The sequence below is a fragment of the Nelumbo lutea genome, chromosome 2, assembly GCF_056320005.1.
Source record: "Nelumbo lutea isolate HS-2025 chromosome 2, American lotus-T2T, whole genome shotgun sequence".
Lineage (NCBI taxonomy): Eukaryota > Viridiplantae > Streptophyta > Magnoliopsida > Proteales > Nelumbonaceae > Nelumbo > Nelumbo lutea.
The window spans coordinates 113,902,280-113,972,554 of NC_142685.1; the positions used below are offsets into that span (position 1 = coordinate 113,902,280).

Below are 70,275 nucleotides of genomic sequence, written 5' to 3' on the forward strand. Positions count from 1 at the left end.
GAGGGCAATGAGGTAAATTCACTCCCAAGTTCTGAAGGCATGCTGAAGGCTTTGAGGACTTTGAAGAGGGTAAGCCAAGGCCGAAGACTGTAGGCTGAAGCGAGGAGCTCCCTTCTGAGTACAGTAGAAGCCAAGGACTGTAGATGGTCATCTCGGCAAAGAGGTTCCTGGAGATCTGAGGTACTACAAAACAAGAGATGTTAGAGGCCCCGGGTGGAGACCCAAGGCAGAAGCTCCTATGCTCAAGTTACTACGAGGTATAAGGTAGGCAAAGGTGTAGACGAGGTCTCGATGGAGGTCCTTGGGTGCACTAGGTCCCCAAGAGTAAATGCCAAGGAAGCGAGGTAGGTGTTGGAAGTAAATGAGAGAGTTGTATCAGAATTCTGGGATATGGATCCCTTGTCAAGGGAGAGTTACCTCATATTTATACTTGAGCGAAATGGAGGTAGGTGGAGATGAATGCACCAGATGAGGGCCGTACGAATTCAGGCAGTAGGTCCTTGCGGGTACGCCTAACTACTCCGTGGTTTGCTCCGTACGAAGGCAGCAAGACTTCCCCCTGCTATGATTGGCACTATCAGGCGTTAGTGGGATGGGCCTCCTAGCCCGTAATGCATTGGGCCTGGCTAGCCCACATAAGGCTTGATTCTTGGAGTTGCTAGAATGGAAGGAGGATTCTTCGACTATTTCACAATCATGTTGTCATCCAAGGCCTGGGTGTACACTTGGGTGGTAGGGTTGAAGTGGCTCATTTGATTGGGGAATCCTATGGCTAAGCCATAGCCTATGTCCTTTCTTGGCTAGGGATGCAAACGGATCGGATCAGATTCAAATTATTGATCTGGCACTGTTCATGTCAGATCCGATCTGATCCAAAGATTCGATCGGATCTTATAGGACTTGATATGAATTCGAATCCTATCAGATCTTTGGATCTTTGAATCTGATTTGGTCCAACTTGTTTTCTTTAAAAATTAATAAATTATTAATAGAAAAAATAAAATATACCAATTTAAATAAAGAAAAAAATATACAAGAATTTTTTAATTATTTTCATCATATATATATATACATGTTTTTTATAAAAATAAATAATATAAAAATTTATAAAAATAAAATATAAATAAGATATTTATAAATAAATAAATAACATATATATGTATTATATATATAAATATATTTATTTATTTATAAATAAATAACACATTGGATCGGATCTTCTCAGATCAGATAGGGGGTGATCTGAATCTGATATGATTTCTTATTAGATAATAGGATCCAATCCAAAGATCTGACTAGGGGTCATCCGAATTAGACCAAATAGAATCGGATATCAAATCAGATCATGATCCAATCCATTTGCATCTCTATCCATGGCTGCTTCGAGGTAAGAGATTAGTTATTTGGCTTAGTTGTAGGCAAAGTTCGGGCCAGGTCATAGTCAAAATGATGTTTTGGATTGGTGGCGGATTTGTTCCCATGCATTTTTGCCCAAGGATAGTTGCTCACAGGGCTACTACGTGGTTTGGCTTGAGGAAAGACGTGGAAGTGGTCCCTATATGGATTGGGTGGCACTTGCTCTCCCAAATGGTTGTAGTAGTAAGTGTGGTTGTAGTTAGAGATGGTTTTGGATCTTCTACTTTGTTTGATAGTTGATGGTGGATAGAACAACTGTTGCTGCTAGAATGCTAAGGATGGCTTGATGGACTGCCGCTTCATGTTGGCGTCAAGGTTGGGCTTTGAAATGACTATTTCGGCAGAGAGTGTAGAGGTCTTTTCTACTACATTCTTATTGTTGGCTTCAGACAGGTCTTCAACAAGGAAAAGTTGTAGCATTAATACTTGCTTTTTGTGGACTCTAGTGGAAGTCAAGACAGGTACCATGCAAGGGGAGCACTCGTCCAATATGCATAATGAGTGGTGCTTCCACTTGCATCTAGAAAGCCATTCCCAAACAAACTTGAAAGGCGTCCAGGGGTACCATTCATAAGTCAATTTTTCCTGTCCAAGGCCCAACTTGGAGATCAACCCCATGAGTCGCGCCTTCAATAGCCTTGGCACAATAGTTCACAACCTTGAGCCACCCTGTCTCCATGGCAATGTTCAGGTTAAGTCGTCTGGCCTTGGTGACCGAAATGAAGTTGTGGGATGCCCCTATATCAACTAGGGCCTGAGTCGGCTTCCCACTGAGGAGAATGTCTACATACTTCAGCCCCTTTTGGGCTTTCTTGGGCCATTTGGGATTGGCCCCTTTCTTCACCATAGCATTAAAAAGTTGTAGGGCACCCACTCTTGATGCCTACACGGACTTCTCCTCATCACTTTGCTCATCATCACTGAGCTAGGAAACAAGGGCATTACTCTTCTTCTTTGTAGGGCAACCATTAATATAATGCTTCTCCCCATAGATAAAGCAAGAGCGTGGGAGTCCAGTAGGTCCTGCCTTGTAGTTATGTTGATGACCTTGTTCTTCCTATGGCTTCTTCCCATAGTCCTATCTTGCTAGTTTGTTGAAGTTATAATTGTCATGAGAAGGGCATGAGTATGATTGGCTTGCTCCCCCACTCAAGTTGAAGGCAAGTGGGCTGATTGGCTTGGGGGCTTCTTGAATCACTTGTGACAAAAGGGCATACCAGTGCACATGCTCCATCCAATCATGGTACAATTAAATATTTCATGAGTTCAAATTTAACTCAAAAGCTCAAAAAACTAATGTACTTTATATTTTATAAATATAATATGTTTTAATAATTTATATAATGGAGTTAATGTTGTTGGAGAGGTTAAAATAACTAAGGTGGGAAATGCGTCATTTTACTTTTCACAAACAAATAAGACAACCTCAAATCTAAATCAAAAGCAAACCAAAATTTACGTCCAATTGCACTCCCATCCATATGCATTTACACCAGTGTGTATAAATTTCCCACGCAAACAAACCATTTGGCTTTAGAGGTGATTCACATTGCAAGGCACTTCAAAGTTCATAACAGATTATGTTTTTTGCTTCAATTCTTCACCCCTCAAATTGCTTCCTCCTTTATATTGGTTAATATTGGAATTACCACATGTCATCTTCAACCTTTGGACTCTTCATTCACTGGATCCTACCTATATATATAATAATCTCCTTTTACTGTATTTACTTGACAGATGGAGAGAAATTTTCTCTTCAAAGTTGAAAAAATATTTGAAGATAAATCCTAAAATCAGGTTAAAAACACCTGTATTTTTGGTCCATGGGATGGGTGCCTTTTATATTGATCTGGACCCTCCAGGATCATCCATAAAATTGAAAAAGGAAAAAGCTAAGCTAATAGACTAACCCAATCACCTAAACAAACCCTTTTTAGTTCTGAAAAGTAAATAAATTAAAACGACCTGTAATTAAATAATTTATCAGTTGGGAGGCCCAGGTTATCAAATCGGATAGAGTTTAGGCTCACTTTGGAAGGAATATAAATACAAATTTGCACTTTCTATTATTTTGTATGTATTTGTATTGTATATGTTTGTATTTGTATTCTTTTCAATTTGGGGATTAGGCTAATTTTGGAAAGAATATAAAAACAAATATGTATAATGCAAATACATAAAATAATACAAAATACAGGGTTTTGCACTCAATATATTTGTATTTGTACTCTTTCTAAGTTGACTCGTTGCCTTTTAATGTTGAATGCTGAAAAGCATTTATGCATTTTTAGAGGCAATAAGTGTGTTCGGTATTATTTTCTCACTTCAACCTTAAATGTCACATCATCCCCGGTTTTTCATTAACTCCACTTTTTGTTTTCCAAAAATTATTCCTAAAAGCTTCTTCCTTTCACATATACTATAATTTGAAAATCCTGTATAATAATAATAATAATAATAATAATAATAATAATAATAATAATAATAATAATAATAGCTTAGTCCCTATTATGTTGTTTGATACATGTTTGAAAAACTGATATGGAGGCTAAACTGATTTTGCATTTGGGTGGCGGGTCAAAGGATCAATCGTCCAAGTCAGATGGGTCAAATCGTGACACACACGTGTTTATATAACTATATTTTACATATAATATATGTATCATATGGTTAATATTGGGTCTAATTTATATTTATATTTTAATTTTAATTTTTAATTTTTATAAATAAATAAATAAAGAAAAAAGTTGAAATTTGAAATTTTAGATAAAAAAGGGTTTTTTGGCAAAAATTAGAGAGCCAATGAGCCCTTGAAAACATATAGATCATAAAAAGTTATCCAAAATAAAAAGTAAAAAAAAAAAAAAATCACCCCAATCCAATAACTAAGTACAAAGATCCAATGATAAGGTCAAATGAGTCAGGGCCCAACTGCCCAAGCCGACATATTTCTAATCAAGTCAAAAGTTTTTGAAGGATTTGTGGACCCAAAAAATAGGCCATGTGATGGTTTTGATGGTTCGACCATCTAGGTCATCCCTCCCCACCTCCCCAAACCTCCCAATTCGTACATTCACCAAAACCTACAAGAAGTTGGATTTTCAGAACCCAAACCCTCATCACACATGAAAATGTAAAACCCTTTCCACTCATAACTTCCCTGCATTTTGAAGGTGGGGCAGGTCAAGTATAGAACCTACATCCAATTCTAAGAAATAAATAAACAAAATAATATGAACAAACATCAACATTACAATTATTTGATTAAAACATGTAGAAAATACATAATCTATCGATTATCCTTCACATAAGATTCAAAACATTATTAAATTCAGCACATAATACATAAGCACTAAAGGTTATGTATATCATAATTTAGTTTTAAGCACTAAAGGTATTTTAGTAAATTCAATGCGCATGTCGATATAGGATTGAGTTTAGCCTAATACCGTATCCTATCCATACAATGTAGCCTTACATCATTTCAAATCCCAAAACCCATCTCCACCCCAAACAATTTGATAGGGACGTTTGACCAAATATCTTGAAATCCAACACAATGGTAACTAAAAAAGGCAAAGCAAAGGAGACCGAATCTGCTCCTCACACTTAAGCGCCTCACATGCACATTCATCATGCATTGGGAACATCTCCCATACTTATAAGTTATTTTTCATGGGAGATGTTCCCAATGCACGATGAATGTGCATGTGAGGCGCTTAAGTGTGAGGAGCAGATTCCGTTCCAAAGCAAAGATGACAAAAGCCTCATGCCATTGACCCCACAACCATGCTAATTTGAGCATCAACGAACTCAATAAAGAAAACAAAAAACAACATAACCTTTCCTTAAAGACATAGGAAAACAAAACAATCATAGTTTTCAAAACTGACCAAGGAGGTTAATCGTTCGCACATTTTGACCATTTTTTATTTTTTATTTTATTTTTATTTTTTTGTCAGAATGGGCCGACCATTTGATTTGAACGGTCGGACCATTCAACCCAGTAACCAGACCCTGACCGGTTCGATCTCTGGGTCATTTTTAAAAACCATGAAAACAACTTTACAAGCATAAAAACCACTCCTAAAGAAAACAATAAGCCAACCACATGAACAGAATAAATCGATCACTTACCTTTGATTGAGGATTCTTAATCTGAAATAAAAAAATATGAAATGTAAGAAATATTTTTATTAATGATGAAAATGGAATGCTAAATTTAAAACCAATCTATAAATGAAATGATGCCATAGTTAAATAATAATTTTTTAAAAAAATAGAAAATACAAAGAATCACAAAAATAAAAAAATAGAGAAATTTTTGGGCACATATACATCTTTAATATTATACATTCATTATATTGAACAAAAATAAGTGGTATACATAAGAAATAATTTTACCAATGATAAAAATGTAATACAAAATTTAATGTCAACTTAGAAATCAAACCATTTTTCTTTTTGGGTGGTGGGTTAGTGATTTGATGTCAAATAGATTAAATAGATGATATGGTAGTTAAATATGAAATCTTTAAAAACTAAAAAAAGTACAAGTAATGAAAATAATATATAAAAATTATGTATTAATTAAGTCAAACAAAAATTAAGTGTGATAAACATAAATGAAATATATAATTTAAAACTGACTGGAAAGCAAAGATATTTTCTTATCTAGATGGTGAGTCAATGATCCAACTTTTCAAAGAAACTTATGATGTCAAAATTGAATAATAAATATTTAAACAAGATAGAAGACAGAATTTTGTGAAAAAACATTTGGAAACATTTCTAATGTTTTATATTCATCATATTAAATAAAAATAATTTTTACTTATGACAGAAATGGAATATAAATTTTAATAATAATAATAATATTATTATTATTATTATTTAAAATTTCTATATGCAACACACATGCACTTTTACTATAAGAATTTAAGCTTATTTTTAATTATATTATTACTTTTTCTAATTTTCAATTTCTATCTTAACTATGACATATCTAAAACTTGAGTAATTAATATGAAAAAAAATCCCTCATGTGCTTAATTACTAGTATAATAAAAAAAGACCAAAAACCATTGTCTAATAAGAAGGTCATTGACCAAATCAATATATTTTGGCCAAAAAGCAGCTTTAGAGTCTGATTACCTGACCGGTTCCTGGGTTTTCCAGTCCAGCCATCCATTATGATCCGATTTTGAAAACCATGGAACCAGTTACTGTGGTTGTATTGGCATTTCATTGGGAGTATGAGTAGTGAGTAGATTCGACTTATTTTGTTTGGGGAAATATTCCCACTGTAATGTAAGCTGTAGTGCCCTGTGGGTAGGTGGAGATGACTTTGGCATTGGCTGTTTGAAAATGAGAGCCTTTAAACATGACACTTGTAGTTAATTCAAGTCCTCATTTGTCTTCTCAATTAAAAGAATGTTTATTGTAAATACTATTTTACCCAAATTCATGATTAGATGTTATTCTAAACAGCCTTTGCACATGACACATTACCTAATTCAGGTCCTTATTTGTCTTCTCAATTAAAAGAATGTTTATTGCAAATAGTATTTTACCCAGACTCATGATTAGATGTCATTCTAAGCAGGCTACCAAAATAGCCCAGGCTGTTTTGCAACTTTTTTTTCCGGACAGCTCCAACCCACATGTTAATTAGTAAGTAGACACCCACTTGGGTCATGGGTGTTAAGTTAATTGGTTTTGGTCCTACCCATTTGACCTTCTTTTTTTAAGCAAGGTTTTCAAATCCGAATCAGACAACGAACCAATCAGGGGTCTGGTTCCCAGGTCGAATAGTTTGGTCGTTCGAATCAAATGGATGGCCTGTTTTGACAAAAAATTAAAAAATTAAAAATAAATAAATAAACAGTCAAAACCGTTGAATGGTTTGAACACCCAAATCAGTGGTTTGCTGACCAAATCAACGGTTTTTGACAAAATAATGGTTTTAGGATAAAACGGAATCGATCACCTGACCAATTCCTGATTTTTCCTATCCAACTGTACGGTCCGGTCCGGTTTTGAAAACCATGTTTTTAAGTATAAATAAAAGATGAGAAACCTGAATGTGTGTGTGTAAATTGCATTGCTTGAAGCTTAACATTGAGAGATAGGGATAGAGAATTCCTCTAGCATTGCAAGCCCATGCAGCCCACGATCCCTCAACTATATGGCTAATTTATTAGCTCAACTTCCAAAGGTAAAGTTTTGGGGATGTTTTGACCTCCATCAATGGGAAGGCCACCGGTACCTCCCTTCCTATCTTGAGGCTGTCATGGCCTTCAGATCACACTTCCGAGTACAAGACGGTGATATAATCCTAGCTTCTCCAATAAAAACAGGAACGACCTGGCTCAAGGCCCTAGTTTGGTGTATCCTGAACTGCAGTACCCACAAGAAAGATGGCAAGGGCTATGTCATCAATGATGATGGTGATGGTGATGAGGATGAACCTTTGATAACAAACTCTCCTCATGCCCTTGTTCAGAGCTTTGAGACCCAGATCTACAATGACAATCCCACCCAGATCTCTCAGGTATCCCCTCCCCCTCTCCCAGACTTTTCCATACTCACATGCCTTATAAATCACTACCACCATGCATCAAAAACTCTGCCTCCTGTAGGATTGTTTATGTGACTGGGAACCCCAGAGACACATTCATCTCGCTTTGGTATTTTCTTAATGAGATTCATAAGACGAGTGAAGAACAAGGTTCACATCCAATGGAGGAATTATTCGGTGACTTCTGCGATGGGGTTTATCCTATGGGCCCCTTCTTTGACAACGTTGTTGGCTACGGGAAGAGAGCCTAAGACAGCCTGAAAAGATATTGTTCCCCAGGTACGATCGAGGACATGAGAGGTGATCCAAGGCAACAGGTGATGAAGATAGCTTCCTTTCTTGGGAGGCCTCTTCTCAACGAGCAAGAGGCCGACAAGGTGGTGCAGAAATGCAGCTTGGAGAGGCTTAAAAATCTGGAGGTGAACAAAAATGACAGGGATGCTTGGAGTGGAATCGGCAACAGTGTGTTTTTCAGGTCTGGGAATGTTGGAGACTGGAAGACACACTTGACACCAGAGATGACTGAGCGACTCGACCAGATTTCTCGCTTCAAGCTACAGGGTTCTGGTTTGCATCTCTAGCTAGCTTCTTCTAAATGCAATTCCGACCGACCTACCGACCAACAGATGCGTCTACAGATCAAACCTCTTGCTCTGATTACCCATCAAATAAGCTCACACCAGTTGCTTAGTTGTTGTTTACTGTTAAACTTTTCATCTTTAACTTATGAGAGATGAAGTAGCTATTTGATGAAATCATTGGTACCTACAGCTATATATTGTTGGGGAACCTAGTTAGTAGTCATAAAAGGAAAGATTGATGCTCTCATGCATTTTATTTCAAAACGTTGAGGTAGCTAGGTTTCTGTCCGGTGAAAAGACAGAGGAGGTTTATAGGACATGGAAGGATTTTGGAGTGCAGATTTCCTTTCCTTCTCACAGCATGTTGCATGGAATATCTTTCTTGCTGTGGGGAGAAATGTTACCAATGCAAGGCTGCAAGTGCTGTGAGGTGGGGGTGAGGAGGATTGAGGAGAAAAAAATCTGGATTCAGATTTTTATACCCAATTCTTTAAGGTTTTGTTTGTTTTGCAGGTAAGTTGGTCAGCTCAAGAATTGACCAGTTCACCTCCATTAAATTACTGAAGTTTGTAAAAAAGAATGTCTCCCACTAAATTACTGAAGTTTGCTTTAACCATAACTTTTCCTTTTGACCAAATGATAAAACTAGAGATATAAGATTACAATTACCCCTTAAATTAAATGCAGTTTCACAAATAACTCACCTCAAAGCTTGGGTTTTAAAAGTAGATGGTAATAACTAATTCTCAAGTATCAAAGTTCTTCAATCCAACAGTTTTCTAGTTACTTTAGTCCTCTAGCTAACTTGATCATTTAACTACCCTTACCCTAATTCCCTGTTGCACCTTTCACTTTCCAATTTATGTTAATCAACTGAGCTTTTCCTGTAAGGTGTTGAGTCCGTGGACCTGGTGGCAACTCTCCAAAAAGAATAAAAAAAATTTAATATATAACATTAATACATTATTCTCAAAAGTAATTGGTTTAGATATTAATTAGAGAATGTTATTAGTCATCAAGTTGGGTGCCATTAATTACCCTAATCTGTGTTAGATATGAAGAAACTCATTTTACAATGCCAAAACAAAACAACATTTCCAAAGAAAATTAAATGAAAATAAAAATGGAAAACCAACAAAATAAAGGCTAGTCCCTATTAAAGAATATATTGAACCATGGTTCAAAGTATCTGCAAAGGTGTATCGGTACTTAAAAACACACAGAAGTGCACTTTTATTTAGTTTTTTCTTTTCAAATTTTGGTTTTTGGGAAGCTAAAAGTGGGTTTTTTTTTATTAAAGGGTGGGGACAGTTGTTTCGGGACCCAAAAGATATGATACAATACGCCCAATACGAGGAGTATCATATCGATTTTTAGAACCTAGCATTGAACCCACAATCATATTAACCTCTGCACCAACTAAGCATCTAATTCATTGAAAAAAAAAACAACAAAACCTGCTGTCCAAGTGTCAACATAAATTTCGTATATTGAATCACATAAAGATGGAGATAAATTACAAAATAAATTTGTATCAAAAAAAAAAACTACGATGGGATAAAACTCTCTTGATTCTACTTAATTACATGAACAACCTCTAATTAAGGATCGTAAAAAATCACTAGTAATGTTGATGAACCTCCAACGAAACCTTCTATATGATAAGAGAATTTTTTTATTATTATTAGAACATCTTAACTTACACTCTTTTATATTGATGGATTCTAGAATCACCTTGAAATATTTCAAGTTATCCGTCACAAATTTGAATTGACTGTTATGATTGTTAGAAATTTGAATTGTTTCTTCATCATACCTAATCACATTTTGACCATAAGATGGGAAAAACGAAAATTAACAATCAAAATTAAGCCTCCTATCATAATACCCGATGCTCATAGTTGAATAAAACTGTTCGGCCCAGAAATCGTCCAGACAACCGGTTCCATTTCATCATTAACCCGTTCCTTAGCCAAAAACTACATCGACCTATTCGACCCAAACAACAGTTTTTTGCTATTTTTTATTTTAATTATTTTTTATATTTTAAATTGAAACAGATTATCCATTCGAAACAGACAGTCGAACCACTGACCCAGAAACCATTGGCCAAAGCATTTCCAGTTCCAGGTCGGTTTTTAAAATATTGAATAACATTATTATACAGATTATCTTTCATGGAACTACTTAAACCAAGACATGTAGACCAAAGTCGTTTCGGTTTTGGTAGATACTCGAAGATATGAATGGTGGTTTTGGTTTTCTTTCTATTGCCGTGCTGATTCAACTGTAACATGTAAGATTTTAAGGTAGCCACTTGATTCCACAGAAAGTCAGAATACAAAGCAATTAATGAGATGAAAATACATCTTGAGATATATTGGCCGCTATACATGAGATGCATCAGAGAAATTTTGCCACCAAAAGTTAGATGCTTGTATTAGGATTTTTTAGCAGAGTGAATTTTTCAACGCAATTTTGATGAACACGACATTAATATGTACAAATGACTGATACATACGTAGATCACAAGCATGGCTAATATCTGTCATGGAGCAGAAGACGGCTTTGCTAAATATTGGCGCCACACATCTGGGGTCCCTTTCTTCATCCTCAACATTTTTATAGCTGTTGTTGTCAGGGGTATAGCAAGAATATCAAACTCCTTTGGGGCCTGCAAAATCAACAATCAGCGTTGCTCCCATCAGTGGAAATCTAAAAGAAGTTTTGTCTGTCATAATCGAAACAATGGCATAAATAAAGATAGTTAGTACATACCTTTGGAGCCTTGATCAGCTTCATATTTGCTTCCTCTAAAGTTTTCTGACCTTTTCTCGAATTGCATCTTGCACAAGCTGTAACCTGGAATAAGTAATACTCAATTACCACCATCCTATTCTGTGAAGGAAGTGTTTGGGAGGAAAATCAATGACATGCAAAATTGAAAGGACTATGGTGTACCGTGTTCATGCTTTAAGTACACTTGAAATTATTAAGTGTTATATTTTAAGTAATTTTTTCGAGGAAATATTCAAAATGGATGAATCAGCCTCTCTTATTTTGTCTTCTTTTCCTTTTACGAGTATTTAGTTTTCCTAGTGACTTAACCCTTGAGTATGGTAGTAGGCTTCTCACACTCCAGGGGTCCAGGGTAAAACCATGGGCTGGCAAAAGTGAGAACGCAAGTTCGAGTCTGAGAGCAGCCACTTTGTGCAAAACATGCCAAAGGTTAAGACCATATCTGTAAAGACTACTGGAACAGGCCAACAGAAAGCAGTTAATCAGTTTTACAAGAGGAGGCCATGTCAGCACAACTAATCGTCCACTTGCAACAGTTCTAACAGAAAGAAATCAAAGATTGTAAACAGTACAAGTAGTGAAACACAAAGAGAAATAAGACAGTAATTCTTTCGGCATTAATCTCTCTCTCTCTCTCTCTCTCTCTCTCTCTCTCTCTCTCCTTCCAACGAATTCAGGAGGTTGGCTCCCTCGAAGAGCCCTGAGTTAGGCAGGTTCCTAACAAATTGGTATCAGAGCCAGCATGACCAACACAAGAAACACGTCAGTAGACACCCAAGTGGATCAGATGGAGGTAGAGATCCATCGAATGTCTTCAAATCTCAAAGAAATGAAGGAAGGTTTCACTGCTCTCCTCAATCGGCTGGAGTAGGGGGCAACGAACAACAACAGAAGAAGCCAAGAAGAGCGCAGCAATGAAAACAACCGCAGAACAGGGCTAGCGGCAACGAGAGCAGCCAAAATCGATTTCCCCATCTTCTCAGGCAGTGACCCAACTCCCTGGATTCTCAGAGCCGAACGGTATTTCGATTACCATGAGACACCTGGGCAAGACACGGTAGCTCTGGCTTCTGCACATCTTGAAGGGGAAGCTATCCTCTGGTTTCAATGGTACCGATGGGGGCACCCTCATCAAACTTGGGCAGACTTCACTGATGCCATGACTATTCGTTTTGGATCGTCTGGGTTCGAAGATCATGATGAGAGTTTGGCAAACTTACAGCAGGTGGGATCAGTTAAAGATTACCAGATGGAGTTCGAAAAGCTGGCCGTGAGAGTCCAATGGTGGACGGAGAAGGCATTGGTGGGAAGCTTCGTCGGTGGCCTAAAAGAACTACAACCGGAAGTGAAGGCGATGCAGCCCACTTCAGTCATAAATGTGGCAGCGCTAGCAAGATTGTATGAGGATAAGTTCGCTTGAGCAAGAAAGGTGCAACGGCCATGGGGTCCAGGAACCAGGACGACAACACCAAACAAGGAGGAAGGAATATTGAGCCCAGGCCCATTGGTTCCTTTCAAACAGCTGACCTGGGCAGAGATGCAGGCCTGCAGAGACAAAGGACTCTGTTACAACTACGAAGAGAAATTCGGGCCGGGCCATCCGTGCAAGAAACAACAAGCATTTCTCCTCCAAACAGATGCCGAAGAGGAATATGACCTCACCAGTTGCGGGGAATCTAACCCAGGGTGGGAAGTACAACCCAATGGCACACCTGAAATATCTCTACAAGCCCTTACGGGACTTGCGTCCCCTCAAATAATGAGTTACAGGGCTAATCCAGGGACGCCAAGTGTCAATCCTCATAGACAGTGGCAGTTCCCTTAACTTCATAACTCAAGTCTTGGTGGATAAAATAGGACACCCGGTTCAACCAACAACGGCTTTTACGGTTCATGTGGCCAACGGTAATAGCCTATCCTACAATAGCATTTGCATGGGCTTACCACTAAAGGTTCAGGGTCACCAGTTTGCAGTGGGCCCATATCCTCTTCATCTCAGTGGAGCGGACATGGTGCTAGGCATTCAATGGTTAAGACAGCTAGGGCCTGTAATCTGTGACTGGGCCCGTCTCACCATGAACTTCACATCAGGGAACTCTACAGTCCATCTACAAGGGAAAACATGCAAGGGTCCAAGGCCCATCAGTTGTGCAACATTAACAAAGCAAATAGGAGATCCAAATCAGCCCATATTCATGCACATGGACTCAAATTAGACCAGCCCATCTTTAGCTAACAGTAGCCCAAATGGGCCTAGAGACTTCCAAAGCCGCCTACAACAACTCTTTCAACAATATGGCAGCGTGTTCGAAGAACCCTAAGAACTTCCACCACGTCGGGAGCATGACCACCGCATCCCCCTCATGTCGGGAGCTGCGCCAACCAATGTAAGACCCTACCGATACCCTTACTTTCAAAAATTTGAAATCAAGAAGCAAGTTCAAGATATGCTTAAGCAAGGGATAATACAGCCCAGTCACAGCCCATTCTCTTCACTGGTATTATTAGTCAAAAAAAAAGGATGGGACGTGGCGATTTTGTATTGATTACAAAGCCCTTAACAATATCACCATTAAAGACCGATTTCCAATACCGGTCATGGATGAGCTGCTTGATGAACTCAGTCAAGCCACCATATTCTCAAAATTAGATTTACGAGCTGGGTATCATCAAATAAGGGTACATAGGGAGGATGTTCACAAAACGGCTTTCAGGACACATGATAGCCACTATGAGTTCCTAGTCATGCCATTTGGGCTGACCAATGCTCCAGCCACGTTTCAAGCATTAATGAACGACATATTCTGGCCATATTTACATAAGTTCATCCTTGTTTTCTTTGATGACATATTGGTCTATAGCCCCAATTGGGAGGAACATCTAAATCATCTACAGGTCACCCTTGCAACACTTGAGGCCCACCAGTTGTTCACTAAAGAGTCCAAGTGCTCCTTTGGACAAAACCAAGTTCACTACTTGGGACATGTTGTAGAGAATGGAACTGTAGCGGCCGACCCAGATAAAATCTCCAATATAATGGGCTGGCCGCAACTCAAAAGTGTGAAAGAGTTGAGGGCCTTCTTGGGCTTGACTGGGTATTACTATCGCTTCATCAAAAACTACGGCCTAATAGCTACCCCGTTGACCCAATTGCTGAAACAAGACGCTTTTCACTAGTCAACCCAGGCCCAACAGGCTTTTGAGCAGTTGAGACAGGCAGTTGTGAGCCCTCCAACATTAGCATTGCCCGATTTCACAAAAGACTTCATCATTGAGTGTGATGCCTCCGGACAAGGTGTTGGGGCTATTCTCATGCAAGAGGGGCGACCACTAGCCTTTCTCAGCAAGGCCTTAACATCACAAAAGTGGGCCAAATCAGTTTATGAACGAGAATTAATAGCAGTGGTCTTAGCAGTCCAACATTGGCGATCCTACTTGCTCGGTAGATTCATAATTCGGACCGACCATCAAAGTTTGAAGTTCTTATTGGATCAATTAGTCCTATCCCTAGAACAACAACGGTGGATATCCAAGCTACTAGGGTACGACTACATAATTGAGTACAAAGCAAGGGCTGCTAACCGGGTGTCTGATGCCCTCTCACGGCACCCACAATCATTTCAGTTACTAGTATCTTCCCCAACTTCTCTACTCCTGGATCTACTTCGAAAAGAAGCCCAATCCCATAAGGAGTTACAGCAGTTGAAGGCCCAAGTATTGGCAAATCAATCACTGTACCCAGGGTACACCATTAAGAATGATCTACTCTTCCTCAAAGAACGCCTAGAAATTCTGGCAAATTCTGCTCATCTCAGGAAGCTCCTGGAATTATTCCATGCCTCACCCACAGGTGGCCACTCCGGCATCCTACAAACACAAAAACGCATCGCCACACAATTCCATTGGAAAGGCATGCGTACATCTATCCAGAACTTCATAGCCGGGTGTACAGTATGCCAACAAAACAAGTCGGCCACTACAACACCAACAGGCCTCTTGCAACCACTCCCAATACCAACCCAAGTCAGGGATTATATATCAATGGATTTCATCACAAGATTGCCCGTTTCTGCCAGCAAAACAGTTATCCTTGTGGTAGTGGATAGATTGACGAAATATTGTCATTTCCTACCTCTATCACACCCATTTACAGCGGTCACAGTTGCTGAATTGTTCCTCCGGGAAATTGTGTGCCTACACGGGCTCCCCAGCTCAATTGTATCAGATAGGGACCCTATTTTTATGAGTCGTTTCTGGGCTGAGCTTTTTCGCCTGCACGGGGTTAAACTCTTCAAGTCAACTAGCTACCACCCCTAGTCTGATGGACAGACAGAGGCGGTTAACAAGAGTCTCGAAACATATCTGAGATACTTCGCGGGAAATCGACCAAGACAATGGGTAAGTGGATCCATTGGTCTGAAAGGTGGTACAACACCAATTTCCATAGCGCCGCTGGGATGACACCCTTCAGAGCTCTATATGGTCGGGACCCTCCCCTTCTACTTCCTTATGAAAAAGGGACCACCACAGTAGCGGCCTTAGAAGAACAGCTGACGCAACGAGATGAGGTGTTAAAGGAACTGAGACAGCATCTCTTACAGGCACAGCAATGGATGAAGCACACCTATGATAAACATCACAAGAATATCCAATATGAAATCGGTGATTGGGTGTTTCTCAAATTACAACCTTTCAAACAGATTTCAGTTGCAAGCCAACAGTGGAACAAACTCAGTCCACGCTATTTTGGACCATTTAAAATCCTTGAGAGAATAGGGTCAATGACCTGCAAGCTGGACCTTCCGGCAACATCAAAACTGCACCCTGTATTGCATATCTCCTTACTGAAAAAAGGGCCAAAGTCAGGAGTCATTACAAGTGCGACCCTTCCCACATTTTCAGAGGAAGGACAAGTGCAGACTGAGCCAGCCCGCATCATTGATTTTAGATAGGTGCGCCGGGGTGGAAGAGTCATACCAGAAGCATTAGTTGTTTGGTCTAAACTCCCAGAAGAGGATGCAACCTGGGAATCCTACTTAGATCTACAATCAAATTTTCCCACATTAGACCTTGAGGGCAAGGTCACTCTAAAGGAGGGGGCGATTGTAAAGACTACTGGAACAGACCAACAGAAAGCAGTTAATTAGTTTTACAAGAGGAGGCCACGTCAGCACAACTAATCGCCCACTTGCAACAACTATAACAGAAAGAAATCAAAGATTGTAAACAATATAAGTAGTGAAGCACAAAGAGAAATAAGACAGTAATTCCTTCGGCATTAATCTCTCTCTCTCTCTCCTTCCAACGAATTCAGGAGGTTGGCTCCCTCGAAGAGCCCTGAGTTAGGCAGGTTCCTAACAATATCCAGTCTACCCCTCCCAAGACCCCAAATAGCTAGGACCAACATTGGGTAATGGCCTCATGCACTAGGAGTCCAGGGTACTTTTCAGTTTTTACACGCAATAAACATGGCAAAATGAGGCCGAAGTGCAAAGTGACCATGTCATTTGTACAGAGCAGTCAAGATCCTAACCTTATATTTTATTTTTATTTCTTTTAAACCTTTAAAAATGATTTAGTAATTTCTAAGTTTTAGAAGGTTAATCTAACATTTTAGCTTCTTTCTCTAAATCTTCTCTAAGCAAGTGTATACAAACCTGTAATATAGAAATACTAAGAGGCTCTTGGGTCTCCATAAACAGAGAGACAGTAAGAGCATAAAAAGCCTTTTTACTCATAATTGTATTTACGATGAAAGTTCAGATACCTAAATTGAAGAATTTCAACTGCATCAAGCCTGGACCTGAGGCAAGGTCCCTTCAAAATTGACCAGATTCTCTACCCAGGTTCACCCAATTGCACCCCTACACTGTGTTCTTCCAATCAAAGTATATACCACCCTCACTGACATGCACTACTAGGACACTACAACCCACGGTTAGGTAAATACTAGGACAAAAATGCTCCTCAATACAAAACATGAAACTAATGACACTTCTCCATAAGGTGAGCATATATGTTCAACATGCCTAGCTTGCCAATACTACTAATTTGATATTGACTTGAAAAATTCTACAATTCTTAGACATAGATATCCAACATGTTGTTAAACTGAACCTAACAACACTTCAATTATTAGACACGCCTCAAACACATTTAACAATGGAACAGCTCTTCATACATTGACTAATGACAAAAATAGATCAAAAATGTTAAAACTAGGAATGGTGTTAAAACTGGTAGAGTTTGCGACATTGAATTCTCAAACTCCATAGTATCCCATCAAGCAATGGATTCCAAAAAGTCCTACAGATTGGAACCTATAAGCCTGAACCAGAAAAAAAAAAAAAAGAAACAAAAAACTTTCAAGCAGCATTAGTAATTTAGTACCTTGAAAACTCCTGCCAGGAATTTTTGTTATTTTCCCAGAAAACTTCCATAAAAACAACAAACCTTTACCAATTTATAATTAGACAAGCATGAAAAACTCTAGATCCACTCCTACTGAATTGGAATATAACAGCCCCAGACAGGAGAAAAAAAAAATCTAAACAGCATCAACACCCAAAAATCCATAGTAGGAATTTTTTGTTTTCACGACCATACACTTGCTGACATCACATGTATGGCTGCTAATGCCAATAGGTCATTAGTGTGACACTTGCTCGGAAGGTAAGAATCCAACAAACAGATTAGGCTGCTCTAACACCTACTTGAAGTGCTCAGTTGAAGATTTAATCAACAAACAAAGAATAGAACAGAAAGAGAATAAAGAATGATAGAGAAGAAAATGTGTGAATGTGAGAGAAAGGTCACTCGACCACTCTCACTAATATTCATACCATTCTCAGATATATACTAGGACAAAAATACCCCTGAATACAAAAATGTAAGACTAATAAAAGAATGATTCAATCTACTTTTGAGAGACTTCACCTACCTAATCATCTAACATAATATCCATAGATCCTATATCTGTCCATCCTTCCTATTACTAATGGAGGATTCCTAGAATCCTAGGAATATCAACCATTCACTTAGACAACCTAAGAAACTCTAAAGACAATCAGCAAAGATTTAGTGTGTGTTTGGATTGGAGGGGTAGAAACTGAAACAAAATCCATTTCACGAACCTTGACTGATTTAAAATAACCAGCCCTTCCAAAAAAAGAAACTGCTAAAACAACAGTAAACTTGGCAAATCAACTAGTCAGATTCCATGCAGTTCTGTTTTAAAAAGAGTCATCCACCCTATATGATATCTTCCACGGATAGACAACTTGAGAAAGTCCATCAGTAATTTGAATTTGGTATTAGCATTGCCTAATCGCCTCGGATTTCACATTGTCAATATGTAAGTATGTGATGCTTTTCTTTTATTTGATAAGTAACCATACTTTTAAAGTCCATCAGTAATTTGAATTTGGTATTAACATTGCCTTATCGCCTCGGATTTCACATTGTCAATATGTAAGTATGTGATGCTTTTCTTTTATTTGATAAGTAACCATACTTTTAAATGCAACCTACAACTAGAAAATGTTAAACCAAAAGTAAAGAAAACAATGGTAGAAATCACATTTCTTCCAAGTGCAACACTCTCATAGAATGTTAAATCAATGCCTCTTTATGGTTCTCTTACCAGATTTTCCCATTTCCACTCCCCACCTCGAGAAACCGGTAAAACATGGTCTATCGTCAAGCTCTCACGTGAAGAGCAATACCTGTTAACAATGAAGACAACAATGTTATAACCTGATCTCTAAAAGCATACTTCCAATTACGCCTTCCTACATGTAACTGCTAAAATTTGCAACCCTGTTTCAAAGACATTGAATCTGGAAGGAAGAATCATGTAGGAGCTCTATCAATGGTCCAAAGAAAAGACCTGAGACTAGATAGCTTTCTCAAGTCCAGATATTTGTTTCCTGAAAGTCATTGACAAAGAATCTTTAGGCATGCTAATTTGAGGAGAAAAAGATTCAAACTTCCTTCAAGTTCTGCTTACAGGTCAGAAACACATGATGAAGAATGCATTCATAACTGAGCCAAATTTTGCAGTACACCACTGACTAGTTCAGGTCATGGTTTTAAAAGGCTTAAACTTGAATTCCATTAATAAATTAAAGCAAGTGACTCCAAGTGTATCCGTCACACTTAAAGGCTTAGACCTAGGGTGTTGCACTTTTGTTGTGTCACTTCAAGTGTATGCCTCCATTACGCTTTATACTTTTTGTATTTAAGCCACTTTTTATAATAAAATGCTATAGATAAAAGTGGGGTAACCATTTTATCATGTTCTCCATTATATATTAACATAATCCAGAGTATGAAAAACCTCCAAACACATAAGACCATAACAAAAACGTAGAACATCTACACAACACTTACACCTTCTTGTGCTCGAGAGGCTTACACCTCTTGCACTCTAAACTACATGTCACGCCTCCAAGTAGTGGAAACTTGCGTCACGCCTCCATGTTTTAAAACATTGGAAGTGACACAACAAAAAGTGTAAGACCCTATAACAAAAATCAACACCAAGGAATTAAGACCCCCAACTCTTCTTCTACTTAATCCTAACCCAATAAGGAAGCCTAGGTTATATACCACGAACAACACTCAAACCCTAAACTAGGCCTTTTCCAGTAATGTTTTATACATAAAATATGATATACATCATCAGGCTTAAGTTGTGTCAGGTCACCCAAATCCCTCACTACTTTTGGGCCTGATTGTGCTTTTCAAACCCCAGTCCAATTTTAAGTCAATAGGCCAAACCAGTCAGGTTGAACATGGCCATGGCTGCAACCAACTTTGTGGTATGCATAAAAAGGCTATCATACTCATATAAATCAATGCTGGATTTGGGCTTTTGTCAGGAACTGAAAACTTAAATTGACGAGTACAATGGTTATACTCACACATACAAAAACTTTAAGAGAAAAAATAAATAAATAATAAAAATACATGATTGATTGACTACTTACTGACAAGTAAATATATCCCGGTAAAATATATTTTTACGACTAAGGCTTTGTCTGATTCTTCTTCTCTTGACAACCTGAAGTAGATGTGGAACCTGGAAGTAGGGAAAGCCCATAATCAGTTGAAATGCAGTGAACCTAATATTAAGGAACAAATTAATATCAAATATTTGTGAGCCAGGAAAAACATGAACAAGAAATAATAATTAAGTGATCACTAATAAGTGGAACCCAACAATCATATATCCCCAGCATACTCCTTATTTACATACCCTTAACACAGCTGGTATATAGAAGGATCCACTTGGAGACTTTACTGTCTGATCATAATATTCTAGGACATCAGCCTGAATAAGAGAAAAAAGGTCAAGATCTTAAAACTGGCAGTATAGAAATAGATATATTTATGTTTCAACAAGAAAAAGATCAAAAAGAAGTGCATTATCTATTGTTCTAATCAGGCAGTGCTTATCAAAAAGATAAAAGTTTTAGTCATGTAAAGCATGACGATTTTTTTTCTTTGAAATTAACAACAGACCATGAAGATTCTACCCAACAGAATACCACATACATCTTATGATGAAGGAATGACTCTAGACAATCTACCCTAGGAGCCTCGAGACCATAATCAATCTGATCCGATTGCCTCATTCTTTTGGACAGTCAATATTGTTTTATGGAAACTGGAAGAAGCTCTCATTGAGAACTTTGGTTTAGGCACATAAAAGAAAGAAGAGAGAAAGAGAGAGAGAGAGAGAGAGAGAACTGTTAGACATAATAGAAGTGGGAAACAACTCCCAGCATATGCACCAATGTGATGGCAGGTTTTCAAAAAGGCTGTTCTTACAATCCACCCCAGCAGTGGTTTATGTCTACCTTTCATTGAATAAATTGAATCATATATCTCTACCAAAAAAACTGCCAAGCTAAAACAAATTACTGCTAGGATTGGAAAACATTATCCACTATATAATATGGCTATATTTCCCTGAGATCAAAAAGAAATAGTAGGTTACCAAAAGAAGAGAGAATTTTTAGACCCCAAAAACTAACAACGTAGTCTAACCTTCTCTGTGAACTCCAGACAGATAGCACGCCTCCAGCAAACAACATTAATGGGCCTAGCACAGAATGAACACAATCAGAAACAACATGCAACTTCATTCTGCATTCTCAACAAAAGAAGGAAGGTTCACTAAAAGACAAAAAAAGTAGAACAACAATGTAAAAGCAAGGAATAACAGAAAGCTAGATTTTCACTAAAGAATTCATCTTCTGCATACCTCTATTACATCAACCAAGAATATGTATTTGATTCATATCCCCTTAAGCATGAAATCCTAAAAAGTAAAAACATCGAACTTATAACATAACTCATAAAGAACAACTTGGACCACCAAAGGTGGTGTAAGCCACTACTGACTTTCAATAGATCTAAACATGATGCATGGTTAAATTAAAAGTCAGTGGCAACTTGACTTCTGAAATAATATTCACCCACTTGGTTGAACTATATAGGCTTCTCTCTGTTGCAATAGTCAAAGGACGCGATCTATACCAAATGTAACTTGCACTTTCTAAGTGTTCAAATCTGCTGGACGAGGAACCCCCATGCTGTGCCAATCAGTTGCTTCTCCACACTGATGCTACGTATCCCTTCTATTGCTTAGTTTGTGTCTATTAATTCATTTGCAGGTTCTTGCAACAAAAAAGTAGTCTAAGAAGCAGTTGACCTACTACTTTCAAGACACCTTAATTGTGGAAAAAAAATTACCAATACTGGTCCCAGATATCATGGGTCCTCAGAGGGATGAATTGAGTACCTAACTTTTTATATTTGTTTACAAAAAGTGGCACCTTGCTTGTGCCACAAAGATAAGAGAAAAAGTTGTCACTTATCGGTCTCCTAACTGTGTAGTACATGGTTAGCTAATTTGATGGTTCAATTGGTTTAGGTCCCATAGCTACCAAAGCATAAAGTGCACATAGAATTTGCGTCAGTACCAATGTTGCCTTAATAAATATTATGACAAAGGGCACATGGCTATGAAATACATGTCTCCCATATATAAGCAAATTGCAAAACCTTTTCCCAACATGCAGGTGCCAATCTGCAATCAACCATCCTAACATGTACTGCCATCCATTAATACATCTAAGCTTCACTAAAATCTGAAAAAATATGGTATAACATTTACATTGTTAATGACTAGTCCTGAAGAAACTCCCTAAATATATAATATATTTATACATATCTAGAATTCTTAGTAATGACAATCTTAGTGATTAGATCTATCTAATTGAGAATCTTTCATGATGAGGTCTTTATCACATGCAAAACCATCTGCTCTTGCCCCCCTAATGCTCCATTCGGAGGTAGACATTTTAAGCCTAACCAAAATGGCAAATTATAAGACCACAGCTTAAATCTTTACTGATCAGCATATAATAAACAGCATGGGAGGAACTGAAGCTTTAAACCCGGTAGCTGCTTCACAATAGGCAGGTCTTCATTCAACCATCTCTACGACAAGATTACATTACAGTTCACAAGTACTAGTATCCCTTCAGTGCATATATGATTTCTGCAAAGATTAGTGGTGAACCCTTCTGAATAGCTTCCATCCAATTAAAGAGTAACTTTTAGCAGAAAACGGGAAACCCTCAGCACCTACTAAAATTGCGAACTCTCTACAAGCCCCTCTCAGAAAATGTATATCGAACTACGAAAAGAATAGAAAAAAGAACAATTCCAAATAACCAAACGATAAAAAAGGAAAAGAAGCAAATCAAATAGCTTGCAAGGCCAGTAGCCGCTAGAAAAAGAAAGAAAGAAAAAATGAAATTGAAGTAAACAAAAGAAAATACTAACCGGTAAGAGATGTCCAAGACCAAACCTTTGAAACAGGACAATTCATCCCTTCCAAACTCATCATCTTCATCAAAACCCAAGTCAGTTTCATTACCATCATCAGCGACTATACGCTCTTCATCCGCACTGAAGCTACTTGATTTGTTCCGCAGTGAACTGAAAACCCGGCTAGACCCATAAAACCCGGCATTGTTCTTGTTGAGTTGAATTGGAGTGGTCTCCACGAATCTCAATCCATCACCAACTTTACAATAATGAAATGCGTCTTTTGAGTCGAATCCAAAAGACACTCTGTCGCCATTGAAGAACAGCTTCAGACCCCCTTGAGTCGTGAACTGCGCCATAATCGTGGGTAATGGGTATGCAGATTTCCCCTGATCGTGGGCAATGAAACCTCTGGCTCCCAGCACTTTATTCACAGACTCGAAGAAAAGAGAGAGAGAGAGAGAGAGAGAGAGAGAGAGAGAGGCAGGTGTCGGATTTTTTCACTTTCTGGGAGCTGAAAGTCCATTCTTGGAGCTGAAAAATTTTTTTAAGAATTTTTCTGTTCGTTCGTAACCACACGTTATTTGCCTTCTCGTGTGATACAACGGAATATCTTTTCTTATCTCGGCATTTCGTATTCCGTAGGGTAAATTACAAAGACCCCCCCGTACTATGGGGTCTGCGACAAAGAACCCCTGTACTATGACCGTGAGATAAAGAAAGCACTGTTCATCTTTCCCGACCTTATGATACATGAACAGCAGCGGCGAAAAACACTGTTCATCTACCAAACACGGTCTCTCTGTCTTTTCCTTCTCTACTCCACTTGCTCATTGGTTCAGAACTTCATTCAGATCTCTCTCACCTACGACAATGCGACTTCTTCTCTTCTGAAAATGGCTGCCCACCTCCTGCATCGGCTACTCTTGCTTTTATTAGCCAAAACATCGATCAGCTTCCGCTCAGGGGCGGAGCCAGGGGGTGGCAGAGGGGAGCCATGGCCCCTCCTATGCCTTGAAAATCCCCATAGTAGCCATTTAAATCTCACATACGTTTTGCCCCTCTTACCCATATTTCCTATCTTTTGGCCCCTTATTTACTACGCTTTGGCCCCATCAATAAAAAATCCTAGCTCCGCCCCTGCTTCCGCTGAAAACGTTGCTCCAACTAAGTTCCTGTACTTCAGCCAAGAACTCTCTGATGCCTTCATCAGTCTCGTGGGCAATGCACTTCAGAATGTCCTCATAAATTTTGTTAGCACTGCTTCTTCCGCCTCCTGGTATTGTTTCTTCGGGAATAACTGAATTGCTCTCTTCAGCTCTCTCTTGGTCATTGACTCCCCATTCTCGCTGGACATTCAGAGACCCATATTCAAATTCATTGTAGTAGTAGTAATAGTAGGGGAAGACATCCAGGACTTCTCATCGAAAATAGGTAAAACATACCTGAAACTTTAGAGGATCCAAACGCTTGTCTACTGATCTATGCTCAATGGAGGGTGGCCTCCTTACTTGAGTTTTGACTTCAGCATCTGTGTCTTTTGGAGATTGCTTATTATTCTTTGTTGAATTAGTGCAGGACCGATTCTCTTTTTCCCGCCCATCTTCCAGAAAAGCTAAAAATGAATGAGTTCTCCTCGAGAATTGTTTTTCGATTGTGGAACTAGTAGCACAATGCCCTGTTCGATTGGGAATGGGCTCAGAAGCCAATTGGATTGAAGCCGAAGAATTGACAAGGACAGAGGGTAAAATCCTTGCAGTGGAGGTCGCCAAACTGCATTCAGCTTGCGAGGAGGCCTTGACTTGTTTCTCTTTGGGATTTCGACACGGGTATGGCTCAGAGTTCCTTCAGACTCTCAGTATTCTTCTTGGAGGATGATATGTAGACAGCTTCCTGATAGAGGTCTTATCTGAAATTCAAAACCTGCTCTCGAACAACCTCCTCTTCCAGAACAGCCACCTCGGCAAGAAGCTCCAATGTCTGCAATAGAGAAAACCAAAAGACCATGTAGAGACACGCAGATAATAAATATTGGGTTATTCTCATGTTGGTTCATGAAGTTATCTGTGCACCTCGAATTTTTCTGTTTCGGCATGTTTTCCACTAATGCCATTCACCCTTCTTCATTTAGTTCTATAAGTATTATTTCTTATTCTGGTTTATAGGAGGGAGGAGAGGAGATCCAAGTGTAAACGAAAAAGAGGTTTAATTTAATAAAGAGTACTAACATATGGAGGAAGGTAAGGAGGAAGACGAGGTTAAGCTCCTAAAGGTCTTGTGAAAGCTCTCTCCAGAGCTCTGTGAACATTCTCTTCATGCCTAAGCTTCTTTTTTAGTTTATCAACCTGCAAATTTGAAATTTGAATAGTGACCCAAATCAGAAATCAAAAGAGCATAAAGGATTATATGAAATCCAAACAATCTTTGGTTTATAGAGGGAAACATATATACATCTTGTAGCCGCGGTGGTTGTGAAGCGCATTGCCCACGAGACTGATGAAGGCATGAGAGAGTTCTTGGCTGAAGTATAGGAACTAAGTTGGAGCAACGTTTTCAGCAGAAGCTGATCGCTGTTTTGGCTAATAAAAGCAAGAGTAGCCGATGCAGAAGGTGGGCAGCCATTTTCAGCGGAAGCAGCAGAAGAGAAGAAGCCGCTTTGTCGCAGGCGAGAGAGATCTGAATGAAGTTCTGAACCAATGAGCAAGTGCAGTACAGAAGGAAAACGGTGTTCCGTAGATGAACAGTGTTCCGGGGAAGATGAGCAGTGCTTTTCTCCCAATTGTTCGAATATTTATTACAAGGGTAATAATATGGGGATTAAATCAACGAAAAGCTAACGGAAAGAGGTCTTTGTCTCATACTCACAGTCATAGTACAGGGGTTCTTTCTCGCAAAATAAAGTATAGGGGGTCTTTGTCATAAACCCCATAATACAGGTGTCTTTGTAATTTATCCTTCTTTTATAAAATTTTGAAAAAATTCCACTTTAGTATCTTGAAATTTGGGGTAGTGACAAGTTAATATCCAAACTTTCAAATGTGTCACTTCCGTATCTAAACTTTCAAAAGGTTTCAAATTGGTCCTTTCCATTAATCATCCGTCTATTATATGTGGAAAATGTCAAAACTACCCTTCAAAAGAAGATACTATTCATTATCTTTTTACCTTGAGAATGAACCAATTATCTTCAAATTAAAAGAGAGAAAAAACATGAAATATGATAGAGGGAAATAATAAATGAAACCAAAGAAATAACTAGACAATAATGTGTTTCAAATCTAAGGTAGAAGAAAATAAATTCATTAGTCTAGAATCTCAAACACCTCAATCAGTTCAGTCTCAAGGTAGAAGACAATGAACAATGCCTTCTTTTAAAGGGTAGTTTTGACATTTTTAATAGATAACTACCATCGGTTAATAGTAGTAGACCTGTTCATGGGCCGGGTGGCCCGACGGCCTGGCCCGACCCCCGGACAGGCTCGAACATGCTTATAGGCCCGCGGGCTTAAATTCGGGCCAAAAAGCCTGACCCGCAATAAATTCGAGTCGGGCTCAGGTTTTGTCAAAATAGCCCAGCTCGACCTAATAATAAACTTAAAATTAGCTATGTGATTATATCCATTTGAATAAATTTTTTTATTTAAGAATGTAAAATTGTGTTTTAAAATATAAAAGAAAGGGAAAAATACCATCTTGTAAGCCCATTGTTCATTTAAATAGAAAAAAAATACCATATGAATTTTTATTTCTAATTTGAATAGGGAAAATTGTTTTTTTTTTCAATTAGGTCGGGCTTCGGGCTTGGGCTCGGGTTTTGGGCTTTTTACCAGGGCCGGGCTCGGGCTCGGGCCTAGTATATTTTCATTAGTGACAAGTGAAAGTCCGGCCCGGCTTGGCCCATGAACAGGTCTAAATAGTAGGGACCAACTTGACACTTTTGAAAGTTTAAGTATTGTATTGACACGTTTAAAAGTTCAGGTACTAACTTGAAACTACCCCAAAGTTTAGGGTACTAAAGTGGAATTTTCCCTAAAATTTTATAATTAATCAATGGGATAATTCTCAATTAATACCATGTACTTTGCAAGCCTAGTGCTACTTTTTTCTTTGAATTTTAAAATGCAACAATTCAGTACCCAAACTTTTAAAACGTATAGATCCATTATCTGTCATTAATCAACCTGTTAACCAAGCATTCAAAAAGACGCAAAATTCCCTTTGAGTGTGTTCTAATTTTCTTTATCAACCATCCAAACATTGATAAAAAATGAACAACCCCAAATCTTTGCCTCTTTTGTTCAATAAAGTTTGGGTCACTAGAATATCCACAAAGACATGACCCCAACTTTCTTGAATAGAAGAGGCAATGATTTTGGATTGTTCATTTTTCGTCAACGTTTGGATGGTTGATAAAGAAAATTAGAAGACACCATCTTTCAAATGCCACTTAACGGCTGGTTAACAGATTGGTTAACGGCAAGAACTAGATTAACATGTTTTAAAAGTTTGGGCATTGAACTGTCACATTTTAAAGTTCAAGAACCAAAGCGGCATTAAGCCCAAAGTACAAGGTACGAATCGGGAATTTTCTCTTAATTAATGATAAGAATAAAAGGCTTAAAAGCGTGTGGAATATCCAAGTTAGAGGGCCTAAGGCCCATAACAACACAAGAAAGGGGAGCCCAGATCCAAAAGTCAAAGGAAGGAACCATTGTGGAGAGTCTCGAGACTAATTTTGTGATAATAAAGGCAAAGGTGATCAAGTTTTACTTTTTTCTAGATGTTTGGTTCCGTGGGGCGTTTCGGGCATTTTCTTCATATAAATGTTTATCTTAAAATACTACTTAAAATGTCTTTGCTTTTTCTATTTGGTAGGGCATTTTGTTAGCGGTTCAAGTAACACTCCATATAAGTTGATTTCCACCTCAGCTTAAAGTGTGTCACATCAATATTTTATTTCAAAAATTGCCAAAGCATTGGGGGAAATATGAAATTGATATGCACATAAATAAAAGTATTTCAGTTTTTAGATGGTGTTTAGTAGCATGAGAATTTTTTGGGAGAGGATCTGTGCTCCTCGCACAATGCATGTAAGCACGTCACCGGCACATCCCACCATGTATTGTGTAAGAAGCATATCCCAATTCATTTTTTGGGCCCAATTTTCAAAAAAAAAAAAAACACCCACGCCCAAGATGGTGCATATTAATCTGTTTCCTATTGTTTTTGTTTCTGCCAAGTAAGCAGTAAAACAACATTTTTTACCTTTTTATTGTTTGATAAAGTACTGTTTTTCTTAAATATACAATCTATTTGGTACAAATCAGCACCATGTCAAAGAGTTGATGGGAGCAATGGCTCACCAATGCATCAAACATTAAATTTGATGTTCCATTTATCGAGAATATTGCAATTTACAAACAATGGGTGTTTTTACTATTTTTCAAAAAACACCTAAACCAAACAACGTGGTAGATGACAAAAAGTGCAAACGTTAAGCTAGTACCGATGAAGCACCATTTTATGGATAAACGACACCAATACCAAACATCACCATAGTGTTTATTCGGTAGGTGTATGGCATCGATGTCATTGCTTCATAGATGTTTTTTTTCTTAAGAAAACAGTATTGTATGCATGAAGATCTATTGCACCATTTTGACAGTGTTTGGTATGGCTTCTATTTATTTGATAAACAATGTCAGGTCATCGCCATGTGGGCATTTGTCTTATTATGATATTTTATATGTCTATTTATCTTATAAATGTTTATTTTGGTTTACATGCAAGCCAATCGTTGGGGGAAGTTCATTTTAATGTTTCTCCCCAACATAAAGGTGTTTATTTACCGTTCCACTTATGTAGTACTTAATGGCACCTACTGGCGTATAGCTATCAACAAATACCAAAAAAAACGTTTATTAACCACATTTTCTCAGTTTTGAAAATATATCAAGTACAAACATTTATTTAATAAAAAGAAATCATGCAAAACATATACTTTATCAAAAAACGGCTCCTTTTTTTTTGTTTGGCATCATAGTTTTGTTTGGTACCAATGCTACATAACCTTTTTTAGCATTGGTGATGCCACATCATTGCACCGTTGGCAATAACAAACTGTTTTCTAAAAAAACATTGAATTTGGCATTTCTTTAGACCACACTTTCCCGATTTCCAAGGTGTAGTCTGAAGTAATATTTTTTCTAGAAAAACAATGCCAAATAAAAGGCCATTTTTCGAAACTCCAATTTTTCTTACATAGCACCAATGTGGTGCAGTCAATGCCAAACACCGCGATAAACAGGGAAACCAATCAGTAGTTTCATATACAATAAGCACGAATGCCCATGTAGCACTACCGTAACAACATATTTTTTTCAATAAATGCCCATGAAACCTAACATCACCTATCGTAAAATCTGCCATCTGCCAACGAGTTCGTCCACTAGCCGTAGCTAAATTAAGCCAAAAATAACTTCATATACAGGATCAATTTCCTTTTTAAACAAATTTGATACTAAAAATATCGTTTTAACCTTACAACTACCAATATTGCATATGGCGAGCACTAGTAAAATGTGGATAAACCAGTAAAAAAAGGAAAATCTATAATATGTTAAAAAGGGTACGGAAAAAGTTTTGACCAATCTGAATTTTGATAAATTTATATGATTCCAGTTGATTGGTCAGATGTTTTTCGGATATTGTATCTTTTCCATATCATAGTCGAACCCAAAAAACAAACAGTATTCAAAAGTCACGCCAAAATAGAGCTGGTGGTGCAGGAAGCTCGTGACCTCGTCTGGTTGCAAAACATATTCACTTCATATTAGCCCGAGAAAAACCAAGACGCCACACACAACTTGTTATATTATTCTTTCTGGGAATAGATTTATCCATTTTAATATACCATTAAACACAATACATAGAATTAGAAATAATGAAATGTTCACTGATTCCACAGAAGACGATACAAACTCAGTTCAGCAACTTAATTTTAACCCCTCATCAAACGGCCTAGGAGTCCAAGAACCTTTCATCTAACACCTCGGACATAATTACAGCAAAAGCCACAGCGATTTCGGGGTCTGCTCCAAAGAACAAATAACAAATGAATCAAAATGCAGAAAAGTTGATTCCATTCATAGGGCCGTCCAAAACAGTTGCGTTTATCAGTCTTATCCGAATAGAATAATAAATTTCTTGCTAAAAGATTCATCAAGTCAGAGTTCACATTCGAGAAAAGTTCTGCCATTTTCCCTCCCGATAACAGTCAATAGATCTCATGCGAAATTCAAATTCGAGAAGTGGCCTGGTGGGAGAGGATATGAGAAAAAGAAAATCCACAAGATTTCTTAAATTACCTGACCACCCAAAGCCTCTGCCTAAGCCTTCTATCACCTATTTACAATTAACCGAGTGCATCCTTGGGAACACAGAGTAGCAAGTACATAATAATGTTTTATCTCGAACCCCTCCGCAATGATGTATGCAATATGGTCTCCCAAGCAGATGTCTGTACACCAGAAAAGACACAAGCATCACTTAGCCATCCTACAATATGATCAAAATCTCAATGAAGGTCCGAAACACCAACAACAAAAGTAGAGGATGATAGAGCTTCAGAGTAGTTACTGTTGCAGTTAGGGGATAAGCGAACAGTTGCAATTAGGGGTAAGCAAATGGATAGGATCAATAGGTTCAACCCAAAACCAAATGGAACTGGCCTCGAACTGGCCCCATCCAATCTGTTACTGGGTAGGGTGGTCTAGGTAAAAATTCTTGAAACCAGCCCCCACCCAGACCAGTTCTGGGTCTGAATGCATACCCTACTTGAACCAATCCAGAGAACCAACCTTGATTGGCCTTGGTGGAACTGAACTTGCCTTAAAATAAATCCCAATCTTCTTGAATGCTGCTGGTGGGGCCCTCCTCCGGTGAGGTTAATCTTTTATCTTGTATTACCAAAAAAATAAAACCCAAAGTAATTTAAGGATGTGAAGATTTGGACCCAATTACTTGTGTTTACAAAGACAATTGGTCTCACTTGACCATTGAGCAACTTAAGTAAATTGATAATAATTTTCTTTAACTTAATATTTGAATGCATACAATAAGTAATGTAAAACATAATATTTACAAATTTAAATTATAATAATAAGTTTTGAACTATATTATTATTGTTATTAAAAATCAAGTTTAAACATTTTATGGTTGTGATTTCTAATCACCAAAATATATTGATGATAACATTATCAATGATACAATTTGTGATTATATAATTATGACAAATTTATAGTTCTTAATGTTAAAAAAACCAACATATTACACTCAACAACATAAATAGTTATTTTATTTGATTCTTAATGTTACGGAATGTTTTTTAAGGTTACGTTTTTGGTAAAGAAAGAATAGGTTCCATGGGTAGACCTTGGAATCGACCTTGGAACCACCAAGACCAGAACCAACCATTCTTGACACAGCAATTCTGGTACCAAAAAACCTGGAACCAAAACCTAAAGGGTAGGTTTCGGTTCTACCTTGGAACCACCAAACCAGACCAACCCATGCTCAATGTTTGTCCACATATGCTCATAGAAGCAATAACACAATGTTGTCCACTAGAATGGTGACACATCAGTATGTAAGACTTCGGGCTCTGCCTTGGAACCAAACCAAACTGAGTAACTGACACATGCTCCATGTTAGTCCAAATATGCTGCTGGAAGCAACAACCAAGGTTTTTAAAACCAGACAGGACAACAGGGAACCATTCTAGGGACCGGTTCCCAGGTCAAACGGTCCAACCACCCGGTTCAAACAGACAGCCCCTTCTGACTTAGAAAAAAAAATAAAAAATAAAAACGACCAAAAATCATTGTCCGCATTGATGGTTTGACCGCCCGGGTCAGCGGGTTACTGACCAAATCAACAGTTTTTGGCCAAAAAGCAGTTTTCAGGTGAAACAGAACCGATTACCTGACCAATTCCCAGTTTTTCCGGTCCGGTCCGGTTTTGAAAACCATGGCAACAACACAATGTTGTCAACTGGAATGGTGATACATCAGCATGTAAGACCTCTCACGTGAAAGTTCAAACATTGGCCCTTGTCCAGATGTAATGTCTCTGCCTTCACATCCACTTTATCAGGCTGTTTTTGACGTCACTGTTGCCACCTTTCTATAGGATGATAATATTGCCATATTAAAACATTTCTAGGATCTCACGGTGATAGATAAATCTCCTCTCTTTTTATATTTCTTTCTACACAAATGTGTTCTTGCTTCAGTAGCAAGTATTTGTAGACTCATGTTTAAAATCCGAGAGATTAATTGCTACTTAAAATAACAACAAATAACCATAATGGAAAGACCCCTAATTGAGACCATTAAACCCAAGCTACGAAGAATGATTAATGTTAAAATGCATGCATACCATTGCTGGCTTTTCCTGAATTCTGTTAGAACCGGATAAATGTTCTCAAAAGCGGTATATGTTTCATCTCTCACCTAAAAAAATTAAAATACAAATGCCAATCAGTAAGGCTATCAAAAGAATCATATAGACCAAAAGACAACAAAAGAAAAACAGCTATCATTTATAATTACCTTAGCTCCTGTCAGAACTATCTTCCCAGACACAAAGATAAGAAGGACAATCTTTGGTTGTTTCATCCTATAGATCAGGCCTGGGAACAGTTCCGGTTCATACTGTACCAACATGATACAGCTGCATTCAAATAAGAAATCCCAAGCCAAAAACCCAAAAAAATACATGATGGCAACCATTCACGACCATATTGGCAAGCTGAGTGTGAAAAAACATCACTTACACTTGAAAAGGCACCATGAGAATATGCAAGTCCTTCAAGCCTGATTGGAAATTTCACATCACATGAGCCAACTATGTTCTGAATCTTGAAGTCCTGCCCACCACACCGAAGTAAGAAACACACAAGTGAGATGCAAGTGTATGATGTATGTGCCTATGTTTGTATGTTCGTAAGAGAGAGAGAGAGAGAGAGAGAGAGAGAGAGAAAACCTTAAACTTTGCTGGAAAACCAAGCTTCTGAATGATTCGAGCATACTGGTAAAAATACAAAGTACTGCATCAGAATAATTTATAAAAAAGGTAACCAAGGATCGAAGTATTGGTATCGAGTATCGTATCGGACAGCTCAAATACGGATACAGTTTGGAAACACATCAATATGGATGAAAATATGAAATACTTGGATACGCTAGAAAAATACATATAAATTCCATAAACATCATTAATAACACTGAATTTAAGGTCAAAATAGTCACAAATAAAGTATAGATGCAGAGAAAATGTATATCTTATTGATATATATCAAAAAATATATTACAATTGATATAGCGGGATGCATAGATGTCATAAATTTTATTGATAATGCATCAATCAAGTGTCCAAGACACATATTATATAGAATTTTAGAAATCAAAACATGCACAAAGAACATTATTTTGTTATTTTTTATTTAAGTCCAAAGTAAAATATATGGAACTGTTATATTTTAATTATTATATCAATTTTATTTTACTTTACTATTTTTACTTTTGAACATTAATAAAAAAACTCAACTAAATATTAAATTCTAAAATGTTTGGCAAACAATATTTTTATTTTTGTAAAGAATAAATATGATATCAAAATTGTTAAAATTTCTACGACACATATCATATGCAAGCTCATTATATTTTTATTTCTGTATTTTCTGAAAATAAAAATCACTTCTTGATGTAAATGTAGATTAGAAATTTTAATAAATTCAATTTAATATTACATTCTTGAATGTTTTGTAAACAATATTTTTAGTTTTATAAATAACAAATGTGTTGTTATTTAATGTAAATAAAAATAATAATTCATAATATATAAAATTTTTTAAGATAATTATCATGTGCAAATTTATAAATATTAATTACTAAAGTAATTATTCAATTATTAATATTCCTTGTATAAATTTCTTGAGATTAAAAATCATTTTTTATATAAATGTAGATTTGATAGATTATTTATTCCATTAGCATATAAAATACCATTTTTGAATATTTTTCTTTTTAATTTTTAGTTGGAGTTGTTGAACATAAGCATATGTATTTGCTTGAATTGCATTTGGACATAAAAGTGAATAAAAGTTATTATAATTCATTTATTATCACAAGAAGCAAGGTGCTTTGGTGGTTAAATGGTGCATTTAAGATTGGGATATAAATGTAACTTGGGGTTGAGTCAACTAGGAGCATTTTTTTTAAATAGAGAAACATGGCACGAAGCATTGTATCAATGCATACTGGTTTGTATCAGTGCGTATCAGACCAATACAATGTGATACACCCTGAAACTGGTTATACCAGCCCGATACATGATTCAAAAGGTTTGCCCTTCTTTGTACAATATCTCGTATAGGTATGCACAGATAGAGATAAGACATCCCCATATCGGGCATATCATATCAATATTTCAATCCTTGATTGCAACAGTTTAACAGCCTTAAGCACCAACTGAGATAGGCATGCCAAATTCGAAACATCTTAGTAATGGTAACCTATAGAGGATGTGTTAATTCTTCTTTTCTTCTGGTAAAATTTCTGGGAAATAACACCAGTGCAGTAGATGTATCATCACACCTTCCTTGCAGCCAGTTTTGACTGTTGTTCACTCTTGGCTCCAGTACAGACCTGAAACAGCAGGTTTAGTAAAATTATCAATGAAGAGAACTTCAACAAGATAAAACTTTTCATCCAAAAAACTCCATGGAATAAAATACTCTGACAGATGACAATGCTAAACTCATCATACAAGCCAATCCCTGGGATACAACCATAGGCTATGTAGTAAGAGCAACAACATTAATTAAAGTTATTCATTTGGAAGCAATATTATTTGGATAAGGCTTTGCTGAGTTAAATTTGATCCTTCTAAATGCAGATGATGATAATATGCCTAGAGGTTTTCTCTGTATTTCTCCTAATTGGTGTATCCTCTATAGATCTCACGGTGAGGATTGTTACCATCTATTAGTATCTTGTCCCTTTTCTGCAGACCTTTGGGCTTGGCTACTTTCGTTGTTTGGGGGTAGTTGGAGTTTATCAGCAGAAGTTCACATGCTCTTCAACCATTCTACCTTTTATTGGCCTACAAAAATAAGGAGAATTATGTGGAGATGTGCTCGTGCTGCCTTGACTTGGACTCTTTGGGAAGAAAGGAATCTCGGAAGTTTTCAAGATAAGGAAAGGAACAGCCAAGATTTGAAAGACTGTGTGTTAAACAAGGCAATGCATTGGCTGAAGACCTTGGAAATCTTTTATCAATTCTCCTTTAATGACATTTGGAGAAATTGGTCAGTAGTAGCAAGTTGTTCATCTCTAAAGGACAAGTCAATTACAAGCTGGTCTCCTCCACCCAAAGGCTCAATAAATTTGAACTTTGATGGAAGCAGCATGGGTAATCCAGGATTATCCGGAGTGGGGGTGCTTTGAGAAATGAGAAGGGAGAAATTTTGTTGCTCTACTCAGGTCCCTTGGGAATTGGGAATTCCATCAGGGCTGAACTTTTAGCTGCTATACAAGGGGTCCAATTTGCAAACCAGCTGGGGGTACAACATCTAATAATCGAGTGGGATTCCAAAGTGGTGGTGGGTTGGTTGAAAAATTCTGAAGAGGCTATGTGGCGATACAAGAATGAAATGAAGAAACTTAGTTGGTTGACAAGGAATATGTTAGTCACTGTACAGTGGGTGGAGAGATCAGCAAATACCTTGTCAGATATGTTAGCAAAAGCAAAGGGTAAATAGGGAAATTTTATTTTGGGCTCAGTTGTGATTCTTGTTTTTCTTTCCTAGTTTACTTGTAAGTTTCAAGGAGGGGCTGCAGCTCACGCCTCTCACTGGGATGATGTATGAACTCACTCTAATTTGCTTCTAAATCAATAAACTTATTATTATTCATCAAAAAAGATAATATGCCTAGAGGTTGGAGAGTTGGGAGGGAGGAAGCGGCGGTCACACACTGCTTGTGACATTATTTTATTTTGCTTAGAAACATGCGATGATAGTGGAAAGGTTTAAGAAGCAACTCGTAGGATGGACACGCAATTACATTTCTCTGGGAGGGAGAATAACTTTAATTAAATCCATCTTAGTTAACCTACATGTCTTCTATATGTCAATTTTTAGGATGCTCCAAGTTGTGAAAAAAATTGAAAAGATTATGAGAGACTTTTTGTGGGAACTTGGGAAAAGGAAGAAAGATCAATTGCATAGTTGGGAGAAGGTGATTAAACCTAAAGCTGAAGGGGGATTGGGGATTGGAAATATGAGATTAAAGAATCAGGCACTATTGAGTCTTTGGCGATTTCCAAAAAAAGATCAAATGCTTTGGCATAAAGTGGTGGCAATTGTGCACAGGTTGTCAAACAACGGATGGGATGCCAACTGTCTACAGAGAGCTACCTTGGCTACTCCCTAGAAATCCATCCATGATTCTCTTCCTATTTTCCTCAGCCACATTAGGTTTGACTTGGTCTCAAGTCAGAAGATTAGGTTTTGGGAAAATAAAGGTAGACCAGTGTCAGAATTTATTAGCCCCCCTTTCTCCCCTCTTAAGTTAAACTGGAACTTGGGCTTCGCTAGAATCCTTAGAGAATCTGAAATTGCCAATGTGTCTACTTTGCTTACACTACTGAATCCTGTGGTTCTTAGGGATGGGGGTGTGCATAGTAAGGTGTGGACTCTCATGTTGGGCTCCTCACTTGTGTTTAATTCACTTGTAGATTCCTCTTCTTCCCATTCCCCTTTTACCCTGTTAATCTGGTGTTCCCCATTCCTCCTAGAGTCGGTGCTTTCTGCTAGGAAGTGTATCATGGTTGCATTAGCACTTGTATAAGCTCCAAAGGAAGAGACGAAACTGGTGTTTGTCCCCAATTGGTGCTGCTTATGTAAGTTAAATGGTGAGACTGCTTTTGAGCTGTTAACCACTTTCCCCTTTGTCAGCTTTATCTAGGATTGATTTGCTTCTCCTTTTGGTTGCAGATGGCTTCTTCCTGTCATCTTGGAAGGGTTGTTTATCCCTTCAAATTGCAATTGTACAAATAGAAGAGGCAGGCATATGTGGAGATGTACTAAGTTAAAGAATATTCGGGGACAAAGAAAGGAATAAGGAAGCCTTGATCGAGATCATAAACCTAAGGGTGGCTCATTGGGTTAAAACTTTGGGTCTGTTCTCAGGCTTTCAGGTCAATGATTTCTTCAAATCTTGGGGAACTATAGCTGCTTCCTCCTTTAGAAGACAGATTTCTTTTTTTAAATCAGCTCCTTTAGAAGACAGATTGCTACAGTGGACTGGTCACCCAATCAAGTGGCTGGTTGAAGCTGAATTTTGATGGGAGTTGTGTCGGCAATCTGGCCCCTCTGAAATTGGAGGTGTAATCAGAGATGAGGAAGGAAATATATGTGTTGTCTTCACAGGTCCAATTGAGCAAGGAGATATGGCATCGCTGCTGTTTTTTGGTGTTGAGAAAGCAAAAGAATTGAGTACTGAAAGATTAGTTATTGAAGGCAATTCCAAAACAGTAGTAGAATGGCTAAAGAAGGGAGAGGAAGTGTCTTGGCATCTAAGGAATGTCCCCTTAGGCATTTCAAATGGCTCTATAGTGGCATGTTTATTCAGTTTAATTGGATTTTCCAATAGTCTGGCAGATGGTTTTGCTAAGCAAGGGGTTCAAAGACAGTATGTTTTGGGCTCAGCCCAAATATGTTTGGGGCATTTAGACATTTGGTGTCTATTGTTTCTTCCACAATGTTTTGTTTCTCTGCTTTCTTTTAAAATTAATAAAATCCTTTCATGAGTTACTGATAAAAAAATTACAGATAACATTATTTTATTTTGTGAAGGAAAACCAGAAGAGCTTGTGAACCTGAAGAGGCTTGTGAATAGATTTGAGAATATCCAACCTTAAAGTGAATTGGGGTAAGAATTTTGTGATGGGAGTGAACCTACAGAGTGAAAAGGTGAATTTTTTAGCTAGGATTTTGGAGTGTGAAGTGGGAGATTGACCATTACAGTATTTGGGGCAACCTTTGGGAGGGAATCCAAACTCAAATAGCTTTACCCAGTGATTGAGAGATTCACCAACCAACTAGCAAATTGGAAAAGAAACTACATTTCATCGAGGGGTAGGATAACCCTTATAAAGTCAACACTGGCCAATTTACCAGTGAACTTCCATTCAACATTCAAAATTCCATTGAAAGTGGCAAACCAGTTAGGGAAGATCATGAGGGACTTCTTGTGGGAACAAGGAAACACTAGGAAGGATCAGCTAATGAAGTGGAAGATGGTCTCTACTCTCTAGGTGTAGATATGACAGAGGCTTAGGAATAGGAAATATTAAGTTAAGAAATACAGCCTTGTTGGGAAGTGGTTATGGAGAATGTCATTGGAACAAGACCAATTGTGGTGCAGGGTTATAGTGAGCATTCGCGGATTAGCAGACAATGGTTGGGATTCGGGTCCAAATCCTAGGGCTTCTCGTTATTCTAATTGGAAAGTGATTGTGATTCATGGTACCTTGCCTTCTATGATTCCTTATTTCAAATTTGATGCTTGTGCAGGGAAAAAAGTGTTGTTCTGGGAAGATGTTTGGGTAGTTTAGGGGTGTTATCTTAACACCTGCACTTTATTTATTCACTTTTAGCGAATAAAAGAAAAGTAATCTCTTTAGTTTGTCTTAATAATTCATTGGACTTGGGATTAAGGAGACACCTAAGGGAGTCATAAATGGCAATGCTGGATAAACTTATTACTCTTTTAGGATCAATCCTGTCCAGATAGTAGAAATTGGAAACCTTCCCTGGTTGAAGTCTTTACTTGTGCCTCTTTCTTTCAGACCCTTCAATCTTCTAACACAATAGGGACTTTTCCATCAATGGAAGTGTGGTGTAGTCTTGTACCCCCAAAAATTAGGGCTTTTTGTTTGGAGGTGGTAGTTCAAAAAATCAACAAACTAGATATGTTGCAAAAAAGAGGCCAACTTTTTGCCTCTCTCCCCATGTTTGTAGTCTTTGCTTGAGTGCTGGTGAGACCATCACACACCTTTTAATCTCATGTCCCTTTGTACTTTTTATTTGGACTTGGTTCTCTTCTTCTCTCTTTGGAAACAGGTGGACACCTCACTTGAACATGGTAAGCCTGTTTAACCCAAGTCAAGCAACTGAAGAGGCGTGCTAGAGTCATGTGGAGTGCAACAGCCAACAAGAGTAGCGATTCTCTGGTAAGTTTGGGAAGACAGAAATAGCAGGATCTTCAATGGATTGGAGAAACCTAAAGAGGAAAATATTGATAGAATATCCATCAAAGTCATAGATTGGCTGAAATCAATTAACCTGTTTAAGGATTTCACAGTTGAAGACATTTACAGAAACTGGGGAGAGGTTGCAGCTACTTCCTTTTGGCCTAAAGTGCAAGAGCTATCGTCCCCATCAACACAAACAGATTAATGCTAAACTTTGATGGGAGCCAAAGAGGCAACCCTGGACTGTCAGGAATTGGGGGAGTATTTAGGGTCCGTTTGGTTCACGGGAATAGGGGTCTGGAATCAAAATCGGAATGGGCTATTCTGATTCCAACTGTTTGGTTGGGCGGAATCGGAATCCCATTCCCATTCCTGCTGGAATGGCATTCCTCCATTTGAGGGAATGGTCATTCCCTGCCTCTCCCTTGGGAATGAGATCTCATTCCTGCTGATTTTAATTCCCATTCCCGTTCCTGCTTGAACCAAACAGACTATGGGAATGGACCATTCCGATTCCGATTCCAGAGGATTTTGATTCCGATTCCGATTTTGATTGCAACTACGAACCAAACGGACCCTTAATTCCCATTCTCATTCCTGTCTGAACCAAACAGACTATGGGAATGGACATTCAGATTCCGATTCCGGAAGATTTCGATTCCGATTCCGATTCCGACTACAAACCAAATGGACCCTTAGAGATGGACACAGTAAAATTTCCACTATGTATTCAGGGCCTATAGGAGTCTGTGACTCTTTGAGGGTGGAGGTAATGGCTTTGCTTCAAGGTGTAAGATTTGCCAAACAGATGGGGCTGAACCAAATAGAGATAGGAGACTCTAAAATGCTCACTGATTGGTTGAAATCAGGCAGCTTGGGAGCTTGGATTTATAGACATGCTATAAGGGAGATCACCAACATAACAAAGGAGATTGGGGCTTCTTTCAAATGGACTAGCCAATACTTTAGCTAAACAAGGGATATGGAGGGAAAGGCTATTCTGGGCAGAATTGTAAAAAAGGTCTTTGGGGGTTAGCACCTATTCTAGGGTTGACAGTTGTACATGATATTTCCTAATTTTCTTAATGAAGTTACTGTTTCCAACCAAAAAAATGATCATTCTAACAATTATAAAAGCCAAAAGATATTCATATTACTTATCTAATGGCCAAAAAACATTGTAAGATTCTTAGAGAAACAACTCACCATCTTTCCAGACGCAAAGATCAATGCTGTAGTCTTAGGTTCTCTTATCCTCATTATAACAGCAGCAAAACGCTGTTACAAATAAAACATTATGAAATGATAAATTGGTCTATGCATACACCTACCAAATAAACAATCATCATACACTAGAATGAAACTTTAAAAGCTCCAAGAGTAAACATTTAATCAAATAATACAGATGCAAATGGAAATATAAATGATCAACTAACCAAAATGAAAGTTTAAAGCTTGACCATTTTTATATTCTATATTCTACAAGGATTGGCCATATTGGAAAAGGGCTTACACTCCTATTATAGGTACAATAACCAGGCAATAACATTCATTTGTTAGCTAACTTTAAGGTTTTGGTTTGGAACTAGGTTTCTTTTTTTTTTTAGATAAATGAGATAAGTTTTATTAATTCAGATAAGAGAATACAATCAGCCTAGGAAGAGGCACGAGATGTTACCTCCCCCGAGGACTGAATCGTTTACACTAAACAAGCCCAAGCCTGAAACACAAATTACAAAGTAACCCAAAACAGATCTCCCCTTGACACCCCTTGTTTGGCCAGAGAATCAGCCATTGCATTTGTTGATCTGCTGACCCACTGAAATCTGACAGTCATACTTCTTGTCATCCATTTAACTTTCTTTAACAGATCTCTATAGCCCCAGCAAACTGAATCTGGGCTATTCAGCCAGCCCACTACCACTTTGGAATCCCCTTCTACTAACAAATTGTTCACTCCAATTTGACTAGCCATCTGTATACCTTGTACTGCTGCTAATAGCTCTGCCCTTACAGAGTCGTCTTCACCCACTGGTCCTGAAAAAAGAGACAACATGGTTCAAGACACGCATAAGCTAAATTTCAGTCTCTCTCATCAGTTTTCAGCTTATGTTGTGAAAACAAGCAGCTTGTGCTTCTCCATACTAGACCCAATAGCTTATAGACCTATTTGAGGTTCCATAATTGGTTTTCTCCTCTACCCAAACACCTTCAAAACTTCACTTTTTCTCCATCTTAATCCTGCCAATCACATCCCAAAACATATTATAACAATTCTAAATCAAATACCAAGCATTCATTAGCGTAATTTCTATTTATAATCTATACATATTAAGCCAACCACATAACCTCTTCTATCTCAGTCAAATTTTAATAAGAAACGAATGTTGGAAACCGGATATAAGAGGATAGCACTCCTGTTGTTGGCTCAGTGGGGCTTTTTCTTAACCAAGCAGTATCACTGTTGGTGATGGACAAGGTAAACTGCTTCAAAAAAGGATTCAACTTGGCACAAAACCAACTACAACATCTCAGTCAAAATTCATAAAGAAAAGTCAAACATTGAAATAAAAAAAATATATATTTCATTCAAAACCCCAATATAAGGTCAAATGACAAAGTGACAAGCAGAAATAACAATGCTGTAATCATTCCCTCTACCCTATCCTTTTTCTTCTATCTATTGTTTGTCTCTATTTTAAGACTGAAACTAATGGAATTTTAATCCTATGAGATCTGTACAGGCAACTAATGAAACTGGCAAGAAACCCCAAAATCTAAAAACTCCCAACAATATTTAAATACTTGTTATTGGTTAAATCAAACACCATACCCAAAATATGATCATAGGCAATCAAAAAAATGAGTTGAATTTCAAAGGGTAACATACATCTCATCCATTTCTTTTGTGATGCTAAAGCAAGGAGAAAAGAGGCAAAACAAGAAAAAAAATGGGTCATATTTTGAAATGCACCTTGGGATTATATTCTGCATTACGAGCTTGTAGTGCAATGGCCTTAAGATCCAGCTTGCAATCCAAGTTGACAGTCGATACAATGTTCCTAAATGACCAAATGAAACAGGTTAGCTATTGTCAACAATGGTTAGAGAAGAGGCAGTCCCAAAAATCACATGCAGTTGCATTTTATGATCCAAGGCACTAGAGAGTACTGTCACCGCTGAATCACACAATATTCAAGATAGATTACAGTTTGGAGAATATAGTGTTAACCTTTTCTCCCATCATCAAGGAATACAACCATCTACAAGGATGCTAATTTGAAAGTCGATTTGAGATTTTGGTCATGACAAAACATTCAATCATGCTTAAAGACAGAATAATCAGACTGCAACATAACTTCATCCAGTAAGGTGATACGAATTCATTGGGAATAAAAGGGTGGAGATGGAAGGTTGGTACTGCTTTTGAGAAAGTTAACTTCAAGTGGGCATACACAGGAACAAGACCCTCTGTGAAGCACTTTAGTAGAAAATGTTTGTTGTGCAACCCTAAGTACTAACAAAGGTGTTCTCTAGAAGGGGAGAAGCTATTCTGGTTCAGTATCAATTGTAACTAGACATTGCACAGAACCAGTAATAATTTTTATTTTTCTACCCTTATATGTAAAAAGTCATATAAGGACATGAAACTTTCCTTAACCAGAAAAAGTCTTACAAGGACATGAAACTTTCCTTTATCACCAGACACAATAGGAAGAAACAGGGGAGACCAAAACCAGTATAAAAAGTTGAGAAAATAGCCCTACTAGCTGATCCTCAACTAGGGATAATATCTTTGATAAACCCCCTTCTATGATTTTGCCAACTCCACATATCACCTGCAAGTTTTTTTTTTTGTGTGTGTGTGTGTCTTTCAAAAGACAAAAGGCACCCCTGAAACACCAAGAAACAGTTGGAGAATCAAGCAAATCAACTGTCCATTTTGACCATGTTATATGGACAGGGCATAATAGTTCAAGTGTTCATTTATGAATAATAATAATAATAATAATAATAATAATAATAATAATACCAATACAAGTTCAAGCATCCAGCATGGATACAAGATTCCTTTTGAAGGGTCCATGTAACATAGACTGACTATCTTCACTTAAAGTTCAATACGCAAGAATAATTCATTTCAATTTCAAACTTAGCTCTTCAATTGCACATTCTACAGTTGCTTCAAGTCTCAAACTTCGTGACTATAAGCGATGTTATCAAACTAATTGGACAATGTAGATGACCAGCTATATAATGAATCATAGATTTTTTTTATAAATTATGATAAATCACAGAATCACAGCAAAATAATATGAAAAAGCATGGGCTTGTACATGTACAGAATGATGACTATGCTTCCAGTTATTCCCGCAGCACCAATTGCGTTAACAGCTTTAGTACACAGGCGATGAGCAATACACAAGCCGTATACATCCAAATTAAGTAAATCTCATCCCATGAGATTGATTAGAAATAGCAACGTTTTCATGTTGTCTCTATTTTATGTAACTACAATCCCCTAGTGCATGATTTCTCTTTAGGTTGGTAAACGATTGAATGGGCGACCACTGTTGTAGATTAGCTACAGCCTACAGGATCAAAACAGTACATCATGTGAAGACCGCACAGTAAGAGGATTAGTTTTTAATTTGCAATATTCGGTAAGAACACCCGGTCGCTCAAAAATGTTCTACATTCACTTTTTATCGTTATTTGCTTATGCAAAAGGAATAGAAAAGACATCAATTTAAATTTCACGGGCATATGAACAGCTAGATATCACATAAAAACAGCCAATGCTAATCAATTAGCTGCATTAACATCCAACGAATATTTCACTTAGAAATCATGTATCAGACAACCTTCCTTGAGAAGAAGAGCAGACTTACTGTAGCGTAGGAACAATGCCTGAGGGATGCTTGGTAAGATCTACAGGTTGACTCCCTTCCAAGACTTGATCGGCCATGTCCCCCTCGGATTCAGATTCCTCTTGTTTTTAACCAATCCACAGTGAAGACTCGAAAACTGAGATCAGAGTATCAGACCAAATTCTTTCCCACCTTCAGGCTTTTCTTTCCTCCCCACAGAAAAATTGGACTAATTCTTTTTCGGGTTTATCCAAGATTGAAAAGCAAAGAATAGGAAGGTCTATAAAGGATCATTTATTCCTCCTACCAGCTTAGATCAGCTTCTTAGTTCAGTGTTTTAGAGTTTTCGCGGCGACGATAGAAATCCACGGATATCTAACTGAAGCGAGTAAGTGTTTTATAGAAGAAAACAAAACCAGACCAGATTACTTCGAGTCTTGATCATCCGAACGATCGGAACCAAGTTTTCATAAATTTCAGTCAGAAACGAAGAAGGTCGACTGTCAGACGAAAACCAGCGATGATGCAACGATTCGAAAGCTTTCTGTCTCTCCAGTACGATAACAGATATTTCTGTTCGAAACCTAGGGTTTTCAAAACAATCCGAACAAAATTTTGGCGAAACTCGCGTCGAATTCGGATGAGAAGATCGATCAGAAGCGGCAAAATTTTGAAAACGGTTGTCTTTTATAGGTTAGAGGAGAGGATCTGGAGCATAATAGAGGGCTTTAGGGTTTGGCTGTGGTTATAAGAGAGGTGGGGAGGGATGGGTTCGATTTCGATGCCCAGGAGATGGAAAAAAGCTGGAACGAGCGGACGTCAGTGGATTCCTTTTTCTATTCGTCCCCAACTATTTATAGCCGCTTACCGGTTAGGGCTTCATTTGTCCGGTCATCCAGATATCTAACCTGATGTTGCCGGTTTCATAGGTTTTCTTTTTGTACATGCTTCTAGTTCTGGAACACAGTGAAATTACCATGATGGCCTCGTCATGTCCCCACTTTTGAAGGGCAAACGTGGAATTTCGATTCGTACAGTAATTTTTCGTTCCTTCCATCCGGCATCACGGCGATGGGATAGACGTTAGAAAGCTTTTAGTATGTCGGAACTCAGAACCATACACGTGGCAGATATTTAGAAATCGATTCACCGACCCTAACCCTGATGTAATGTATTTTTAGCCGTTTGATTTCACCCGTTACATCTCTAAGATATGGATTATGGAATAGATATCAGTGGCAAAATTGTAATTTAGATAGTATTAAGACTTCAGACAATATTCGTTCGAGTATGAAGTGCTCGACAAAATGTGCCAACAAACGGATGCTCTGTGAATCCCTTTATTTATTCTTCTTTATAACAACTCCGATCAACTGCACAAGAACTGAAAAGAAACAAAAAGAGGCAAATCGCTATCGAATAACAAGATCCAACAGCCCAGAACCAGAATAATGCTTTCACACATAGCCACCATTAACGCGAATGATCTGCCCATTAACCCACTCGCCGCCATCAGTAGCCAAAAACCCAACAAGAGGGGCCACGTCTTGGGTCTCACCGAGTCGACTCAAAGGGCACTCCTCGATCACCTTCCTCACTTGCTCCTCTCCCTTGCCAGCAAAGAACAAATCAGTCGCTATGGGTCCCGGCGCCACACAGTTGGCAGTGATCCCCGTCCCCTTGAGCTCCTTCGCCAGAATCCTCACCATCGTCTCCACCGCCGCCTTGGATGCCGCGTAAGCTCCAAACCCCGGCTTCAGCCCGCCTACCATTGAGGACGAAATCAATATGATCCGTCCTCCACCTCCACGTTTCAAGCGATTGGCTGCCTCCCTACAGCATAAGAACGCTCCTCTTGTGTTGACGCTGAAGATGGCATCGAAATCCTCCACAGTGGTATTTGCTATGGTTGGATATTTGGGGTCAATCACCCCGGCTGAGTTGACGAGGATATGGGGCTCTGCGCCGAAGGCTTGCTCGGCTTGATCAAAGAGGCTTTTTACTTGGGCGGGATCAGAGACGTCGGCCTTGACCGCAATGGCTCGTTGAGGGTGAGGGGAAGGGGACGAGGAATTGATCTCGTCGGCTAGGAGATCGGCTTGGGTAGAACTGTTGGCGTAGTTAAGGACGAGCTTCGTGCCGAGAGAGGCAAGGTGGAGAGCGATGGCGCGGCCAATTCCGCGCGACGCACCAGTGACAATTGCGACCCGGCCTTCAAGAGGGAGGGAGGGAGCTGTATGGGAAACGGTGCTAACCCCGGCCATAAGCAAAGGCGGTTTGTTCTTTCTTTGCTGTAGTTGTTGATCAGAAGTTCAACGCGTCTATCCTATTCGATTCTTGGCCTGTAAGAAGGGTCCTTGGAAATTTATAACAAGATAAAAAATCTATGGTAGGCTAGCCAGTAAGCCACGCTGTCTGGAGTTGGACTAACCCGTATGATCTAACATCGTCTCTGTGCTTTGATTAGACGTTGCAACAGCCAACGGCGTATGAGCTATTCCTTTGCCCACAGCCCCGTTCAGGCGTTCGGCCGTTCGTTTGCATTCTGGATTCCTGCCAATTAACATCGGTGGAGAACTTTTTAAAGGGTTACAGTTGCAGTAGCCTATGAGAATCTTACGATGTGGAAAAACTTCAGCCACACTCATCTCATCGTCTCATGGATACATGGGAGCTGAGGTCACAAAGTAGGACCCGCTGACCGGGGTCATAACTCATAACTCATAAAGTAGGACGCATGCTAGTAAAGGGGTTGCGTGGTGTGGTCAAATTTTCATTCTCTTAAGTCATAACATTTGTCTTTTTCTTAAACCCTAAAGTACCCTTAGTTTGTTTCCTGAGACCAGTTTACCCTTCAGTTTTTTTTTTTTTATTTGTTATTATCAGCCTAGATTTTTGAATAAACAATTTAATAATTTTAAATTTACCAGCAAAGCCATTAGCTAGAGGTGTAAAAAATTGAATGAATCTGATCAAAAGCCTGAACCCAAAATAGTACAAAACTAGCGATGTAAGGGGAGTGAGAGAGAAAATAAAATTTCTAGTAAAAGTTGATAGGGTTATTACATGTTAATTATCTAATTTGATAACTTAGAATTGTATATTCTTAAAATTGTCTATTTTTAAATCATGTAAATGTGAAAAAAACAAACAAGGGTTGTTCACAAACTTACTTGGGACATAAAATTTATAGATCCACACCAATCTCTTAATGTAATAACTGCATAGCAAAAAGGTTTTTGATTAATTTACACAAAAATGAATGAATTATAAAAAGTAGGGGTGGATTCAAGTCGAGTCGAACCGAATACTTGGCTATTTGAGCTTGATTCAAAGCTCAAAAATTTGAGTTCAATTATAAGCCATGTTTTTTTAATAAAAATTATACTTATGAAAGTATTTTTTTAATTTATATACAAAAATTAAGAATTATAAAAATTATTTACTATTATAGATAAAAATAAAAATATTATATATAAAATATTATTATATAATAAAAATCATTTATTATATATATGTATATGTCAGTTCACAAGCCGAGTTTCATTGGGCTTGAGCTGAGCTCAAATAGCTCATGTGAAGCTTAGCTCGTGGCTTCTCCTAACAAAAGGATAAATGATGCAACCATCTAAATTTAAAATTAGAAATCTTAATGATGCAGCGCAATCCGGGCACTCCTAACTGGCGATGGACAGTACCTAAAAAAAGGAAGGTGAAGGATTCCCAGAGAGCTTGCTCGGTGAGAATACTCCGATGCTTAAGTTAGAATACTTGGGAGAGCTGTAAGGGATGCAAAGAGAGCTAAGAGTGCAGATAGCGCTAGATCAGTAAAATTCAAGATACCTTCGCCCCTTCAACCCTGGGGCCTTTAAATGCGAATGTTCTTGTCAAATCGGGTGTAACCGCCACTGGCCCTCTATCGCAGTCGTTATTTGCTAGGGCTGCACATGTAACTATTGCAGAGTACTGCCCAATCAGATGAGAGACACGACCCAGAAAGGACAGACACGCCACCACCTGTCGAGAGACGTGGGTGCAGTCTGCTGGGCTGGCAGGGACTACGCCGTTAGTCAAGAGACGTGATGCAGTCTGACGAGTACGGTCTCGTTAGATAAGAAGCTTCCTGAGAACGTCGCGTTGCTTAACAGCGAGCTGCCCTGTAGCGAGCTGCCTTGTAGCGAGCTCCTAGATGTGTCCCGAGGTGATTTCGCCTGAGGTTGCCTTTGGGAAAGTCTTCTTGCATAAGTATTGGAGCGAGCTGATTCTCTCAGCTTGTGAGCTGGGATAGACTTGGCTTGGAGTATTCCCTTTCCACATACCGTGGTCCTTGAGCTCGCGCTGTAGCGAGCTTATTCCACGGTGAGTTAAAATGTAGCAAGTTGTCCTGCGAGGACCTTAACGAGCTCGTTACTCAGTCGTAGCCAGGCTGTCATGCTGAGCTGTTGCTTACGTTGAATCACGTCCACATGTCGCCTTCTTAGGAGGTCGGGTCAAATCGCCCTCCATCAACTGCCCCCCACTCCTTGGGCTAAGGATTCCACCATAGTGCGAGGAGTTCATGGAGTGTGACGAGTGGATTTCACCCAAAATTCAAACTTGATTGACCGATCGCATTAAATACACACGTGGATGTCAGGCGAATTCTGGATTTTTCAAATGCCAAAAAGCGCGCCAAAACGGCCCTCACCTCCATAAGTCGTGCAGCTGGCATTACCTTAATCATGGAAGACGTGCAGCCAGTCACATTTCGGTTTCAGAAGACGTACGATCATCTTGACTAAGAACCGTCAGATTCGCTTTAATTTGAGTTGTTGGTTTGTGGGCACAGTGGCTATAAATAAGAGGGCCCCAAGCCTCATTTCCTTCACACCAACTTGCGTTGCCTTCGGATTCTGAGGTCGCACCTTCACCTAGCCGCTCGAGCTCTTCTCCTGTTCACATCGTCTTTTCGGTTCAACTTTTTCCTAATGAGTCTTATCGCTTTGTCAGCAATGTCAGGGTACCCATACAATGTCTTTCCCTAGGGCGGTAACCAAGATGACGCCCCTTTAGGGAGAGCTTGGGGGTAGGCTCGGGAGGCCTCCGACGAGATGGCTTCAACCTCCCGGGTAGGGAACCGGACAGCTTTGGTCCTTCCTCCATGTCGATGGAGAGACTTAGGACCTTGGTCTTTCAAGCTCGCAAGGGGAGCGAGGCCCAGGAGCTACTCGTCCGGGACCAGGAAGCACAGATCGCCCCGTTGTCTGAGGAGAGTGCTCGCTACCGGGAGGAGTCGTCGAGGGTGATAGCGGAGAGGGAGCTCCTTCGCCAATAGGTCAAGGACTTGGAGTCCACACTTCAAGATCGGACTCGGAACTTCGACGTCATGGTGGAGGCTGAGCAAACTAAGGCGGTGTGAGACTTCAAGGATTCCTAGGAGTACCACGACCTCTAAGTGGAGTACGGCTCGAGCTCCTACTGTTCTGGATTTAAACTTTGTCGCTGGCTGGTCTGGAAGAAGTTCTCTGGGCTCAACCTTGAGGGCATAACAATGAAGCGTTTGAATCTAGAGACGGTGGACTTGGCGGAGGAGGAGGAGCCTGACTCTCCGAAGGACGACGAGGACGTGGAAGCGGCAGAACCTTGAGGTTGGTTGCTCTTGTTTTTCTTTCTTCTGGATGACTTTCTGAAGTGGTTGTTCCCGGGTGTTTGGACCCGGTTTTAAATATCTCTTTTTTTTATGAACTCTCTTGGGCGGTTGGGCCCAATTTTTTTTTTCTATTTTGATGAACTTCTTTTGGGTCGTTTAAGCCCGATTCTTTGTTTTTAAGAGTTACTAATGAAATGTTTTGTCTTTTTATGCTAAGTATTATGTGCTCTTTACTTTCTGCCAAAGTGATTTTATTAATCGAGTTGTTAGAACTACATACACGAAATAGGATCTTTCAGTAGTTGTTACCCCGAGCTATTCCTCCATACTTGAGGTAGTCTTATGGTATACCCCGAGGTGGTTATCATAGTAAGCCCGAGCTGTATGCACCTAGGTTAAGTTGACGTGGGTTGTCCCTTATCGGGTTCAACTAATATACCGAGGCAGGCTACACTTCATAGGGTTCCCGCCCGAGCTGCCTATGCCTTTGGTATTAATACTTAGCCTTTGCTGATGAAACGGTTAGGTCTTACACAGTGCCGAGGTCTTGGTTAGCTTGGCGTTTTTAGCCCTTAGGCCGAGGGAGTGACTTATAGTCCACTCTTAGAGTTTGCCCATGCCATAGAGGCGACTAGGTCTTATCGCGCCAAAGTCTTCATTAGCTCGGCATTTTGGCCCTTAGGCTTTGGGAGTAACTCGTGGTCTACTCAGTAGTTCACCCATGCCATAGAGGCGACTAGGTCTTATCGCACCGAGGTCGTTGTTAGTTTGGCATTTTGGCCCTTAGGCTCTGGGAGTGACTCGTGGTCTACTCAGTAATTTATAGGTAATATTTCCTTAAGTTGACAATATTCCATGCCAGAGGTATTTGTTTCCCTTCTAGGGTTTTGAGCTCGTATGTTCCTTTTCCGAGCACTCGCTTTACTCGGTAGAGTCCTTCCTAATTTGGCCCGAGCTTACCAACACTGAGCTCAGGCACCATAACTTTACGAAGGACCAGGTTGCCAACGCGGAGGTTTTGCTTCTTGACCCTGGCATTATAGTATCGAGCTACTCTCTGCTTGTAGGCTGCGATCCTAATATATGTGAGGTCCCGTACTTCGTCAAGCAGGTCGAGGTTGGTGCGTAGCTCGTCTTCATTTGCCTTGTCATCATACGCTTCTAGTTGTAGCGAGGGAACCTTGATCTCAGTTGGGATGACTACTTCAATACCGTAAGTGAGGTTGAAGGGGGTCTCGCCTGTAGCGGTCTTCATTGTGGTCCGATAAGACATAGAACACTGGGTAGCTCGTCTTCCCATAGTCCTTTAGCTCGGTCTAGGCGTGCCTTCAATCCGCGGAGGATAGCTCTACTCGTGACTTCCGCTTGGCCGTTCGCTTGAGGGTGTGCGGCTGAGGTAAAGTTTATGTCGAATTCCCATGTCTTGGCACCAGTTCTAGAATTTAATGTCCTCGAACTGCTTACCATTGTCAGAGATCAGTACCAGAGATTGCCCAAAGCGGCACACTATACTTTTCCAAAAGAAGTTTTGTACATTTCGAGAGGTTCGACTTCTATCCACTTAGTGAAATAATCAACTGCTACCACTAAGAACCTCCTCTGGCCTGTTGCTGGTGAAAACGGTCCGAGTATATCGATCCCCACTATGCAAAAGGCCACGGGCTTGTGAGATACTTCAGGTCGGTGACAGGTTGATGGTGGATATTGGCATGCTTTTGGCACTTGTCACACTTTCTAACGAGCTCGATTACATATGCTTTCATTGTTGGCCAGTAGTACCCCTGTCGTAGTGCTTTTTGGGTGAGAGACTTGCCCCCCAAGTGTCCGCCGCACTGGCCCTCATGAGTGTCGCGGAGCATGAGCTCAGTTTCGGAAGGTCGCAAGCAGCGCGGGTAGGGGAGCGTGTAGGATCTTCGGTACAACCGTTCGTCTATTATGACGTATTTGGCTGCTTGACGCTCTACCTTTCTGGCGGCATTGCGGTCTACAGGGAGGGTCCCTTGCAGCAGGAAGCTTGCGAGCAGATCAATCCAGTTCGGCTCTGGTTGAACGACAGGAGCGACCTCCTCTGCCCCCCTAAGAATGCTAGGCTGAGGCAAGTTCTTTATGTACACGGTTCTCGTGGTATTATCACTGGTGCTGGCTAACCGGGACAGGGCATCGGCCTCAACGTTCTCCGATCTTGGGATTTGCTTGATGAAGTATGACTGGAAGTTGAGCAGGGCATCTCTTACTTTGGCTAAGTAGGCGGTCATGGTTGGTTAGCAAGCTTTGTATTCGCCTATGACTTGATTGACCACGAGCTGGGAATCACTGCAGATGACGATATGCTTGGCTTTCACTTCCTTGGCTAGATCCAGCCCGGCTATTAATGTCTCGTACCCCGCTTCATTGTTGGATGCCGCGAACTCGAAGCATAATGCGTACTCCAGTTTTGTGCCGCTTGGGCCGTACAGAATGATTTTGGCTCTGTTGCCCTGCTAGTTTGATGAGTCATCTATGTGAAGGATCTAGAGCTCCTCATCCCAGTTCGCACTGGTTGCTACCTCACGGTGCTCGAGCTCAACCGGCCTAGGAACTTCGGGCTAGCCCGAGCTGGGGGCCTCGTGCTCGATCAGCCTGGGGACTTCGGAGCTGAAAGTGCATTATGCGACGAAGTCTGCCAAGGCTTGGGCCTTGACATCAGTTAGTGGCTTGTATTGAAGGTCGTACTCGCTGAGCTCAACAGCCCACTTCGTCAATCTACCAGAGACCTCGGGCTTGAGTAGAACTTGCCTCAGAGGTTTGTTGGTGAGGACGATGACAGTGTGAGCTTTGAAGTACGGACGAAACTTTCGGGCTGCAATAACTAGTGCATAGGCCAACTTTTCTATCTCTAGATATCTCGTCTCTACTCCCTGCAATACTTTACTAACATAGTAGATAGGTCGTTGGACCCGATCTACCTCTTTTATCAGTACTAAGCTGACCACCTCGTCACTTGCCGAGAGGTACAGCTCTAGAACATCGCCCTCCTCGCACAGGGTTAAGACCGATATACAGGCGAGGTACCTTTTGAGCTCGTCGAACGCGAGCTGGCACTCTTCGGTCCATTCAAAACATTTGCTTTTAATTACCTTAAAGAAAGGCAGGTAGCGGTCTGCTGACTTGGACATGAAGCGGCTCAGAGCAGCTATTCGACCATTCAGCCTCTGAACCTCCTTCAGTTTTTGGGGTGGTCTCATGTCTAGGATGGCCTTTATTTTATCTGGGTAGGCCTCAATGTCACGCCGGTTAACGATGTACCCCAAGAATTTACCCGAGGTGACACTGAAGACACACTTATTGGGGTTCAATTTCATGTTAAATTTACGCAAAATTTCAAAAACTGAATGTAAGTCGAGTATTAAATCATACATAGCATTTTATTTTTCTGTCAATCAATGGCTCAAACAATTTATTTACAAGTCTCTGAAAGGTTGCCCCAGCATTTTTCAACCCAAAGGGCATGACCTTGTAACAGTATAGGCCGAGCTCGGTATTGAATGTAGTCTTTTCTTCATCAGCTAGGTCCAACCTGATCTGGTTGTAGCCCGAATAGGCGTCTAGGAAGCTCAGCAACTCGTGCCCTGAGGTCGCGTCCACCAAACGGTCGATCGTAGGGAGTGAGAAACAGTCCTTTGGGCAAGCTTGATTTAGGTCGATGTAGTCGACGCACATGTGTCATTTACCATTTACCAAAACGGGGTTGGCCACCCAGCTCGGGTAATGGACTTCCCTGATAAAGTCGACTGCGATGATCAGTATTAAGTTTGTGAGTTATGATGATAGGGTCTATGCCAGGCATCTCTACCGCGGACCATGCAAAAACATCTAAATTTTCAAGTAATAAGCGTACTAGTTGAGATCGCAGAGGCTCCTCAATGGAAGCGCCAATCTGAAGTGTTCGAGCTAGGTCCTCTGTCGATGCCAGGATGGAGACAGTCTCTTCTATGGGTGCAGCTCACTCCTCGCACTGCTCCATAGGTCACTTCAGTTTGATGTCGTCGGCCACCTTGGCTTTCCCTTTGAAGGCGGTGACGTAGCACTTGCGAGACTCAAGTTGATCACCTCGCGCTATCCCGATTACGAAATCCGTAGGGAACTTCGTTGCCAAATAGTAAGTGGAAACCACTGCACGTAGGGCATGGGTGATCGACCGACCTACTATGGCATTGTACGGGGAGGGGTAGTGATTAAAAAGATATATTGTGTAGTGATTAAATTATACATAGTGTTTTACAAGTATTTGATACCAAAAGCATAAAGGGATATACATATTAATTATGTCCACACATTTTATTTGTAGTGAACTAGTTATACCAAAAGCCTTTTCCATAAGATCTTCTTTGAGCATTTCCCAAGCAAGAAAAAATTAATCTTTTAATCTCTAGTATCACCATACTAGTGGAAAGCTATAAATGATAGGGTGCAGGGATTATGTGAATTGGTAAAATGCATTTAAGTGCCAAGTGTTATGTGAACTAGTAAAGCAGACCCTGCATAATGCATTGTATTCACTTGGCAATTTGTATTTACATGCTCTAAGCCTGCATTTGGCATTCCTGCATAAGGCTCGTTATTATTGAGGAGCCAGTTGGAAATCTGGATTTGGTTCTTGCACTCTCCATTATACTCCAACCTTTTTAGTCGTACATTGAGAAGATCCTTCCATTGATAAAAATATACAAATACAAAGATGTTTTTTAATGCACGACTGTGAAGTGTTGTGAAAACAGTGTAAATATAAATATCTATAGTATAGATATTATAAACACAAATATAAACTTGTATTTGAAAAGAATACAAATACAAATATGTACAGTTCAAAGCGTTACATTTTATACTTTTAAACCTATATTTTGGACCATACATATTTGCATTTGTACCATGTCCAAACTAAGCCTAAGAGATGCACATGCAATGGGCGGTCCTAATCTTTGATCATATATCACACGGATTCCTAAACATGCAAAATATGGGACTTGTAAGCCAAAATTATATATTCTAGAGGGATATATAATCTATAATCTCTATATATAAAAGAGGGAGTTGCACTCTTCTTTTTTGTCCTATGAAAAGATGAAGAGAGGGTAGACCTGTTGCTGCAACGGATGCCTTAGAAGAAGTCCTATGGTGTATGTTGTTTGAAGATGACATAGCTTTGGTTAATAAAACTAAAAATTGATTAGATTCAGTTCGGAATATATGCTTTAAAGTGTAAGGTTTAGAATAGAATTAAGTTAAGTAAACAGAAAATCTGGAAAATAATTATAATAGTGTTATCAATGTGGTTCATGATGACTATTCATTTTGGCCTCACTAATTATGTTATTGAGTAAGCCTACTTAAACTAAAATATCGTTCAGGTTGAAAGGATCAATAATTTTACAGGATATTTCTATAACTCAAGAATCTGGTGATGGCAATAGGTATCCAGATCTAAAACTAAATCCAGTTTAGATTTTCCTTTTCCTCCAAATGTTAATGTGTTCATTGAACCATAATCAAATAACATGTTTAACTTGATGCATCTTTTCCTTCTAAACATGTATCCTCGACAAATTAAAGTACTTATGAAATCGTACATTTGTCATTTGTTGATATAGATATAATGTGATTCTCTCAAGTAGAAATGTAGAATAATATAATGGCAATGCATTCTTGAAGAGACCTTCAGGATGGAAGAGGGACTACCTATGCAGTAATACTTACCATTGTTCCTTTAACTTAGGTGGAAACATGTCCCTTAGAAATGTCTAATATCAACTTGGATACAAAATCTGCAACCTTTGCAACTAAATTTTCATCCAGCAGAATATTACTCGACTTAACATCTCTATGAATTATGGGGGGATTAGCATGTTCATGAAGATACGACAATCCTCTGACTGAGTCTAGAGCAATTTGGAGTCTCCTCTTCCAATCTAAGTGAATTCCCGATCTCCCTGCGGTTGATGATTGCAGAATAATTTCTTATTATGTATTAAGATATACAAAATAGGAGAACGTTTATGGAACTGTGAAACATACCAAACAAATTTTCCCAAAGCGTCCCATTAGGAATGAATTCATAGACCAACATTTGCTATCTTTGCTCTAAACAAAAGCCTACTAGATTCACCAGATTTTTGTGATGAACCCGTGAAAGCAACTCAATTTCATTTCTAAATTCATGCCCACCCTGCATTGAACCTTGTGTTGCTCTTTTAATTGCTACCACTTGCCCACTAGAGAGAATTCCTTTATAAACCTGGAAAGGGAACAAAGTTCACTATGTTGCCATGCATTGCTAGATATCAAGAGCTTTATGAGTTATAACAAATGGATTAGTACATTGCCATAGCCCCCAGATCCAATTTCATTACCTTCTGAGAAATTGCCGGTGCACACTTTGGGTTCATCATAAGAAAACAATCAAGCTCCTTTTAATTTTGGTGCACCACCATTATCACTATTCATTTGAAACAACGATGCTGCAATATGGTGGATAAAAGTTCAGATAAGCAATTTATATTGGAAATTGCAACTTCTCAAATTTCAACATACTATCATATGCACTTGTAAATTTGGTATAGAAAACATTATATTCATAATTGCATGGAGCACATTACCAAATGGTTTACTCAATTCAGTAGTTTTGTCTGCACGTTTCTTTTGCTGAATGAAATAGATTCCCACACCCATGAGTAAGAAGACCAAAGAAGCACAAGAAATAGATTTTCCAGCAATGGCACCTGAGCTTAGTGAAGTTCCTTGACTTCCACCTAAAACAATTGTTTTGTTCATTTTTTATAAGATCCATCATTTCAAGGGGTTGACTCAAATTTTGTTTCTAAGCAAGAATAAAACAAGTTACTTGGGAAAGGATAAAAAAAATGCATTAAATGCATATGGCCCAAATATATCTGAAGGTTTATAAACTTGGTTGCTCAAATAAAACTCAATCCTTTGAACCTCTGTCCTATTAAAGTACTTACCATTTGACTGGAAGAGTTACAATTGCATCTATAGATAGTCATCCTCGTGAAAGAAGATGTTTTGGAGGGAAACTGAACCGGGCACAAGGCTAAGGTTTACCCAAAGGCTCATTTCTAATGAATGAAACATAGCGGTGTTGGACAGTTCTTGGAAGGTAGGTGCTTTGAAAATTAACATCCTTGTGTATGGATAGGCACAATCACAACTCTGAAGGTTCACACTTTGTTGTGGGGGACATGACTTGGAGCCACAGTTAGTCAGGTCAGTGGAATAATCTTGTCATGTTCCTTGAAGCTGGCAGTAGTTATCACTCATGGTAATTGTACATACTAGATTTCCAACAAGTCTGAAACCCATGGTAAATGAAAATGAAAAATAGTAGTCACAATAGATGAAAGTTCATATAGAGGACATGGTAAAAAGAAAAGACTAGCAGTGCATGCATGATCTCACATTAGGGTGTTCGAGTATCCAGAGCGATTTATTGATAGAATATTGTTGTTTTGCAGATCAACGAACTGCAGTTGTTGGCCAATGTTGTTACCCAAGGATTGATTCTGCTAAAACATTGGGAAAAGGAACTAGGAGGAATCATTATCAAGTATTTATCTAAAGAGCTTGACTTACAATTGGTGGGGGCAGAAGACCTCGCAAGTAGTGGGCATCTCTCTCTTTCTCAATAAAGGCAAGTCCTTTATTTATGGTGTGGATCCCTCAACAGAGTATACTCACTACACGAGAAAAAAAGGTTCAGATAATTAAAATGCATTAACATAATGAATAAACATTTTATTATGAAACTATAGCTTTGACATGCAATGAATTAGAAGTTGGAGGTGTGAACATTTTGTTCTCTTTAGTGGCTTCTGTTACACAAAAGAAGTAGATGATCTTTTAACAGATTAAATTCTACATAGGTTTGTTTTGAATAATCTGTCCATCCAACAACCTTGTAAAGCAAGGAAATGGCTTTAGAAATCATACTCTTTCTGTCAGATGTTGTTTAAATGCTGTGCAAGTTCGGAAGAAAATTCATAGGACCTCCAATTATGGGCTTCGCTTGTAACTCACATACTGATGTTACTTAAACTAAATCAAGAACCACTCACTCATTTCTCCCATCTTCTCATCAAGGACTCTAAGGTTATACTGCAACAATTTTTTATAATAATAAATACACATGTTGGTGGTCCTGTTTAACCTATCCAACCCATTGATAAGCCCAAATCTTGTGAGACCAGAGAAAGAAAACCAGAAGTTCTAAGGTTATAGTTATACATTTCTCTTACTTATGCAGACGAAGGTTTAAATTGGATTTTTTTTTTCAGCATTAATTCAAGCTAGCTTAGAAAAGACTTACCAAAATAATTGTTAGTATACAATAATCATTAATCTCACCAGTAGTTGGATCAACCTCACTAACAAGACCCACTGAAACACCTACAAATACAGATAACCACACTTGCCACAAGAGCCTAAAATAAAAAAAAAAAGAAAAATCAAGTAACCATGTTTCAGATAAGCTGTATCTAAAATAGGTTCAACAGACACATTGGATGTTCAGAATTATTTAGCAGAAAGAAGACTAGTTTCAAGGCTGCTGTCAAGAAATTCTAAGCAGTGCATTCTCTCAGTAGTCTACTACTTTTTCCTCTGTAATGTGGCCCAACTTTCTAATCAACCTGTAACCAAATTCTTGGGTTCTAGATGGTGGATTTTGGAAAAATCATCAGAATCTCAATAATCTAGATTTAAAGAATTCTAGGATCTAGAAGTCTAAAATCAAACCAGATTTTTTTTGCTTGGTAGTTTTCAATGGTTGTATGCATTCCAACCAAAATTTGGAATTGTAAATACTCTGATTATTTGTGATCTTATCAACTTTAAGAAAACCATTCAAAACTTCCCCCAACTTTATTGACCATGTCCAAAACTTCCCCTCAACTTAAGATACCTCCAGGAAACCCCTTAGAAGGTCTTATGAATTACATATACTGTACCTAAAGTCAAGGGGAGTTTTAGATAATCTCCCATGAACTTGTAAGTAGATCTGGATATCTACACACTGAAATTTCAGTCTATTGGTTGCCATAAATGCACAACTACACATATTTATTCTGACGAAGGCAAAACAATTCCAGTTCCATTCCTCATAAATACAAGAGGAAACGAAAGTGTGATGGTGTGGTGGATTGGTGATGATGCTCAATAATACAAAGTGGATAGAAAATTCTATATTAGCTTGGTTAGAGAAATTACAAATACCATAGAAATAAACAATACCTCAAAAAGAGCCTTTGATTTTGTATCCTCAACATGGCTATTTATATTTCTCATGAATAATGTCCTAGAGGGGTGTTCACCATAAGGGTGTTCCCCTGCAACAGAGCCATAAGAAATTTGGTGTAAGATAACATTGGATTAATCCACAATTGAACAAATTAAGTTAATGTTTAACAAACATAAAATTCAGTTACAACTCTATGTAAGAAATATTTTTAGTTGTACCTAAAACCCGGGATGTATACAGACTGAAGAACCTGCAGAGTGAGCTTAGATAGTTCATTTTGGAGTTGGAATATCTTTTGCCCTTCTTCATACTAGAGGTTGGTATTTGCATAAGAAATTGAGCTTAGATAGTTTATTATTTTCTTTCAAGTTCTCTATCCTTTTCGTTTATTATTATGTTCTATGCATTTCAGCATGTTTTCTTTGGAAGCTAAGTAGCACTTTTTCTCTGCCATGTATGAAGAATCTTTGGAACTCTTTATTGATCGAAAAGATCACCAAAACTCTTTGTCTATAGGTGCCAATTGCCACTATAGATGTTTCCAAAAGTCCACATTAGGCTTTTACAAGATTGTTTACAGGTTGCTCCTACTGAACAGTAAAATAAGATCACCTAATATCAAAGGCAGTTCTTAAATGTCACATGCTAAAACTACTACTTTTTTTTTTGAAGTGTAAAGTGAAAATTCATTAATTAAAATAAAGAAATACAATCCGAGAAGTAACAAGATGGCACCTCACCATACCAAATACAACAACTCTAAACCAAATAACAAAAAACTGATCCAAAGCTACTACCTAATACTTTGTGTGCTTATTTTAAACATAATAAAGAGTCGTAGTTGAAATTTAAAGCATCACCAACATTTGATGTCAGATACCTCATTAAAGATATAACATCCTTTTGACCAATGCTAGAAAGCTCTACCTGGGAATGATATTCATAACCTTGACAGGAGAAAAACTAGGATCTGGTCAAGATATGGTAATATTCTTTAAATTTGACTTTATCTCGAGGTAATTAAGGTCATCAACTACAAATCCAATTGATTTCCAATCCTTCGGCAATCAGGCATGTGGTCAGTGCTAGTACTCTCTAGGCCTTCAAAACAATGATGTTTTGAAAGAAAATAAAATTTTCAATTGAGCAAATCCTGATGTCCATAAGGAATGTGAAGCATAAAAAAATGCCCTGACAAGAATATGGTAAGTTACTGAATAATCTAGACCCATCCCAGACAATCAAGATCAGTTTCGAAACTAAAAGATTTAAACTAAAAACAAAAATTTCTAGAATGAACATCTTTTGACGAAGAAATTATTGTTTGTAGATGATTGTAATGGATGCTTAAAAGATGAGAAAGAAACTAAAGATAGAATAAGGGAAAATAGTAGTAAACCCACCTTGAGAATGGCAGAGGAGGAAGACGGTCGACTGGTTCTCACTTCTCACTGTTCATTGCTGCTGAAATTTCTCCTCTCTTGCTCGAACGGACAGAGGTCGCTCAGAGAATGGCCCAGAAATTTCTCCCTTCTCAAGCATGGATATTTTTCCTTCTCAAACTTCAGTGTAAATAATTTTTTTGTGAAGGAATCTTTCACCTTCTCAAATGGACAGAAGTCTGGCATCTTTCTTTCTCGTGAAGAAGCTTCTCTTCTTCGAAAAATTTCTGCAAGGTTCTCCCTGAAAAGAGAACCCTCCTATCTTGTTGAACAGGAAAGACTTCGCGCGAGAGAGAAAATTTTTTGCTCTCCCGCGTTAGACTGGTTTGTTGTAAAATCCGTCGGTTTAGTAAACGATTAGACCGGTTCATTGTAAAATTTGTCAAGTTTATTAATATAAACCGTCACAGCAGCATTGAAAGACCGCCGCCTTAGATATCCTTATAGTGGCGATCAGAAAGACTGTCGGTTTTGACCGTTTTTCTTGTAGTGAAACTACGGAGATTACGAAGAGAAGAGGGTTGATACAAACCATCCATTCGTTAAATGACCTTCAACAGTTAAAATATAGTTGTCAGGTTGGCGCCTAGGCAACAAGGTGCCTTTGGAGGGTCGCCTTGCCTAATTGCAAGGCATTATACATTTTAATTTTTTTATATTATAATAATAAAACAAGCATTACCAAACTAAATTATTCAATTTTCAAGTTAAAATACTAGTTGTTGTTATTTTGTTCTTATTGTTAGGGTTCAATCAGCATAGTATACTTTGAACTATTGACGACTTTGAAACCTTATCTCATAGGTACGGGAGAACTCAAAACTTTATCCAATTAATGATCCGTTCGGTTCGGTTTGTAGTCGGAATCGGAATCGTAATTGTTTATTCTAGAGGTGTAAATCGGGTCATGCTGCCCATGGCCCGACCCAATGGTTCAAGGGTCATGCCACGGCACACACGATTGTGTGGGCCATGTTGGGCTTGGGGTTTCAGGTGCTGACCCAGCTCATAACACAACCTATAAATAATATATATATATATATTATAAATTATAATTATATAATATATTAATAAAATAAACATTTATTTTCAATTTTATTATAGTAATTTATTTAATTATTGTATATATAAACAATTGTATATATCAAAATTCATATAATAAAAATTTTAAGATTTTTTAAATAAATAGCATTGTCCCGGTCCATGGCTCGTCTTGGCCTAAGGCTCAGCCAACGAACCAGCCCAGCCCTCGGACCTTAGGCCATGCTGGGCCGACCCCCCAAAATATCCCAATGAAGGGAGGCACGACCTGTGTCGGCCCAGTACAACCCATTTTATGGCTACAGTCTATTCCCACAATTTATTTGGTTCAGACAAAAATGGGAATGGGAATTGGAATCATCATTCTAAAGGGAAGGGCAATGAATGCCATTCCAACATGAACAAGAATGGGATTCTGATTGCACCCAACCAAATAGTTGGGATCAGAATAGTCCATTCTGATTCCGATTCCATATCCTTATTCTTGCAAACCAAACAAGGCCTAAATCATATTGATTACTTTCTTATTCTTATTCTTCTTAGTTTTCTTTTTTTTTTTTTGTATAAATGCGTTTATTATCTACATTTTAAGTTAAATGAAGATTATACATTCTTTTATGAAGATTATAAACAATTACCAATGAGAGATGGTTACTGCATACCCCACTTGCAAATTATTACCAAGAAGGCCATTAGACATATGAAGTTGTATTTTATGGAGGCATGTTAAGAGCAAGGGTCAAAATTTTGCAGCGTTTCGGCCCTGTAGGTGTGACACTATGGAATGGTGAAAATTGTAACGATAGTGAGTATGATGCATGGGGGATAATGGCATTAGAGATGATACTTAGTTTTGTGGAAGCACGGGAGGTGATTATGGAAGTTTGGGAGAACAAAGGACAGAATGATACTATGGCTAAAAAGGCTCAGAGAATGTGTTAAGCCTTAATGGAACAAAGGGAATAGCTGGGTGATAAATCGGTCAAGGGTGGTTCTACATCCCTTTCATGTCATGAACCTTATTATTTATACACATGATGCATGGGCAAGAATTTTAGAATATTACCAAAGTGGTTAATGAGGATTTCATAATATTCTTTTAGTTGTTCTTATGTCGCTATGATCAGGACATGTGTTGGGCTGCAATGCAGGGATTTTTTTTCTCTGATTCTCACGCCCATGTACTCCTATTACACGGTATGATCAGGTTTTCAGTTATTTTTATTCCTTAAACCATAGTTTTCTCCATTCGTTTTTGTTTTGTATCTTACGAAAGGTATTTGTGGTTCACGATTTAAAGACGAGGAGCACCGGGGACTAGTTTTTATAGGGAGAATTCACGGTCTTCTACAAGTAAGTACTACTCAATGGATGACCGCGGAACCTACAGTCTTGATTTTGTAGCTAGTCTGCAGTGATACTTTAGTATTATATTTATCCCTTTACAGGCCCATATTGGCTGATACATATCGTATTGGTGACTTGCGACTAGTTTCTATAGGGAGAGTTCACAGGATGACCGTGGAACCTACTGTCTTTATTTTGTATCTAGTCTGCAGTGATACTTTAGTATTATATAAGTTTATCCTCTTACAGGCCCATATGTATCGGACCTACTGTCTTGATTTTGTAGCTAGTCCGCATATACTTTAGTATTAAATAAGTCTCTACCCTTACAGGCCCAACAGGCTTTTAAATAAGTCCTTGAACAAATTTGAAAAAAGAAAAAACTAAAACAAATGAAGCACCCAATGATAAAGACCGATATGCTCCATTTGGCGTATTGACCTATATCGATATTTAAAACGTTGGTTAATCAGTCGTTGAGTTTCGTGATGGTTGTTCTTTTAAATCTCATGTGTGGGGAACGAAAACAAACAAGAATTATTCAATTGTATAATGTAAAATTTTCCCTGATTAATCATGTAATGGCCTTTCATTTAATATAATGGAAATTATTTTATCTTAGAAAAAACAAGTTATAACCATGAAACTTCAAAACACTTTGCACTTTGCACCACTAATGTGGATCCATGATTTATTAAAGTGAAAAATAATGGATAATGGGTCACTTTTCATGTTTATTTCCAATTTAAGGACAATCAAATTTATTTTTAAGCATATTTTTGTAATTTAGTGGTTATGTTTTTACATACGGGCTTTTTTAATAAATTAAAATTTGTAGACATGTGTCAGAGGAATTTCTTTGGTCTAGAAAAGAGAGTAAGAGTTTTACCAAGGCTCTGTTTGACGGAGTATAATAAATACAAATATGTAGAGTGCAAAATCTTGTATTTTATATTATTTTCTATGCATTTATATTGTCCATATAATTTGTATTCATATCTTTACATGGAAGGGGTAAAAATATAAATTTGTAGAATGCCAAACCTTGTATTTTGATGTATTTGCACTATATATACTTGTATTTTTATTCTTTCCAAATTGAGCCTAAATATCAAATTTTGTATCAAAAAATGAAGCTCACATTAGGTAAACCTAAACAAAAAAAAAAAAAAAAAAAAACAAAAAACAAAAATCCCATGTTGACTTGGAGTTGGTCCCTTATGTAAATAGGGAATGCATGGCTATTGGCTACACTGGGCTACATTGATCATTAAAATATTAAATAATGCATAATTGCATTCTACATGTAATGTAATATATGTAATATTTTATGCATAATTGCATTCTACATGTAATGTAGTATATGTAATATTTTATGCATAATTGCATTCTACATGTAATGTAGCATATGTAATATTTTATGCATAATTGCATTCTACATGTAATGTAATATGTGTAATATTTTATGCATAATTGCATTCTGCATGTAATGTAATATATGTACTATTTTATGCCTAGATTATATTATTTTGTTCAGCTTTATCTTTTTAATGAAAATGTTAAAAGGTGGGATTTGATGTCCAAAAAGTCTTTCTCTTTGACAAAAAAAAAAAAGTGGGACAAGATGCACCTTTCGCACAAAAAATCACCCCAATGGGGGTGGGGTACAAAATTTAGAATTGAAAGAAATATTTGTTCAATCTAGCATTTATATCATTTTTTTTGGAGAGCCCTTTTAGAGACTCCTAGGACATAAAGTGGTGTTTGGCAATGTCGTTGTTCCATAAAACAGAGATACATCAGCGTTATGTTGGAAAATTTGGTGATCCAAGAAACGTCAATATGTTTGGAACTGTTTTTTCATAAAAAAACGGTGCTCCAAGCCATGCCCTGGAAATCGAGAAAGTGTGGTTTGGAGCCATGCCAAATTTGACATTTTCTCAGGTTAGAGTTCATTGCTGCCAACGAAGACATGATATGATAGCGACGTGGACTTCTTATAATGGGTACCAGTGCTAAAAACAAATATGGACCACCAATACTAAACATAAGGTGTTGTTGTTGCTCCAGGAAACGTCCTATCTACCAGCAACATTTCCAAACAAACCAAAAAAAAAAAGACACCATTTTTTGAGAAAATGGTACTTCCAACCTACACATATACAACACCATTTTATGAGAAAAGGGTATTTTATCTTCAGCTTCAATGACAAACATATACTTAGGGAGTTAGGGCAAGTAAAGCTTGCACAATGCTAGATACCATTTCATTTTTGCTCCATTGAAGTTCAAAATTTGCATCAAAAGTTGCCATGCCAAAAGCTATCAAAAAGTTGACATGTCAAAATTTTCTACTAGCTTTTGTAAAGGTGAAAGCAGGACACCCTATTTACTTGTCCATGTGCACAATGGATTAGGCTTGGTAAGTATGATATTTACAACTTGGAACTTCATTTTCAAAATAACAAGAATCAGTTATGTGATAATTAGAGTCAGCTCAAAATGATGTTTCTTTCCCTGTTTGGCACATGTGGTGCTTAATGGTGCCCAATTGTCAAAAAAACGGCAATAAATGTTTCTCAACAAATTTTATTGTTTTTTAAGAAAAGCACCATACAAAACATTTATTAGATGTTTTAAGACTCCAAGAACAAAAGTCAGAGTGTTGTTTGGATCCTGGTTTTATTGGTTAACCATATGGTTTAGGAAAAATGACGGTTCAGAATTTATAGGCCCAAAGTACAGTTGGGGTGGATGCCAACTCCAAATTTATGTCAATTCATGGGTGGGCATTGGTGTATAGTGTGGGTTTTTTACTTTTTGAATGTTTGTAACTCTGCAGTAGAAAGTAAAAATCTACATTGGGCCTGTCTGTACTTTTCTGAATAGTTTACCTATCCAATTTGTCAAAACCATAATTTAATGGGGACCCACAAAGGCCATTAATTCATGTTTTGACAGTCCAAACCTAGCCGAATCTTAAAGAACTAAGCTAACCTTATTCCTCCTCACATAAAAAAAAAACCTCCCTAGATTGCATTTATTTGAGGTATAAATGCAAATATGTACACTGAAAATCAATCATGCACTGGTTTAGATGAATGCAAATGATGGGGACTAGTGAAAAGAAGAAGAAGGGCTTCAGTCAGTGCAAAGCCCATTCCAACTGAAGAGCCTTGCATTGGAAATATCTCTGTACCTATATAGTTTATTTTATGAGGAGATATTCTCAATGCAAGGCCATAAAGGCTGTTCCGATGGGCCTTGCACCGACTGAAGCGAGTTGCAGAAGAATAAAGAAAATGGTTGCCACTGATTTTTCTAGGAAAATATTGACACGAATATATTTTTATAGAGATTTAATAGATACATTAACACTTTTACCAAATGCCTTCAAAATTTGACGGGGTGTAAAGTTTATCCCAGTTATCATTTACATCTCAAACAAACGCGGCCTCAGTTCTCTTTATCATTTGCAATGAATCAACTATCATTTTCAGAGAAAATAAATAAATAAAAAACTATCAAACGACAGAAGAGATGCCCCCGCCAATGGATTAGATTTTGTCATTTTGTTTTTGATTTTTGTTTTTTCCAGGCTTTCAGCACCGTTTGTCTATTTTTTTCTTTCTTTATTATTTTTTAAAGTTTAAAATAAAAAACGAAAAGTCGAAAGGAAAAGGGAGCGGGAAGTAGGGAACACCAAAAATTTGCGGCGCGTCACATAGTAAAATGACAATATTGTCCTTCTCCTTCTCAGTTTTCGCAGCTCCATGTCTTGGGCCGTGTTGGCCCATGAAATGATGAATCTGAATGTACCGCGTACAGTATCAGGGGCAATTTCGTCCCACAACTAACGAAATGGGGACGGCGGGGGAATTTCAGACAAAGTTTTGAATTTAAGTGTTCATATTCGAGCTAGAAAAGGAGAGCGAGCTTCGGAGAGTCTCGGACCAACTTCCACCGATTCGTTTCCAAACTTTCCAATCTTTCGATCTAAAACGCTTGCTTAAGCATCCTTCTCTACTGGGTTTTCTTTCTTTTTTTCTCTCTTTGATCGATACTACGGTTTAGAGAGAGCTTCGTCCTTCGAAGTTCGAGCATGGCGATGTAGAACAGATCAGCGGTTTTCAAAAGGTACTTTGTTCGGGTGCGTTTTCTTCCTCTCTTCGCTTTAAGGCTTTTAGTTCATTCAGAATCGAAAAGAAAACACAAGTTATTGATAATAACTTGCCTATTTGTTTTCTTTCTTGTCTGCTATTTTATCAGTTACAGAGTGAAAGTCGTCTTTGATTCTGCCATTTAAATAAAGCAATTATCTTCTTTTTAAACTCATATCGTGTTTTCATCATTGAGGCAGATCCATGTGGGAAAAATCTTTGAAAAGAAACAATCAGTGAGATGAATCGAGATTCTGTAATTGGATTTCTTGGCGAACCCATCCACTTAATTTTCTCATTTTTTTTTTTTTCTTTCTCCGAAAGCTCCACATTTGATTTCTATACAAACCCACATCATTCTTTCAGTTCTTTATGCCACAAACCGCATCTATGCTTTGAAATATCAATTAAATTAGAAGCTTCTCTGTTACTTCAGCTGCAAAGATGGGCAGAAATCTGAGTTCAGTACTCCAACAACAGCTAGAGAACCTTGACAAGGATTCAGAGAGTCGAAGATCAGCAATGAAAGCACTGAAGTCGTACGTGAAAGACCTTGATTCAAAGGCCATCCCTCTCTTTCTGGCCCAGGTTTCTGAAACCAAAGAGAACAGTTCATCCGGGGAATACACCATTTCTCTCTATGAAGTCCTTGCCCGTGTCCATGGTCCCAAAATTGTCCCTCAGATTGATAATATTATGTCCACCATTATAAAGACCTTGACATCAAGCCCAGGATCCTTCCCCCTTCACCAGGCCTGCTCGAAGGTGGTACCTGCCATTGCAAGATATGGGATTGATGCATCGACTCCCGAAGACAAGAAGAAAATGATTATACACTCCCTGTGTAATCCCCTGTCCGATTCACTCTTGGGTTTTCAAGAGGGGCTTGCCTCCGGGGCCGCCCTGTGTCTGAAGGCTCTTGTTGATGCTGATAACTGGAGATTTGCTTCGGATGAGATGGTGAATGAGGTTTGTCTGAAAGTTGCAGGGGCTTTGGAGGAGAAGCCTACCCAGACCAATGCTCACTTGAGCTTGGTTATGTCTTTGGCGAAGCATAACAGCCTGACAATTGAGGCTTATGCTAGGTCACTCTTAAGATCTGGTCTGCGGATATTGAATGCTGGGGTCGTTGATGGGAATTCTCAGAAGCGGTTGTCATCCATTCAGATGGTGAATTTCTTGATGAAGTGTGTGGATCCTCGGAGTATTTCCTCGGAGCTGGGGACGGTGATTGGGGAAATGGAGAAGTGCAACTCTGATCAGATGGCATTTGTGAGAGGGGCTGCTTTTGAAGCGCTGCAGACTGCAAGAACAATAGCCACAGAGAAAGGTTCAAGGTTTGAGAAAGATGCAGACTCAATCACGGGGTCAAACTTTAGTAAGAGAAGAGATCATTGCAGGAGTACAAAATCATGTAGTGCTGCAGAACAATCACCTCGTTCTGTATCACCAGAATCACAAACTGTCAATTCTTTCATCGAGTATGATTCATTGACTGAATCACCGATTTCAACAGGCCAAGTTTCATGTAACTTTGATTACAGCAGAAGGTCTGTGAACCGGAAGCTCTGGAGAAACGAGAATGGGGGAGTTGATGTGTCACTAAAGGATGGTTTATATTCAGAGGTGGGTATGGGTAGTAACGTCTCAAATATGTTTCTTGAGGGTTTTGGGGATGGTGAGCGCCGCAACCAAGGAGATCATTCAGAGTTCTCAGGGTTTGTGCTAGACAGTCCAAGAAATTGTCTCCCACGTAGTGCCACTCCAAGCCTTCAGGTAAAGTGGTAAAACTAATCTTATATATCACACAGACACAGACACAAGGCACAGTGAGGTGAGGACCCAGTCCAATGGATGGGACCCTCTTTTATGCTAAAACTGGTATCAAAATCCCATCAATTTGGGGTATTGGGTGTTGGGTGGGGGGTGAATGGCAGCTTAATGATAGTGAATGCTTTCTGATTCTGACCTTTTCAGGGCAAATAGATTACGACTGCATGTAGTCATTGGAGAAAATAGGTAAAAGGAAGTAATGATAGCATACATATGTCAGAGAGTGAACTTTTGTATTGCAAATGAAGACCCCAAGCTAATTAAATATGCTAAACTTACTTTTTGGCACAAAATGGTAATTTCAGTGCATGCATCTAATCAGGGCCCATGTTACTAAAAGGTCATTTCTCTAGCAAAAGAATAGCTGATTTTAACTTTTCTTTGTTTATTTACATGTTTCAGAGGCCACGCTCTCAGTTCAACATTGATGATATCTTTACAACGCCAAGGAAGCTCATTCACTCCCTTCAGGATCCAAATAATGTCAACTCTGAATTTGCTGAGAAACAAGCCAGATGGTTCAGAAGCCCAGCCTCTAACCATTTAGAGTGGAGCCCAGCAAGCAAGTTCAACGGGAAAGAAGTCTTTTATGAATTAAATGGTGATGTTGGAGGCACTGAACAGCCATCTGAAACTAAGGGGAGCGTCCAAGTTGGGTCTGAATCGGTGTCATCAACTGGGGATGTTCCTGCTGATGGTGATGAAGTATCCCATGAAGCAGTTCTCAAAGATAAAACTGGACTTGCAGGCAAAAATGTAAAATGGAGAAGTGTAGGACAACTTGTTCTAAAATTGGTCTGTCTCCTCTCCGTTCTTGCAGTTTTCATGTCAGTAATTGGAACTGATAATCAGGAAGGCTGTAATCTTGTTCCGACCTAATTTGTTCAGTTTGTAAACAGAACATTCATTGGATCTTGCATTCAGAGCTCTATATTATTACCCCCCTTTGTTGTAACTTTGAGTGTTTTCATTTGCTCAATGAAGGTAATTAATATATTGTTCTTAGCATATTCGTTTGCTTTGTTTTGCCTAAACATTTTTAGTATGATTTTGATATCTGGATTGTGTACATATTGCTCACTCCTTTCATCTTCAAGCCCCTCAATTGTTGGTTTTTATAACA

At 38.5% G+C, this 70,275-nt stretch overlaps 4 protein-coding genes and 2 pseudogenes across 8 annotated transcripts; 2 read left to right on the forward strand and 4 right to left on the reverse strand.

Annotated features, from left to right (window-relative positions):
- The first annotated feature begins 7,603 nt into the window (after nucleotides 1-7,603).
- Nucleotides 7,604-8,772, forward strand: LOC148872943 (cytosolic sulfotransferase 5-like; annotated as a pseudogene).
- A 2,102-nt stretch (nucleotides 8,773-10,874) lies between these two features.
- On the reverse strand, nucleotides 10,875-25,175 carry LOC148872944 (uncharacterized). The gene is made up of 8 exons (XM_088973739.1): nucleotides 24,666-25,175; nucleotides 23,236-24,569; nucleotides 21,430-21,484; nucleotides 20,636-20,710; nucleotides 20,367-20,458; nucleotides 19,019-19,100; nucleotides 11,356-11,439; nucleotides 10,875-11,251 (listed from the first exon to the last, which is right to left on the reverse strand). The coding sequence occupies exons 2-8, from the start codon at nucleotides 23,577-23,579 to the stop codon at nucleotides 11,126-11,128; spliced, it is 858 nt and encodes a 285-aa protein (XP_088829865.1). The 5' UTR covers nucleotides 23,580-24,569; nucleotides 24,666-25,175; the 3' UTR covers nucleotides 10,875-11,125.
- A 4,911-nt stretch (nucleotides 25,176-30,086) lies between these two features.
- LOC148872945 (TATA-box-binding protein) lies at nucleotides 30,087-45,321 on the reverse strand. 2 transcript variants are annotated; one of them, XR_016108171.1, is made up of 10 exons: nucleotides 44,433-45,321; nucleotides 42,515-42,602; nucleotides 40,747-40,818; nucleotides 34,878-34,928; nucleotides 33,265-33,309; nucleotides 33,056-33,148; nucleotides 32,832-32,933; nucleotides 32,659-32,732; nucleotides 30,588-30,739; nucleotides 30,087-30,311 (listed from the first exon to the last, which is right to left on the reverse strand). XR_016108171.1 is itself a non-coding variant. In XM_088973741.1 (9 exons), coding segments are annotated over exons 1-9 (603 nt in total). In that variant the 5' UTR covers nucleotides 44,510-45,321; the 3' UTR covers nucleotides 30,336-30,738. The 2 variants fall into 2 exon arrangements, 1 of the variants encoding a protein (XP_088829867.1); XM_088973741.1 differs by lacking the exon at nucleotides 30,087-30,311 and having other exon boundaries at nucleotides 30,336-30,739.
- A 400-nt stretch (nucleotides 45,322-45,721) lies between these two features.
- Nucleotides 45,722-46,974, reverse strand: LOC148872946 (NADPH-dependent aldehyde reductase-like protein, chloroplastic). Its single transcript, XM_088973740.1, has 2 exons — nucleotides 46,843-46,974; nucleotides 45,722-46,753 (listed from the first exon to the last, which is right to left on the reverse strand). Exon 2 carries the CDS (start codon nucleotides 46,673-46,675, stop codon nucleotides 45,869-45,871), a length of 807 nt encoding a protein of 268 aa, XP_088829866.1. The 5' UTR covers nucleotides 46,676-46,753; nucleotides 46,843-46,974; the 3' UTR covers nucleotides 45,722-45,868.
- Nucleotides 46,975-54,519: 7,545 nt separating this feature from the next.
- LOC148872947 (leucine-rich repeat receptor protein kinase HPCA1-like) lies at nucleotides 54,520-60,214 on the reverse strand (annotated as a pseudogene).
- A 6,854-nt stretch (nucleotides 60,215-67,068) lies between these two features.
- LOC148872948 (protein SINE1-like) lies at nucleotides 67,069-70,160 on the forward strand. 4 transcript variants are annotated; one of them, XM_088972932.1, is made up of 3 exons: nucleotides 67,069-67,309; nucleotides 67,520-69,095; nucleotides 69,555-70,160. In XM_088972932.1, the coding sequence occupies exons 2-3, from the start codon at nucleotides 67,764-67,766 to the stop codon at nucleotides 70,029-70,031; spliced, it is 1,809 nt and encodes a 602-aa protein (XP_088829058.1). In that variant the 5' UTR covers nucleotides 67,069-67,309; nucleotides 67,520-67,763; the 3' UTR covers nucleotides 70,032-70,160. The 4 variants fall into 4 exon arrangements, with proteins under 4 accessions (XP_088829058.1, XP_088829056.1, XP_088829057.1 ...); XM_088972930.1 differs by having other exon boundaries at nucleotides 67,086-67,309; nucleotides 67,756-69,095; XM_088972931.1 differs by having other exon boundaries at nucleotides 67,091-67,296; nucleotides 67,756-69,095.
- The last annotated feature ends 115 nt before the right edge of the window (nucleotides 70,161-70,275 follow it).

Excerpts from the sequence above, each read along its gene's own strand:
- LOC148872944 (XM_088973739.1), bottom strand. The coding sequence starts at position 23,579 with ATGGCGCAGTTCACGACTCAAGGGGGTCTGAAGCTGTTCTTCAATGGC. Across the intron at positions 21,485-23,235 it reads GTCTTGGACATCTCTTACCG|GCCCATTAATGTTGTTTGCT; the intron begins GTTAGTATTTTC and ends ATTCTGTGCTAG. Across the intron at positions 11,440-19,018 it reads AGTGGAAATGGGAAAATCTG|GTTACAGCTTGTGCAAGATG; the intron begins GTAAGAGAACCA and ends TACTTATTCCAG.
- LOC148872946 (XM_088973740.1), bottom strand. The coding sequence starts at position 46,675 with ATGGCCGGGGTTAGCACCGTTTCCCATACAGCTCCCTCCCTCCCTCTT.
- LOC148872948 (XM_088972932.1), top strand. The coding sequence starts at position 67,764 with ATGGGCAGAAATCTGAGTTCAGTACTCCAACAACAGCTAGAGAACCTT. Across the intron at positions 69,096-69,554 it reads GTGCCACTCCAAGCCTTCAG|AGGCCACGCTCTCAGTTCAA; the intron begins GTAAAGTGGTAA and ends TACATGTTTCAG.
- LOC148872945 (XM_088973741.1), bottom strand. The coding sequence starts at position 44,509 with ATGGCCGATCAAGTCTTGGAAGGGAGTCAACCTGTAGATCTTACCAAG. Across the intron at positions 33,149-33,264 it reads GTTTTCCAGCAAAGTTTAAG|GACTTCAAGATTCAGAACAT; the intron begins GTTTTCTCTCTC and ends TGTGGTGGGCAG. Across the intron at positions 32,934-33,055 it reads CTCATGGTGCCTTTTCAAGT|TATGAACCGGAACTGTTCCC; the intron begins GTAAGTGATGTT and ends ATGTTGGTACAG.